The 71,547-nt window shown below is 45.4% G+C and overlaps 6 protein-coding genes across 6 annotated transcripts; 2 read left to right on the top strand and 4 right to left on the bottom strand.

Annotated features, from left to right (window-relative positions):
* Positions 1–12,092: 12,092 nt before the first annotated feature.
* Positions 12,093–12,634, bottom strand: LOC140202259 (histone H2A). Its single transcript, XM_072267135.1, has one exon. The coding sequence runs from the start codon at positions 12,605–12,607 to the stop codon at positions 12,218–12,220; it is 390 nt and encodes a 129-aa protein (XP_072123236.1). The 5' UTR covers positions 12,608–12,634; the 3' UTR covers positions 12,093–12,217.
* Positions 12,635–42,333: 29,699 nt separating this feature from the next.
* LOC140201526 (histone H2A) lies at positions 42,334–44,030 on the top strand. The gene has a single exon (XM_072265772.1). It carries the CDS (start codon positions 42,371–42,373, stop codon positions 42,758–42,760), a length of 390 nt encoding a protein of 129 aa, XP_072121873.1. The 5' UTR covers positions 42,334–42,370; the 3' UTR covers positions 42,761–44,030.
* LOC140201528 (histone H2B 7-like) lies at positions 42,955–45,138 on the bottom strand. The gene has a single exon (XM_072265775.1). The coding sequence runs from the start codon at positions 44,321–44,323 to the stop codon at positions 44,078–44,080; it is 246 nt and encodes an 81-aa protein (XP_072121876.1). The 5' UTR covers positions 44,324–45,138; the 3' UTR covers positions 42,955–44,077.
* A 14,498-nt stretch (positions 45,139–59,636) lies between these two features.
* Positions 59,637–59,948, top strand: LOC140202026 (histone H4). The gene has a single exon (XM_072266887.1). The coding sequence runs from the start codon at positions 59,637–59,639 to the stop codon at positions 59,946–59,948; it is 312 nt and encodes a 103-aa protein (XP_072122988.1).
* A 361-nt stretch (positions 59,949–60,309) lies between these two features.
* On the bottom strand, positions 60,310–61,655 carry LOC140201525 (histone H3). The gene has a single exon (XM_072265771.1). The coding sequence runs from the start codon at positions 61,433–61,435 to the stop codon at positions 61,025–61,027; it is 411 nt and encodes a 136-aa protein (XP_072121872.1). The 5' UTR covers positions 61,436–61,655; the 3' UTR covers positions 60,310–61,024.
* A 4,684-nt stretch (positions 61,656–66,339) lies between these two features.
* Positions 66,340–71,029, bottom strand: LOC140201527 (histone H2B 1/2-like). The gene is made up of 2 exons (XM_072265773.1): positions 70,492–71,029; positions 66,340–68,508 (listed from the first exon to the last, which is right to left on the bottom strand). Exon 1 carries the CDS (start codon positions 70,988–70,990, stop codon positions 70,622–70,624), a length of 369 nt encoding a protein of 122 aa, XP_072121874.1. The 5' UTR covers positions 70,991–71,029; the 3' UTR covers positions 66,340–68,508; positions 70,492–70,621.
* Between the last annotated feature and the right edge of the window lie 518 nt (positions 71,030–71,547).

Here is a 71,547-nt window from a genome sequence, read left to right as displayed (position 1 = left end):
CAACGAACTTAACCTGTTCTTTAACAGATTTGACATTGTGGCCCCTGCCCATCCCCCACATGAGTCATCTGTTGTCAGCCCCCAACCAACATATATTCCACTCTCCCCTCCTATCCCTCCTCACAGTCCCCCACCCTGCTCTCATGCCTACACCCCTTCCCCACATGAAACCACCACGGTGGGCTTCACAGCTGAACAGGTGAGAAGACAGCTGAAATGTCTCAACCCAAGCAAGGCTGCAGGACCGGATGGTGTCGGTACCAGGGTGCTCAAAACCTGTGCCCCTCAGCTACGTGGAGTACTTTGCCATGTCTTTAACCTGAGCCTGAGGCTCCGGAGGGTTCCTGTGCTGTGGAAGACATCCTGCCTCGACCCTGTGCCGAAGACGCCGTGTCCCAGCGGCCTCAATGACTACAGACTGGTGGCATTGACCTCTCACATCATGAAGACCCTGGAGAGACTTGTTCTGGAGCTGCTCCGGCCTATGGTCAGGCCACACTTAGATCCCCTCCAGTCTGACTATCAGCCCCGACAAGGAGTTGAGGATGCCATCGTCTACCTGCTGAACCGTGTCTACGCCCACTTGGACAAGCCAGCGAGCACTGTGAGGGTCACGTTTTTTGACTTCTCCAGTGCGTTCAACGCCATCTGCCCTGCTCTGCTGGGGGAGAAGCTGACAGCGATGAAGGGGGATGCTTTCCTGGTGTCATGGATTCTTGATTACCTGACTGGCAGACCACAGTACGTGTGCTTGCAACACTGTGTGTCCGACAGAGTGATCAGCAGCACTGGGGCTCCACAGGGGACTGTCTTGTCTCCCTTTCTCTTCACCATTTACACCTCGGACTTCAACTACTGCACAGAGTCTTGTCAACTTCAGAAGTTTTCTGATGACTCTGCCATAGTTGGATGCATCAGCAAGGGAGATGAGGCTGAGTACAGGGCTACAGTAGGAAACTTTGTCACATGGTGTGAGCAGAATTATCTGCAGCTTAATGTGAAAAAGACTAAGGAGCTGGTGGTAGACCTGAGGAGAGCTAAGGTACTGGCGACCCCTGTTTCCATCCAGGGATCAGTGTGGACATGGTGGAGGATTACAAATACCTGGGGATTTGAACTGACAATAAACTGGACTGGTCAAAGAACACTGAGGCTGTTTACAAGAAGGGTCTGAGCCGTCTCTATTTCCTGAGGAGACTGAGGTCCTTTAACAACTGTCAGACGATGCTGAGGATGTTCTATGAGTCTGTGGCGGCCAGTGCTATCATGTTTGCTGTTGTGTGCTGGGGCAGCAGGCTGAGAGTAGCAGACACCAACAGAATCAACAAACTCATTCGTAAGGCCAGTGATGTTGTGGGGATGGAACTTGACTCTCTGACGGTGGTGTCTGAAAAGAGGATGCTGTCCAAGTTGCATGTGATCTTGGACAATGTCTCCCATCCACCACATAATGTACTGGTTGGGCACAGGAGTACATTCAGCCAGAGACTCATTCCACCGAGATGCAACACAGAACGTCATAGGAAGTCATTCCTGCCTGTGGCCATCAAACTTTACAACTCCTCCCTTGGACAGTCAGACACTCCGAGCCAATAGGCTGGTCCTGGACTTATTTCCTGGCATAATTTACATATTACTATTTAACTATTTATGGTTTTATTATTACTATTTAATTATTTATGGTGCAACTGTAATGAAAACCAATTTCCCCCAGGATCAATAAAGCATGACTGTGACTATGACTAACACAAATCAAAGTTGCTGGTGAACGCAGCAGACCAGGCAGCATCTCTAGGAAGAGGTACAGTCGACCCGAGTCTTGGCCCAAAACGTCGACTGTACCTCTTCCTAGGGATGCTGCCTGGCCTGCTGCGTTCACCAGCAATTTTGACGTGTGTTCCTTGATAACAGAGGATTGGTTGCGAATTTTGAAGTTGGTTAACTCTTCTTCGATTTGCACCAGTCATTCTTAAATTCAATTTAAAATTGTACATTGTTATTATTTGACAAAGGAGAGACTGTCTAAAATATTTCCTAATGTTAATAGTCAGTGTGATAGATGAAAAATTGAGATAGCTACATTGACACATATGTTTTGGTCGTGTTCTGAATTGAAACAGTTTTGGAAATCTATTTTTTCTACAATTTCTAAAGCTTTAAAAATTAATTTACAACCTAATAAATTGATATTTTTGTTTGGTACAATTCCTCAATATATTCATGGTATTTCTATATCAGACCAACATGTAATTGCATTTGTTACATTATTGGCTAGAAGGGCTATTTTATTAAAGTGGAAAGATGCTTCTGCTCCCACTTTGATACAATGATTCTCTCGGGTGATGCTGTGTCTTAGTTTTGAGAAAATCAGAAGTCGAACTTTTGATCCTCGATTTGTCATCGAGAAAAGGTGGGGCTCTTTTGCCTGCTACTATCATTTGATTTGAGTTCATTAAGATGGTCCCCTTCTGATTCTTGGGTAAATGGATTTGGTTGGCGGATTGATGTCTTTTTTTAATAGAAGCTTGTATGGCGTATAGCTCCGGGTTTATGCTCCAAATGTTTTTTTTTTTTAGTTAGTAGGGGTTCTTTTTTCCTTCTTTCTTTTTTCCAAAAAAAAAGAGCTTTAACATTTTTTAAAAATTATTTTTATTGGTATATTGTTTAGCTTGGTTAATAGTTTGACTCTTATTATACATATTGATATATTGACTTGATTATTTTAATGTATTTTTGTTGTCGATTTTCAATAATAATTAATAAAAAGATTTAAAAATGAAAATGAAATGAACAAGAAGCTCAGAGACCTCGGCCTTCACCCTGCCTTGTAGCTGGATCCTGGACTTCCTGTCAGATCGCCAGCAGGTGGTAAGAATGGGCTCCCTCACCTCCAACCCTCTGACTCTCAACACAGGTGCCCCTCAGGGCTGTGTCGTAAGCTCCCTCCTTTACTCTCTGTATACCCATGACTGTATTGCCACTCTCAGCTGCAATCTGCAAATTAAATTTGCTGACAACACTACACTGATTGGCCTAATTTCAAATAATAGTGAGGCAGACTACAGGGAAGAAGTCATCACCCTGACATAGTGGTGTCAAGAAAACAACCTCTCCCTCAATGTCGCAAAAACAAAGAAGTTGGTTGTGGACGACAGGAGGCATGGAGACAGGCTAGCTCCTATTGACATCAATGGATCTCGGGTTGAGAGGGTGAACAGCTTTAAGTTCCTTGGCATCCACATCACTGAGGATCTCACATGGTCTGTACATACTGGCTGTGTGGTGAAAAAGGCACAACAAAGTCTCATTCACATCAGACGGTTGAGAACTTTGGTACGGGCCCCCAAATTCTAAGAACTTTCTACAGGGGTACAACTGAGAGCATCCTGACTGGCTGCATCACTGCCTGGTATGGGAACTGTAGTTCCCTGAATCACAGGACTCTGCAGAGAGTGGTGTGGTCAGCCCAGAGCATCTGTAGATGTGAACTTCCCACTCTTCAGGACATTTACAAGGACAGGTGTGTAAAAAGGGCCCAAAGGATTATTGGAGATCCAAGTCAGCCCAACCACAAACTGTTCTTGCTGCTACCATCCGGGAAACAGTACCGCAGCATAAAAACCAGGACCAACAGGCTCTGGGTCATCTTCTTCCACCAGGCCGTCAGACTGATTAATTCATGCTGATGCTACTGTATTTCCATGTTATATTGACTGTCCTGTTGTACATCATATTTATAATTTACTATAAATTGCACATTAGACAGAGACGTAATGTAAAGATCTTTACTCCTCATGTATATGAAGGATATAAGCAATAAAGTCATTTCAAATGCAGGCAAATGGGACTGCCTGGATCGACATCTTGGCCAGCAGAGATAGGATGGGCTGAATGGCCTGTTTCAATGCTGAAATACTCAGTGAGAGTTTTAAGGTGCTTGTAAGCAGGTACAGAGGAGATGTCAGGGCTAAGTTTTGTACGCAGAGAGTGGCGAGTGCGTGGAATGGGCTGCCAGCGGCGGTGGTGGAGGCAGATATGATAGGGTCTTTTAAGAGACTCCTGGACAGGTCCATAGAGATTAGAAAAATACAGGGCTATGGGTAACCCTAGGTAATGTCTAAGATAAGGACATGTTCGGCACAGCTTTGTGGGCCAAAGGACCTGTATTGTGTTGTAGGTTTTCTATGTTTCTATGACATTAGTCAGACTGTACTTGAAATAAAGTGAGCAGCTTTGGGCTCCTTGTCTAAGAAAGTTTACACTGGCACAGCCTCAGAACAGAGGAACATCCATTTAGAACAGAGATGACAAAGAATTTCTGCAGCTTGAGGGTGGTGAATCTGTGAAATTCATTTATACAGCTGCCTGTGGTGGCTAAGTCCAGAGGACAATGCCTTTCTCTTTAATGAGTACAATTCAGTCCACACCCTCTAGCCCACAGACAGGTTAACACTTTGATCCTTAATGCTGGGTGTGTTTAGGCCTGTGTGCTCACTGCACAGTGTGGAGAGTTTTATAGGTCTCTGTCCTTATGGTGAAGGACAATGTTGGAAAGTTCATTGTCCGAGTGGAACATTGCTGACTGTTTCCGGACAATGCAGTGTGGCGTGTTTTCATTGATTCCTGTCAGTTCTCTATTCGGATGTAGAGGTCACACAGTGCAGTATCAGTTACCTGTCACTGTAAAAACCAAGTGTGTCCCACTGGTACACTTCTGTGGGCTTCCAAGTATTTGTGGGACATCAATAAAATGAGAAAATGCTGGAAATAATCACCAAATGGAAAGAGGTAGTGAGTCCCAGATGGGAACCACAAATCAGCAGAACACAAGACAACAGGAGCAGGAGTCACCCTCCTAGCCCCTCATCCCTGCCCCAACATGCAGTGTGAACCTGGCTGATGTGTCCCTGGCCTCACCTCCTCTCCAGTTCCACATCACTCAAACTTCCTGATCTTTCCAAAGTGTGTCTCCATTCTCATTAAATCCCTCCAGTGATTCGGCCTCCACACCCTCTGGGATAACGAATTCCAAACATCCCCCACCCTCCGTGAGATGTTTTTGAACATCCGCTTTAAATAGCTCTCTGACCTTGTTACTGTGGAAACATCCCAACATCTCTCCTGTCAGCACTCCTAAGGACCTTGTGTGATTCAGGAAGGTCATCCCTCACTTTTCCAAATCCCAAAGAACTTGTATCTGTTTCCTCGCTGTGACTTCAACAACTCCCTGTACAACCATATCAGTACTTCCCTATTTCTGATCTCCACCCCCTGTGACTTAGATCAATGTACCATTTCCCTCTCACTTGTCAAGATTGAATTCCACCTCCCATTCCTCTGCCTGACGGACCAGCTGATGAATATCATGTTGTGTCTAAATCAGGCTTCCTCACTCTTTACACCTCCACAGATATTTGTGTCACTTGTAAACTTGCTGATCACACCACCTACTTTAACATCCAAGTTGTTGCTGTCTGCCACAAACATAAAGGATCCTAGCACCAATCCGTGTGATACACCACTGGTCACAGCCTTCTAGTGAGAAGAACAACTCTCCACCACCATCCTCGGCCTCCCATAAACCAAGCTGATTTTAGTTCCAGTTTGCCACCTCACCTCGTATCTTATGGGCTCGAACAGTTTGGACCAGACTCCTGTCAGTACCCCCAGTTGAACTTTGTCTTTTTGTGTGTCATCCCCCTAGCCGTCAGTCTGTGGTTTTGTATTGCCATGTGCTCTTGTCTGTTTTCATGCCCCATGTGCTCCTGTCCTCACTCCGGCCCCTGTATTACTGAGTACTCCACCCCTCACCTGTTTGTCATCACTACCTGTTTTGCTGCCACTTCTGTCTCATTGTGCTCCAACTATCATCTGCCTCTCTATTGCTCAGTGTATTTCAGTCCTGTGTTCTCACCTGTTTGTTGCCAGATTGTGCCAGTGAATTTTCCTGAGCTTTTCCAGTATTTCTGATATTTCTGATCGTGTCCGAGATATCCTGAAGTGGGATGGTGAGGAGCCAGAAGTAGTGGTACATATAGGTACCAATGACATAGGTAGGAAAAGGGATGAGGTCCTGAAAGGAGAATATAGGGAGCTAGGAAGGGAGTCGAGAAAAAGGACCGCAAAGGTAGTAATCTCGGGATTACTGCCTGTGCCACGCGACAGTGAGAGTAGGAATGCGATGAGGTGGAGGATAAATGCGTGGCTGAGGGATTGGAGCAGGGGGCAGGGATTCAAGTTTTTGGATCATTGGGACCTCTTTTGGCGCAGGCGTGACCTGTACCAAAAGGACGGGTTACACTTGAATCCTAGGGGGACCAATATCCTGGCAGGGAGATTAGCGGGGGCTACTGAGGTGACTTTAAACTAGAATGGTTGGGGGGTGGGAATCAAATTAAAGAGGCTAGGCGTGAGGAGGTTAGTTCACAACAGGGGGATGGGAACCAGTGCAGAGAGACAGAGGGGTGTAAAGTGAGGGTAGAAGCAAAAAGTACTAAGGAGAAAAGTAAAAGTGGCAGGCCGACAAATCCAGGGCAAGCATTAAAAAGGGCCACTTTTCAGCATAATTGTATAAGGGCTAAGACAGTTGTAAAAGAGCGCCTGAAGGCTTTGTGTGTCAATGCAAGGAGCATTCGTAATAAGGTGGATGAATTGAAAGTGCAGATTGTTATTAATGATTATGATATAGTTGGGATCACAGAGACATGGCTCCAGGGTGACCAGGGATGGGAGCTCAACGTTCAGGGATATTCAATATTCAGGAGGGATAGACATGAAGGAAGGGGAGGTGGGGTGGCGTTGCTAGTTAAAGAAGAGATTAACGCAATAGAAAGGAAGGACATAAGCCGGGAAGATGTGGAATCGATATGGGTAGAGCTGCGTAACACTAAGGGGCAGAAGACGCTGGTGGGAGTTGTGTACAGGCCACCTAACAGTAGTAGTGAGGTCGGAGATGGTATTAAACAGGAAATTAGAAATGTGTGCAATAAAGGAACAGCAGTTATAATGGGTGACTTCAATCTACATGTAGATTGGGTGAACCAAATTGGTAAAGGTGCTGAGGAAGAGGATTTCTTGGAATGTATGCGGAATGGTTTTTTGAACCAACATGTCAAGGAACCAACTAGACAGCAGGCTATTCTGGACTGGGTTTTGAGCAATGAGGAAGGGTTAATTAGCAATCTTGTCGTGAGAGGCCCCTTGGGTAAGAGTGACCATAATATGGTGGAATTCTTCATTAAGATGGAGAGTGACATAGTTAATTCAGAAACAAAGGTTCTGAACTTAAAGAGGGGTAACTTTGAAGGTATGAGACGTGAATTAGCTAAGATAGACTGGCAAATGACACTTAAAGGATTGACGGTGAATATTCAATGGCAAGCATCTAAAGGTTGCATGGATGAACTACAACAATTGTTCATCCCAGTTTGGCAAAAGAATAAATCAAGGAAGGTAGTGCACCCGTGGCTGACAAGAGAAATTAGGGATAGTATCAATTCCAAAGAAGAAGCATACAAATTAGCCAGAGAAAGTGGCTCACCTGAGGACTGGGAGAAATTCAGAATTCAGCAGAGGAGGACAAAGGGCTTAATTAGGAAGGGGAAAAAAGATTATGAGAGAAAACTGGCAGGGAACATAAAAACGGACTGTAAAAGCTTTTATAGATATGTGAAAAGGAAAAGACTGGTAAAGACAAATGTAGGTCCCCTGCAGACAGAAACAGGTGAATTGATTATGGGGAGCAAGGACATGGCAGACCAATTGAATAATTACTTTGGTTCTGTCTTCACTAAGGAGGACATAAATAATCTTCCAGAAATAGTAGGGGACAGAGGGTCCAGTGAGATGGAGGAACTGAGCGAAATACATGTTAGTAGGGAAGTGGTGTTAGGTAAATTGAAGGGATTGAAGGCAGATAAATCCCCAGGGCCAGATGGTCTGCATCCTAGAGTGCTTAAGGAAGTAGCCCAAGAAAGAGTGGATGCATTGGTGATAATTTTTCAAAACTCGTTAGATTCTGGACTAGTTCCTGAGGATTGGAGGGTGGCTAATATAACTCCACTTTTTAAAAAAGGAGGGAGAGAGAAACCGGGGAATTATAGACCGGTTAGCCTAACGTCGGTGATGGGGAAACTGCTGGAGTCAGTTATCAAGGATGTGATAACAGCACATTTGGAAAGCGGTGTAATGATCGGACAAAGTCAGCATGGATTTGTGAAAGGAAAATCATGTCTGACAAATCTCATAGAATTTTTTGAGGATGTAACTAGTAGAGTGGATAGGGGAGAACCAGTGGATGTGGTATATTTGGATTTTCAAAAGGCTTTTGACAAGGTCCCACACAGGAGATTAGTGTGCAAACTTAAAGCACACGGTATTGGGGGTAAGGTATTGGTGTGGGTGGAGAATTGGTTAGCAGACAGGAAGCAAAGAGTGGGAATAAACGGGACCTTTTCAGAATGGCAGGCGGTGACTAGTGGGGTATCGCAAGGCTCAGTGCTGGGACCTCAGCTGTTTACAATATATATTAATGACTTGGATGAGGGAATTAAATGCAGCATCTCCAAGTTTGCGGATGACACTAAGCTGGGTGGCAGTGTTAGCTGTGAGGAGGATGCTAAGAGGATGCAGGGTGACTTGGATAGGTTGGGTGAGTGGGCAAATTCATGGCAGATGCAATTTAATGTGGATAAATGTGAAGTTATCCACTTTGGTGGCAAAAATAGGAAAACAGATTATTATCTGAATGGTAGCCGATTAGGAAAAGGGGAGGTGCAACGAGACCTGGGTGTCATTATACACCAGTCATTGAAAGTGGGCATGCAGGTACAGCAGGCGGTGAAAAAGGCGAATGGTATGCTGGCATTTATAGCGAGAGGATTTGAGTACAGGAGCAGGGAGGTACTACTGCAGTTGTACAAGGCCTTGGTGAGACCACACCTGGAGTATTGTGTGCAGTTTTGGTCCCCTAATCTGAGGAAAGACATCCTTGCCATAGAGGGAGTACAAAGAAGGTTCACCAGATTGATTCCTGGGATGGCAGGACTTTCATATGAAGAAAGACTGGATGAACTGGGCTTGTACTCGTTGGAATTTAGAAGATTGAGGGGGGATCTGATTGAAACGTATAAGATCCTAAAGGGATTGGACAGGCTAGATGCAGGAAGATTGTTCCCGATGTTGGGGAAGTCCAGAACGAGAGGCCACAGTTTGAGGATAGAGGGGAAGCCTTTTAGGACCGAGATTAGGAAAAACTTCTTCTCACAGAGAGTGGTGAATCTGTGGAATTCTCTGCCACAGGAAGCAGTTGAGGCCAGTTCATTGGCTATATTTAAGAGGGAGTTAGATATGGCCCTTGTGGCTACGGGGGTCAGGGGGTTTGGAGGGAAGGCTGGGGCGGGGTTCTGAGTTGGATGATCAGCCATGATCATAATAAATGGCGGTGCAGGCTCGAAGGGCCGAATGGCCTACTCCTGCACCTATTTTCTATGTTTCTATTCATATCTGTACTCTGTCTGAGTATTGACTCTGTTTGTCGAATAGCAACTCTGCCTGTTTCCCGATTCTGGTTTTTGGATTTCTCTGAGTGTTTTGATCTCTGCCTGAACTTTGACGCCGACTTTGTTGCCCCCCTGGATTTGCTACTCAGTAAATATCACAGTGCGCACAGTACTTGGTCTGCGATTGGGTCTCTGCTTCAGCATCCTGACAACTCCGATGCCTCAAACGTTAAACTCCTCACTGGGGTCCACGTAAACAACATTGCCCTCATTAACATACTCATTTCCACTACACAGCATTTAGTGTGTGAGCTCCCAGAATCAGTGGGCACCACACCAGAGCACTCAGTCTGGAATAAACAGCTGGTCCAGTGTGGCGTGTACTGGCCTGTGGTGAAAGCCTTTCTGTCCAGGGGAGGAAATCTGCAGTCCTTCCCGCGGCCTCTGTGTGACTCCCGACACGCTACAGTGTCGCCGACCTTTCTCTGCCCTCTGAAATGGGCTAGAAAGTCACTCAAGAACGTCCAGGGATTTGGGGATATTGGTGTCCCTGCTGGCGAATCCCTCACGCCGGTAAAGAATAAAACCATTCCAGGAATGTCTGGCAGAGAGTGAGGCTGTTCAGCCGGCACAGGACAATACCGTCTGTTCAGACCCATCCCTTCCGTCGGCTCACAGTTTTGTACGCTCAGAATTCCCATGTGTCGATCAGCATTTGAGCAGTTTCACACTCCGGGTACAGATAACTCGATCAGATCTGAGATCTGCAGCCTCCTCTGCTGCAAGAAAAGCAATGATTCTCAATGTCAGCTTCTTCCACTTCCGCCTCCACCGCCCTGCCAGAGTTACCGGGCTCCGGGCGAGTTGTGATTGGTTCTCCCCGCCCATTTAAGCTTTCCTACATCAGCTTGGTTCGATCTTCAGACATGCACACACAACTTTTCTCAAAGAGTTTATTCTTCTGAGGCAGATTTTTGTTGTTGCTGATGCGGTTTAATTGCCGTTAAGATGGTTAAATAGGTGCTTTGTAATTGTCATGAATCTTATTGATTCTACTTGAGATCCAGAATAGGCTCATGGTCCTTTCACAAAACTGTCTGTCTGTATCTTGTTTTACGGCGGTTGGCATCCAGCTTAATGGTGCATTACCGCCACCCTCTGCTCCAGAATGTGCACTGGACATACATTCTAAATCCCTTCACCCAAACACACACACACACACACAAACCTACACTTCACCTTCCCATCTTTGACCATCCTAGTATCCTATTCCTGTTTATTCGTCATATTCTATAAAAAACCCCTGTACCCCTTAAAAACGCTAAAAATACCCGGACTTGTGCTCTCTCACCCATGCCCAGCAACCCTTTTAATGTGAATTCCTGCATCCCCAACTCCCTTAATTTATTTCTCATCATCTCTCTCTGTATCCCATACTTCCTGCAACACAAAACTACATGTTCTGACTCCTCTTCCTGACATTCCTCACACAATCCTGTCTGGTGTTTCCCTATCATTTTCAATGTTTTGTTTAATGCACAATGCCCCAGCCTTAACCTAGTCCACACAATTTCCTCTCTTCTGTTTCCATTACCGACTCTAGTAACTGCAACACTCTTTTGTATTTGATATAAATGCCTCCCTTTTCCCTCCCTGTCCCATCTTTCTTGCGCATTCGGTTGACTTTTTCCCAGATTACACACTTAACCTCTGCTTTACTGATACTAATGTGCATTTCCACATTTTCTTTCTTTAACGCCCTCTTTGCCAACTCATCCACCCTCTCATTCCCCTTCACCCCTACATGTGCTGGAACCCATAGAAATTTTACCTGACCTCCCTGATTTGCAATTCTTGTAACTAACTGAAGGACTTCATAAAGTACATCTTGCCGACTGTTAGTGTGAAAAGACCTTTTACAAAACAACTTCACATTACATTCTCGGCCCCGACCGCAGTTTGAGAACCGTCCATAACTTAATAAAAACCTGTCATGTTCTATGAATCAGCATTTGTACTGATCGGTCATTCAATATGCATATCTCTCGCATCGGAGAACTTATTTTCGGGGATTCTGCGGGTCATGTTTTATATTATTATTTTTGTTTGCACAATTTGTCCTCTTGTTTGTCGGTCTTTGTTGTGTGTAGCTTTTCCATAGATTCTATTGTTTACTTTGTGGGTGCCTACAGGATGAAATTCAAGGCTGTGTGTGGTGTAAGTATTTTGATAATAAATTTACATTGTTTATAGTATAAATGGACCAGGGTCATGCGACGGCTCCTATTCGCACACACCTATAGTTACTTACTTTTGGACTGTTCTATAAAATTATTTTACTCTTGGAGGACTTCTCAAATTTCACTGTTTTCGGTGAACAAGGCCGCTCTCTGATTGGGCGTTTACACTCGCAAATTAAGTTAGGCGATTTACCGCCAATCAAGCATCGCTCTGCATTAACCAGGAAGCGGGGCGACCTTCATTTTCGGCCAAATGCGCAGTAAAATTGGTAAAGCCCGGTAAAGTGCGCAGATAAATACTGTTTTCTTTTCGGGGGAGAAAATGCGCTTTAGATTGAGAGTTTAAGCCCTTGTCTACGACAGACACTTTGAACGAAAATGCCCCGGACTCACCGCAGTCGGTGCTCAGCCCTTCCACAGACAATCTGAGTGGCTCTGAAAAGAGCCTTTGGGTTTTTAAATTGTCGCTTTATCTCTTTACTTGGCCTTGGGGTTGGTGGACCCGCCGGTTTTCTTGGGCAACAACACGGCCTGGATATTGGGCAGCACCCCGCCCTGAGCGATGGTCACCCCTCCCAGCAGCTTGTTGAGCTCCTCGTCGTTGCGGACGGCCAGCTGCAGGTGTCTGGGGATGATGCGGGTCTTCTTGTTGTCCCGGGCTGCGTTACCGGCCAACTCGAGGATTTCAGCCGTCAGATACTCGAGCACAGCAGCCAGATAGACCGGGGCTCCGGCACCCACCCGCTCAGCATAGTTACCCTTTCTCAGGAGCCTGTGAACACGGCCCACCGGGAACTGCAGTCCGGCCCGGGACGAGCGAGACTTAGGCTTGCTCTTGGCCTTTCCGGTTTTCCCTCGTCCACTCATTTCAGCAAACTTCTTCGCAGAGAATGAGGAAATGTTTCCGCATTCACCAATTTTATAGCTTCTGGAGGATTGCGGAAGAACATTTACGATTGGTTGTGCAATGCTTTCTCCGATTGGTGATGTGGAATAACCCAATCAGAGAGCTGTCTGATTCTCCAATGATCAGACGGCAGCAAAAGAAGCGCGAAAAATAACTGTCACTCCCCAAAAGGACATGAAATTTGAAGAAACTTCAAAGTTTATTTATTATCAAACTATGTGTACTATATAGAGCTTCGATTTTCATCTCCTTAGAAGCAGTTACAAAACAAAGAAACCCAACAGAACTCATGAAAAAAGATTGTCAAACACCCAATGTGCAAAAAAGAACAAATCATGCAAAAAGTAATAAGTAAATAATACTCAGAACTAAAGTCACAAAGCTGGTCCAGGAGCCTGTTAGTTACAGGCCACAGCCTCAGTTCAGCACAGGGATGAACAAACCCCCACTGAGCAGCAAGCTGAATAACTCCCTCACTCCAACCCTGACAGACTGACACTTTCAATCTGGCCTAATACTCATTCCTGGCTCTTGGATCCGGGCCCTGCTGCTTTGATATTCTTGGGCACTGACTCAATAGACAATATGTGCAGGAGTGGGCCCTTCGAGCCTGCACTGCTATTCACTGTGATCATGGCTGATCATCCACAATCAGTACCCCGTTCCTGCTTTCTCCCCATATCCCTTGACTCTGCTATCTTTAAGAGCTCTATCTAACTCTTTCTTGAAAGCACCCAGAGAATTGGCCTCTACTGCCTTCTGAGGCAGAGCATTCCACAGGTCCACAACTCTCTGGGTGAAGAAGTTTTTCCTCAACTCCGTTCTAAATGGCCTACCCCTTATTATTAAACTGTGGCCTCTGGTTCTGGACTCCCCCAACATCGGGAACATGTTTCCTGCCTCTAGCGTGTCCAATCCCTTAATAATCTTATGTTTCAAACACTCAGCCGCCTCAGTCTGGCACCAAAGCCCGTCAAAGAAAAAAAATTAAACATTAGATTAAAAGAAAGCAATCAGAAACCTCTCTGTGAACGTGGACTCCCTGCATGGTCAATCACTTAATCCTGGTTATTGTCCACAGAGAATGTGAATTAATTCTACCATAACTGCCTCTGGGAATGTGTCCTTCTTTGTGAAAACACATCACATCATGGGAGGGTCACTTCACACTCTGTGGTGAAGGCACAGAAACAGCGATATGAGAGTTAATTTATTCTAATGTAGTGTCACATACCCCGTAACGGGTTAAAGAACCAGTAGAGATGGAAAACACTTTGGAGTCCAGTATTGCTATTAACTAATAATATTTATTAGTAACTATGCAATACAGTAATATAAATGTAGATAAATCAAACAGGTTACCAATGATCATATATAAGTAAGTATATCAGTAAGTGTGGAAATATATGAAAATCAAGCTTCTTCAAGTCTACGGGTAAAAAGATACAGTCTTACGAAGATGAGTAAAGTTCAGTGCAGTTCGTGGTGTTGAGTTGAGTAGTGATGGAGAGAGGGAGAGATTTGAGTCTTCAGTTGAGCTGACTCCGTCAATCTTCTCGTTGTCCTCTGAAATCCTTTAAAAGTCCACCAACTGTGACCACAACAAAGGGGACCGGTTTTCTATGGTGGAGCTATCAACCCAGGCAAGGGTGGACACATGGACAACTCCCCACCAGTCAATCCCTTTTCGCACTGCAGGAGTGACTGATTGTTCTGCCTGATCGATCCTCCAAAAACCCACTTTTTCTGAGGGCAAAACAAAGCCCACTCAGTGTCCAAAAACATGTGTCTGAGGTCTATATCATCTGACCTTCTATTTATCTCACCGTACTGAGTACCAACTATCATCCAAATAACCCCTCCTTCCTTTGTCTGTCTAAGAAATGTACAAGCAGGCAAATGTCCTTGGGAAGTATAAGCAACTTCCAGAGAAACTATAACATTGATTGTCCATCAAATAACGCCACTCTCAGTCACCACAGCAACTTACAAGCTGCTTGGTGCTCGCTTTCTCAAAACTCAGCAGAAATCCAAAAGTTATCAGTTCTTTCTCATTCCTTAAAGTGACAGTCCAACAGTTAGTGTCTCTCTCTCTCTCTCTCTCTCTCTCTCTCTCTCTCTCTCTCTCTCTCTCAGCACAGTTCATAGGGGTAATTTAGGACCCGGTCACAGTAGATTCAGGGCACCTTGGAAACAGTATAGTGAAGTAACCAAGAGGCATTCCCTTCATAACTAGAACATGAAAAACAGAAAGCATACAAAAATCCTGTTCAAAGTCTTCCTCTGTCAATGGAGAGTTCAGTGGGACAAGTATTTGAAGATGAAGACAAACTAACAGTGCAGGAGAAGGGTATGCTCCATGTTACTTCAGTGTGCAGGCTCACAGGAATGTCACCGGGCAGGGGGACAGCTAATTGTCATCAACATGATCCTGATGACTATTATCTCCCGAAAAAGAAATATTGAAGTGTTGTAGAAAAGTATTCTCAAAATATTAAGACAACTCTTCCATGGACAGTGTGTGTGTAATAGAGCCATTGGGTCTTCAGTTTGTTTTATCAGGATCCTGTGGAAATACACTTTGAGCTGGTGTACTCGGTCACTGCCTTTGTCCCTTCCAACATGGTGAGATTGGACAGCTTCTCAAGCAGCGGTAGCCACATGGCAGTTTGGATCTCCTAGGAGCTGCTGGTTGACCGTTTCTTGTAATGGGCCGGGCAGGAAGCCTCACCTGTGATGCACTCACAAATATCGTTCATGAATGAGTTCATGATGCTCATGGCCTTGGAGGAGATGCAGGTGTTTCTCCAGAGTATCGACATCCTTCCTATAATGGTGTGACCAAAACTGTATGCAATACTCTCAATGTTGTCTAACTAGAGTTTTATAAAGCTGCAATATAACTTCCTGACCTTTGAACTCAGTGCCTCGACTAATAAATTTGAGCATGTCATATGCCTTTTTAACCACCTTATTGACCTGTGTAGCCACTTTCATGGAGCTATGAACTTGGAGCCCAAGATCCCCCTGCTCATCGACACTTTTGAGGGTCTTACCTTTAACAGTGCAGTGTCTCTTTATATTTGACCTACGAAGGTGTAACACTTCACATTTATCCGGGTTAATCTCCATCTGCCATTATCTGCTACTGATCTATATCCCACTGTATTCTTTGCCAGTCTTCTACACTATCCACAACACCACCAATCTTTGCATCATCTACAAACTTACTAACCCGCCCATCTATATTTTCATCTAGGTAATTTATATATATCATAAAACATTAGAGGTCCCAGTCCAGATCCCTGTGAACACCAGTAATAACAGACCTCCAACTGGAATAAGTCCCTTCGATCACTACCCTCTATCTTCTACGGAAAAGCCAATTCTGAATCCAAATGGCCAATTCACCATGGATCCCATACATCTTTATCTTCTGGATGTTTTTTCATGAGCAACCTTTTCAAACACCTTACTAAACTCCATGTAGACAACAGATCTACTGTACCTTCATCAATCGTCCTCATCACCTCATCAAAAAACTCAATCAAGTAAGCAAGACAGTACTTGCCCACACAAAGCCGTGCTGGCTCTCCATAATTAGGCCATGATTTTTCAAATGCTCATAAATCCTATTCCAAAGAATCCTCTCCAGTATCTCCCCTACCACTGACATCGGACTCTAAATAATTTCTCTCCTGGCTTCTCCCACCTCCTTCAAACAGAAGGTGTAGCCATGGGCACTCACATGGGTCCCAGCTATGCCTGCCTTTTTGTTGGCTACACTGGTATCACTGCCCAGCTTTACTGATGCTACATCGATGACTGCATTGGTGCTGCTTCCTGCACCCATGCCGAGCCTATCAACTTCATCAACTTTTCAACTTTGCCTCCAACTGCTACCCTGGCCTCAAGTTTACCTGGTCCATTTCCAAAATCTCCTTCTCCTTTCTCGATCTCTCTGTCTCTATCTATGGAGATGGCTTATCTACCATTATCTTTTCTAAACCTACAGATTCTCAGAGCTACCTGGACTATACCTCTTCCAATCCTGTCACTTGTAAAAACAAATGCCATTCCCTACTCTCAATTCCTTCATCTCTGTCGCATCTGCACTCAAGATGAGGCTTTTCATTTCATTCCAGAATGAAGGAGATGTCCTTCTTGAAAGAAAGGAGCTTTCCTTCCTCCACATTCAACACTGCCCTCACCCCATCCACCTGCCACCCCACCAGGATCAGGTTCCTCTTGTCCTCACCTACCCTCGTGCCTTCAGAGGCTCTGCATCCAGTATATAATTCTCCCTAACCTCCACCATCTCCAATGGGATCCCTCCACCTGGCACATCTTTCCCACCCCACTTTCCACAAGGATCACTCCACATGCAATTCTCTTACCCATTTGTCCCTTCCCACTGATGTCCCTCCTGGTACTTGTCCTTGCAAGCAGAACAAGTGCCAAACCTACCCTACACTTCCTCCCACACTATCATTTAAGGCCCCAAACAGGCTTTCCAGGTGAAGTAACACTTCAGCTGTGAGTCTGTTGGGGTCATATACTGTGTCAATTGCAAAGGAGAAGTGAGGGGATAGTTTATTACACAAAGAGTGATGGGGCATGAAAAACACTGCCTGGGGTGGTGATAGAGGAAGAAAAATCAGAGACTTTTAAGAAATGTTTAGATATTTAGATGGATGTATTGAAAATGAAAGGATATGAAAATTGTGTAGACAGAAGAGATTAGTTTAGTTGTCCATTTGATTACTAATTTAATAGTCTGGCACAACATTGTGGGCTGAAGTGCCTGTTCCTGTGCTGTACTGTACTGTAAGAGCCAACACTGCACCGTAACTGCACTGATGGTTAAAACAGCTCATACCATACTGTAAGGACTGTTACAAACTGTAACATTTTAGAATCAAACCAGCAGCTAGAGATTTTACACTGAGTCTGGTTTTGATGTTAAAACAACTATCTTTATGAGTAACTACTTATAATATAGTAACTTAACCAAGATAAACAAAAGTTAACAGTGTTATGTGTATATATGTGTGGAAATATAGCTCCCAAACCACTGAGCTTGGGGGAACAAGGCTTAGAGTCTTGAGATGGTACAGTAGGAAAGTTCAGTAATCCATGAGATGAATGATAGGAGAGAGATATTTGTAATCCAAGGTGAAACATAGAGAAAAGGCAAGTATGAAGTATTCCACAGATTGCACGATGGCAAAATGAGATAACAGTCGCCGTAGATCTTGTCCGTCATGTCGTTCCAAATCCACATATGAATTATCACCGGAAGTGACCTGTCACGGGAATATCGTCTTCCAGTGGTTACCACACAACATACCCAGGCAAGGGCTACAAAAGTGGTCCCACAAGATACCCCAAAAAATCCACTCCTATAGATTGTACGAAGTGACAGTCACACATTTGTTATGCACCCCGTGCCAATCTTTAACCCATCCTTGTGGGAATAAGAGAGTGCCAAGCCCCAGCTGTGGCAAGCTGAAGCTACTGGCTTCCCCGGTCTCTCTCTCTCGACTGAAGGTCGCTCTCTGTGTATGAGTTTAAGTTCGCAGCAGCCTGTGACTAATATCATAGCCCCGCCTCATTTAGGTGCTCTTAAAGTGACAGTCCACAGTAAATGAAACCTGTGGGTTCATAACACTTCCCCCCAAAAAGGAAAATCTTGATCTGCATGAACAAAATTTTAACTGCGAACTACAATATATAAAACAATACATTTGCAATTACCATATAACATATTGCAGAAGCGTATACAAATACCAGATTCTATCCCACTATAAACAATACATTGCAGGCTTAACATCCGGAAAGGCAATCAGTAATTATATTATCTTTGCCTTTAATATGAGTTATCATAAGATCATATTCTTGCAAAATCAGACTCCAGTTTAACAACCTTCTGTTTTTGTCCTTTACCTTAGTCAAAAACACTAATGGATTATGATCTGTATAAACCACAAGTGGTTTCTGAGCTGGGCAGATATAAACATCAAAATGCTGCAAAGCCAAGATGAGGGACAACAACTCTTTCTCTATGGTGGAATAATTTCTTTGATGCTCATTAAATTTCCTTGAGAAGCAAGCCACAGGATGTTCAACATCATCATCACCCCTTTGTAATAATACTGCTCCTGCAGCTTCATCACTGGCATCCACAGCTATAGAGAACGGCTTTGTAAAGTCAGGTGCCCTGAGCACAGGTTGGTGACATAAAATGGCTTTTAATTGATCAAGTGCCTCCTGACAAGGTTCTATCCAAACAAACTGTTCACCCTTCTTCAGGAGATTAGTTAAAGGGGGAGCAATATCAGCAAAGTTCTTACAGAACTTACGATAATATCCGACCGTTCCCAGAAATCTACTGAGAGCCTTTTTACCAGTTGGAATGGAAACCTCAGATATTGCCTGAACAGGAGCCATCTTACCTTGACCCACAACATAGCCAAGATAGGTCACAGTGGCATGGCCAAATTCATTCTTAGCTAGATTAACTGTAAGGTTGGCCTTGGAAAGCTTGGCAAACAGCTTTTCTACTGCAGAGGTATGAGCTTCCCACATGTCATTTCCTGTGACTAAATCATCAATATAGGCATCTGTGTGTCCTAACCCTTGAATTACAGAATTGTTCATTCTCCGGGACGTTCCTGGAGCACTCGTCATTCCAAACGGCAAAACATTGTATTCATACAACCCAGAAAGTGTCACAAATGCAGAAATTTCTCTACCTCTATCCATCAATGGAACACACCAATACACCAACAGGGGGATTGTGGGTTCGGGTCTCATCTGGGTCGCCGAACAGATCGATCTTTGTCAGAAACTTAGCTTTTCCAACTATATCTATGCAATCATCCACCCGAGGGATGGGATAAGCATCTGTTTTCGTTACAACATTCATCTTTCTATAGTCAGTGCAAAACCACATACGACCATCTGGTTTAGGTACCATAACACAAGGTGAGTCCAATCTGAAGTTGAAGGCCTAATAATACCATTTTCTAACATATACTCAACTTCTTGTTCAGCCAGTTTACATTTTTCTATATTCATGCGATAGGGGTGTTGTTTTATGGGCTGGGCCTGACCAACATCTACGTTGTGACGCAGAAGCTGGTGCAACAGGGAACGGTTCAGGTTCTGGAAACATTAGGATGTCTCGTGGGGCAGAGGTGACCTGTACAAGAGGGATGGGTTGCACATGAATTGGAGGGAGATCAATATCCTGGTGGGGAGATGCGCTAAGACTATTTGGGAGGGTTTAAATCAGTCAAGCAGTGGGGTGGGATACAATGCGGTAGTGAGGCAGATGAGGAGGTTGAGGCCAATAGAAATTTTAAAGTGAGCAAGATGAGCAGATAAGACAGACGGGCAAGACAAGGAGTGAGGAAAGTCTGATAGAGTGAAGTGCAATAATTCTAACACAAGAAGCCTGACAAGTCAGGCAGATGAACTCAGGGCACGGATTTGTACATGAGACCGAGATATTCATTACAGAACACGTTTAAGGAAGGGGCAGGACTGGCATCTCAATGTTCCAGGGTACAGAGCCACAGGCAGGATGGAGAAGGAGGTAAGAGAGGAGCAGGAGTTGTGTTTTTGACTGGGGAGAACATCACAATAGTACTTAGAGAGGATATTCCTGTGGGATTGTCCTGTGAGACTATATATATGAAACTTAGACATCAGTGTCAAAGTAGTCGAAGTAACATTATGAGAATACAGAAAAATTATTGGCTCATGGATGTCTGGTTTTCCTCTCCTGAAGTCTACAATCAATTCCTTAGTCTTATTGACATTGAGTGAGGGGTTGTTGTTATTACACCACTCAGCCAAATTTTCAATTTCCGTCCTGTTGATTCACCACATACAACCCTGAGATTCTTTTTCTGTGGGCATACTTAGCAAATCTATAGAACAGTATCTGTAAACAGGATCAAGAGACAACAAACTGTACAAATGCAGATATAAATAAATAGCAATAAATTATGAAAATGAAATAACAAGATAAAAGAGTCCTTCAATGAGCGTAGTTATATCATTTTGTTCAAGAGCCTGATGGTTGAGGGGGAGTAACTGTTGGTGAACCTGGTGGTGCAAGTCCTGAGGTCCCTGTACCTTCTGCTTGATGGCACCAGCGAGAAATCAGAATGACCTGGGTGGTGTGGGTCTTTGATGATAGATACTGCTTTCCTACAGCAACGTTTCATGTAGGTGTGTTCTATCATTGAGAGGGTATTACCCATAATGTACTGGGCCAAATCCATTACCTTTTGTAGGATTTTCCACTTAAAAGCATTTAATGCAGCAGGCCACAATGCAGCCAGTCAGCACACTTTCCACCACACATCTCAGGAAGTTTGCCAAGGTTTTTGATGACATGTTGAATCTCCACAGACTCCTGAGGAAGTAGAGTGCTTGGTTCACAATTATATTTATATGATAGGTCCAAGACAGTCCTTCTGATATTATGACACCTAGGAATTTACAATTACTAAACCTCTCCACCTCTGATGCTTCAAAAATTATTGGTTCATGAACCTCTGGTTTTCCTCTCCTGAAGTCTACAATCAATTCCTTAGTCGTATTGACATTGAGTGAGGGATTATTGTTATCACACCACTCAGCCAAATCTTCAATTTCCCTCCTGTTGATTCATCACTACTTTTGGTACAGCCCACAACAGTGGTGCCATCAGCAAACTTGTATATGGTGTTGGAGCTGTACTTAACCACACAGTAATAGGTGTAAAGCGAGTAGAGCAGGGGGTAAGTACACATCCCTGTGCTCCTGTGCTGATGGAGATTGTGGAGAAGGTGTTTTTACCAATCTGGACTTACGAGGGTTTACAGATGAGGAAATCCAGGATCTAATTGCACAAGGGGTATTAAGCCCAGGTCTTGCAGTCTACTGATTAGCTTTGAGGAGCTGATGGTGTTAAATGTTGAGCTGTAATCAATAAAGAGCATCCTGATGTATGCATCTTTGCTGTCCAGATGCTCCAGGATTTTGTGAAGACCCAACGAGATAGCATCTGCTGTAGACCTGTTGTTTCGGTACATAGATTGGAGTGGATGCAAGTCACCACTCAGACAGGAGCTGATCTGCTTCAACATCAGCTCTCAAAACAGTGAAAAACTGAGGTCAAGAGTAAGACCCAATCCCAGGGATACTCCAAAAGTTACCTCCTTCCAGTCTGAAATTGACCCACTGATTTGAACCACACACAAAACACCAGGTTGGCATCATCAAATAAGAAAGCCTAATCACCTACTCCTGAAGTTGAATGGCATTGCTGGCTCTGAGCTTACCACTGCCAAATATCAGGATGGTCACAATAATCAGAAAATCTCCAGAAACAGCTGTGTAAATATAACGTGCTATTAGTACGTCTGTGGGACAGACCCAGAATGTGAAGCTATACTAATGGAGAGAGACAGACTGAGCCAAGTCACATGATGATGAAGGGCAGAAATGTCAGTACCTGCAGTTGAACTCTGTCTTTTTGTGTGTTTCCCCCTAGCTGTCAGTCTGTGGTTTTGTATTGCCATGTGCTCCTGTCCCTGCTCCTGCTCTACTCTGGCCCCTGTGTTACTGAGTACTCCCTCCCTCACCTGTTTCTTACTATTACCTGTATTGCTGCCACCTGTGTCTCATTGTGCTTCACCTATCATCTGCCACTGTTTAATGCTCAGTGTATTTCAGTCCTGTGTTTTCACCTGTTTGTTGCCAGATTGTGCCAATGAATTTTCCTGAGCCTTTCCAGCATTCATATCTATATTCTGTCTGTCTGAATATTGACTCTGCCTGTTTCCCAATTCTGGTTTTTAGATTCCTCTGTATGTTTTGATCTCTGCCTGAACTTTGACGCTGACTTTGTTTGCACCTTGGGATTTGTTACTCAATTAATATCACCTGTGTGCACAATACTGGGTCTGCAATTTCTCCAGCGTCCTGACAAGAAATGATCCAGTCTGATACAGACAGAAAGGCAAAGAATTTGATGTTGTGTCTGGATGCCTGAACTGTGTCCAGTTAGAAGATAAAGTGTTGTTCCTTCAAATTGTGTTGAGTCTCACTGCAATAGTGATACCAGAGGTCACCATAGAGACTAAAATTATCTCAGCTAAAATGTTGTCCTTTACCCACTGATGTCATTTACAAACATCTTACAGTGTATAAAAAGCAAGGGATTTGTGTATGGGAATCTCAAACACAATAGCTTGTCAGTTCTGCTGTGTCTCTGTTCACCAGCACCTGAATGCCACCAATTCCTGACCATGGAGGAGGAGATCCTTGAGAAGGCAGCACACCAATCGTAGCAAGGTGAACCTGAATATATGTACATGTCCATGGTCTGAGCTGGTAAATTCCCAGAGAGTTGATAGCAAGTAGGGTTTATTCATTGGCTCTCAGTTTGGAAGGGATTCACTAGGCCATCCTAGCTGTAGATAGGAGAGGCCATTCACATACTCTGGAAAGGGATTCATCCAAGCATCCAATGTGCAGAAAGACCAGAGAGTTCACACTGGGAAGAGTTTCTTCATTTATTTCAAGTGTAGGAAGGTATTCATTTGGTTATCCCACCTTGTGTGGATTGAATGAGTTCATACTAAGTAGAGACCACCATTACATTCTGAGTGAGCAAAGAGATTTTCTCAATCAACCAACCAGCAACTTCACATCAGGGAAGAAGTTCAAATAAGCTATATTTATTTGACACCGCTCTCCCCTTTCTTATTCTCTCTGTTTCCATCTTTGGGGACAAACTGGAACCTACATATTTTACAAATCTATCGCTTCACATGGTTATCTTGACTCGATCTCTTCCCACTCTATCTTCTGTAAAAATGCTCTTCCCTTTCCTCAGTTCCTTTGTCTCCACTGCACCTGTCCCCAGAATGTGGCTTTTATTTTGATGATTTCAGAGATATCCTCCTTCTTCAAAGAACTGGGTTTCTCTCTCGTCACTAATGATACTGCCAGCACTCCCTTCTCCTCCATGCAGACTTCAAAGCCAAATGTTGTGGTGCTACCAACATCGCAGCCTCTTTCCTAGATGAGGTTAATCACTCTTACGCTCGGTTCGTTGTCACTAACTCTGAGCTTCTGAGGAAAGCCACCGCTACAACCTGCAACCTGGTCATCTCTGAGGCTGCGGTACACAGGTGTTTCCAATGACTGGACAGTCACAAGGCTGCGGGACCGGACGGCATCCCAGGGCGAGTACTCAGGATGTGCGCAGCACAACTAGCAGGTGTGTTTACAGACATTTTTAGTCTTTCCCTCTCCCCAGTGTGAAGTGCCCTACTGCTTCAAATCATCCACCATTGTCCCTGTACTAAAAAAGACCAAGGTAAAATGCCTGAACGACTGGCCTCCTGTCACACTCACCTCAATAATAAGCAAATACTTTGAGAGGCTGGTCAAGGACTACATCTGCAGCTTGCTACCACCCACACTGGACCCCCTACAATTCACCTACTGACACAACTGATCGATAGATGATGCAATAGCCGCTGCTCTACATACTGTCCTTAGACATCTGGAGAAGAAGGATGCTAACGTGAGAATGCTGTTCTTGGACTACAGTTCAGCATTCAACACCACAGTTCCATCCAGGCTCGACAAGAAGCTCAGAGACCTTAGCCTTGACCCTGCCTTGTGCAGCTGGATCCTGGGCTTCCTGTCAGATCGCCAGCAGGTTGTAAGATTGAGCTCCCTCACCTCCACCCCTCTGACTCTTAGTACAGGAGCCCCTCAGGACAGCGGACTGAGTCCCCTCCTTTACTCCCTGTATACCCATGACTGTACCACAGCTCCAATCTGTTAATTAAATTTGCTGATGACACTACATTGATTGACCTTATTTCAAACAATAACAAGGTGGCCTACAAGGACGTCATCTCTCTGACACAGTGGTGTCAAGAAAACAACCTCTCCCTCAATGTTGCAACAAAGGAGCTGGTTGTGGATTGCAAGAGGAATGGAGACAGGCTAGCCCATATTGACATCAATGGATCTGGGGCTGAGAGGGTAAAAAGCTTCAAGTTCCTTAGCATCCACATCACTGAGGACCTCACGTGGTCTGTACACACCAGCTGTGTGGCAAAATAGGCACAATAGCACCTCTTTCACCTTAGACGGTTGAGGAAGTTTGGTATGGGCCCCCAAAACCAAAGAACTTTCTACAGGGGCACAATTGAGATCATCCTGACTGGCTGCATCACTGCCTGGTAATGGGAACTGTACCTCCCTTAATCGCAGGAGTCTGCAGAGAGTGGTGTGGATGGCCCAGCACATCTGTAGTTGTGAACTTCCCATGATTCAGGACATTTACAAGGACAGGTGTGTAAAATAGGGCCCGTAGGATCATTGGGAGCCCAAGCCATCCCAACCACAATCTATTCCAGCTGCTATCATCCGGGAAGTGGTACTACAGCATAAAAGCCAGGACCAACAGGCTCCGGGACAACTTCTTCCACCAGGCCACCAGACTGATGAACTCATGCTGACTTGAGTGTACTCTATATTACATTGACTGTTCTATTTATTATAAATTACAATGATTGCACTTTGTACATTTAGATGGAGATGTAACAGTAAAAGTTTTTATTCTTCATGTATGGGAAGGATGTAAGAAATAAAGTTGTTCAATTTCCCAAACATCCATGTTCACTGCCTTAACAGTTCCTCTTGTCCTTCCCTACCACCCCGCAGTGCTACCAATCCACCACATTATCCTCTGAAACTTCAGCCATCTCCAAAGAAATCCTAACACTAAGCATATCTTTACTTTCCCCACTCTGCCTTCCACAGGGTTCACTCACTCTGTGATTCCCTTGTCTATTCGTCCCTCCCCACTAATCTCCCTCCTGAAACTTATCACTGCAAGTGCCCAAAGTGCTACACCTGCCCAGTCACCTCCTCCCTCATTTCAATTGAGGCTCCAAAACAGACTTTCCAGATGAAGCAACAGTTTACCTGTGAATCTGCTGGGGTCATTTATTGTGTCCGATGCTCCTGATACGGCCTTTCTCGCACTTTCTCCATTACCCAAACTTCTGCATTCAACCCATCTTCCCACCGCCTTAACAGTGATAGAGTTCCTCCTGCCCTTACCTACCACCCCACGAACCTAACCATCCAGCACATCATCCTCAGCAATTTCAGCCCCATCTCCAAAGGGATCCTACCACTAAACATACCTTTACTTCACCCCCTCTTTCCACAGGAATCACTGACTCTGTGATTCTCTTGTCTATTCGTCCCTCCCGGCACTCATCACTGCAAATGTCCAAGGTGCTACACCTGTCCATTCACCTCCTCCCTCACCTCAATTCAGGTCCTCAAACAGTCCTTCCAGGTGAGGCAACACTTCACCTGTGAATCTGCTGGGGTTGTCTACTGTGTCCAATCCTCCTGACGCAGCCTCCTCTGCATTGGTGAGGCCTGTCATAAATCGAGTGACCGCTTTGTTGAGCACCTCCACTCCATCAGCCAAAAGCACAACTTCCCAGTGGCTGAACATTTTAATTCCCATTCCGACATGTCGGTCTGTAGCCTTCTCTTTTGCCAAGATAAGGCCACCCTCAGGGTGGAGGAGCAACAATTTATATTCCATCTGAATAGCCTCCAACCTGATGGCATGAATGCTGATTACTCGATCCAATAGAAACATTTTGTTCCCTCCCCCTCCCCTCTTTCTTCCCTTTTTCTCTATTTCCTACTCTGGCCTTTTACCTCTTTTCACCTGCCTAACACTTCCTGCTGGCTCCCCTCCTCTTTCCCTCTCCTATGGTCCACTCTTCTCTCCTATCAGATTCTTCACCAGCCCTTTACCTTTCCCACCCACCTGGCTTCACCTATCACCTTCCAGCTAGCGTCCTTCTCTTCTTCCTACCTTTTCATTCTGGCATCTTCCCCCTTTTTTCTCGGTCCTGAGGAGGGTCTCGGCCTGAAACATGAACTGTTTATTCATTTCCACAGATGCTGTCTGACCTGCTGAGTTCCAGCATGCTGTGTGTGTTGTTTTGGATTTCCAGTATCTGCAGACATGTTTGTATTTATTTGTGTTAATTTTTAACCATCATGGTGACTGAATCAACTGAATCCAGTTACAAGTTCACAAGGGACTGTTAATGTCAGATTCTGCAGATAATTGTGGCTGCTCATCACAGCCATGACAGACCACTAATCACTGAGCATCGGAAGGAATTGTTCTTCTGTTGTTGGCTTTAAATTAGACTGGCGTTTAATATTGTGGATCTGTGACAAATAAATCAGTTCCATTTCAAATCCTGTGTCCCTGGTGCTTCCTGTCTCTGTCACAAGCCCGATATACAGTAGAGAGGCCACTCAGCCCAACTGGTCCCTGCCTGTGTTTCTGCTCCACATCCGTCCTTTCACATCCATCCCTGCTGTTCACCTCTCGCTCTCCCCGTGATGACAGGTTAGAACTTGTCACCACTCTGTGGGTGAAGAAATTTCCCTTGAATTTACTGCATGACTTTCTGCAGACTGAGAAGGATGATGGGCTCACTGTGGAATTCTGAATTGCCATGAGTACAGACCCAGCACCATCAAATGCTCCTCATATGATAAGCCTTTCAATCCTGGAATGATTTTTGTGGACCTCCTTTGAACCTTTTCCAATGTCAGCACATCTGTTCTTAGATAAGGAGCCCCAGACTGCTCACAATACTACAAGTGAGGCCTCACCAGTGCCTTATAAAGCCTCAACATTACATCCTTTCTTTTATATTCTAGTTCTCTTCAAATGAATGCTAACATGCCATTTCCCTTCCTCACCACTGACTCAACCTACAAACTAACCTTCAGAGAACCCGGCACAAGAACTCTCAAGACCCTTTGCACCTCAGGTTTTTGAACTTTTTCATTATTTAGAACATAATCTATGCTTTTATTTCTTTTACCAAAGTGCGTGATCATACACTTCCCAACACTGTATTCTATCTGCCACTCCTTTGCCCATTCTCCTAATCTGTCATTCTGTAGTCTCTCTGCTTCCTCAACACTAACTGCCCCCTCCCACCATCTTTGTATCAACTGCAAACTTCGCTACAAAGCCATCGATCTATTATTTAACTATAGCATCTTCTGTCACTACTGCAGTCCTGTTCACCTCCCTTCTCTTGTATTCTGAGCCACATCACCAGTCTTAGTGTGAGAGATCCAGTCACGGTGGCTCCCCACTTGCATGTCATCCCCTCAACAGTATTCAAAGTGTTGATTTCACCAACCAACTTCCTAGCTCTTTGCTTCATTGCTCCCCCTCCAAGTTTCACCTATCACCTGGTGTTTCTCTCTTCCCTCCCCCCACCTTCAAATCTACTCCTCAGCTTTTTTTCTCCAGTCCTGCTGAAGAGTTTCAGCTCAAAACGTCAACTGTACTTTTTCCTACAGATGCTGCCTGGCCTACTGAGTTCCTCCAGCATTTTGTGTATCCTTCCTTCCTTCCTTGTGCCCTTAACTCCTGGTGGAGTCGTCAGGGCGCCATCATGACAAGCTTTGCACCAGTCTGTTCCATCTGTCGCGGTTGTGTGGCAGAGCCTGGGTCACTGCAATTGTTTTCCCTGTCCATTCTTTAATGTTGTCCATCCATCTTTTTCTCTACCTCTCCTTCTTTTCCCCTCCACAGTTCCTTGTAGAACGGTCTTTGCAAGGCCACTGGATCTTGTTACCTGGCCATACCATCTCAGCTTTCTTTTCTTCACCATTGTGAGAAGATCTTCATAGGGGCCAGTGTGGTGCTGGATGGTCTTGCGGACCTGCTCATTTGAGATGTGGTCCAAGTATGAGATGCCCAAGATGTTGCAATAGCATCTCATTTCCAATGCCTGTGTCTTCCTCTGTCGCTCTGCTGTGAGGGTCGATGTCTCACATGCGTACAGGAAGACAGAGAATACCAATGCACGTATTTTGTGTGTGTTGCTCAGATTTCCAGCATCTGCAGATTTTCTCTTGTTTTGTGAATTGCAGCTTAAAGATCCCTTCATGTCAATTATGCTTGAAGTAGCAATGTAATAAGGTTCATCCACCAAACAAATTTCAGAAATGTCCTGTTATTGACAGGCAAAATAGATAGAGAATAATCATAAGTTACAAACCCACAACCTGTTAACCCATTCTTAATTAAATCCTCTAGACAAACCCAGTATTCTCCTTTTAGATCACAAAAACCAAATTTATTCCCTTCGTAGATCTGAACCTCATCACACAACAAAGCACTATCAGCAGTTGGCATTTTAATGGTTGAGGTATCCATTGTCATCATTCACGACATGGAGCAAGGTATATATGGAAAATCTTAGAGCTCCAAAGCCACTGGGATTGAGTTAACTGGGGCACTTGATAATCCATAATCTTGTTTCTGACTCATGTCCCTACCAACAATACCATTACATTCACAATAAAATTGTACTCAAACTGTAAGTCTTTTTTTCCCCTGAAGCAGGACTGAAAAAGAAACATGACTTCCCACTGTTGTTCTAGCACTCCCATTTTTTCTCCACACTATCATTAGTCACCCACAAATATCAACATACATCAGCCTCATTTCCTTTACACCATCTCGCCCCAGTTCTTCATAAATCTGTTCGTAGTACATGCAACCTTCAATAGAGCCTTCGACCATTATCAGGCCACTCACTAGTAGTATTCCAACACTAATCATTTCCAAACAGCAGTGTGTGTTAGTTATTTCTGTGTGTTTAATCCATTGACAAATGATCTCCCTTGTCTTGTCCATACTGCACCTGTCATAAGGTGGAGGCTGGGAACGGACCCAAGTGTAAGACACAGACACTGAGGTACTAGGGATAGGACTAGGATACAGGGCAATGGCAAGGACATGGACAGGAAAACCAGGAACCTGGAACAGGACTGAACAAGAGAGCTAGGAGCCCGGGCTTGGACTCCGAGCCAGAGACTGGACAAGGACCCAGTACCTGGGTCTTGCCTCTGGCTTGGACCCCAGAACTAGGCAAGGACGAGGCTTGGCAGGCAGACAGGATGAGGCTGGAGTCTTCAGGCTTGAGGCTAGAGATTAGAGGTAAGGCTTGGCAGGAGGCAGGAGGCTGGAGTCTTCAGGCTTGAGGCTAGGCAGGAGGCCAGAGTCTTCAGGCTCGAGGCCAGGCAAGAGACAAGGTGAGGCTTGGCAGGAGGCTGGAGGCTTGAGACTTGAGGCGAGGCAAGGCTAGAGGCTGGAGGCTGGAGGCTGGAGGCAGCAGACTTGAGGTGAGGTGAGGCTGGAGGCAGGAGATGAGGCAAGGCGAGGCTGGAGGCTGGAGGCAGGAGACTTGAGGCAAGGCGAGGCTGGAGGCAGGAGTCTTGAGGCAAGGCTTGGCAGGAGGCAGGAAACTTGAGGTGAGGCTTGGCAGGAGGCAGGAGGCTGGAGATCTGAGGTGAGGCTTGGCTCCTCCTAGGCAGGGCGTGGATCACCTGGACAGGGCACGGATCACCTGGGCAGGGTGTGGATCACCACCCGACGGAGGCAAATGGACAGGAAGGGACAGAACCAACTGCAGGTAATGGCAAGGCAGCCTGGCTCACCCGACGGAGGCAAGGGACAGGAAGGGACAGAACCAACCCCAGGTAACGGCAAGATGGCCTGGCTTACCTGGGCGGAAGCAAGGGACAGGAAGGGAGCTAGGTACAGGGTGGCTCCAGGACAAGACAGCAAGGCAAGGCAAGGCTTCAGGCAAAGCAAGGCAAGACAGAACTTCAGGCAAGACGAGAGTTACCGGCAAGACAAGGCAGGGTTTCTGGCAAAGCAAGGCGAGACAGAACTTCAGGTGAGGCGAGAGTTACCGGCAAGACAAGGCAGGGCTTCAGGCGAGGAAACAGAAGGCAGGGGAAGGGATACAAAGAGTAAGGACGAGAACAATCCAGCAGCCATGCCCTGGTCTCTGAAGGTATTTATGCAGCCAGCCCCAACCAGCATCAGCTGCCTCAATTAGAACTCAACAAGAACAGAAACAGGGTAGACAGGAAAACCTGGAGCAAGGGCCGATAGACCAGGCCATGAACTGGAATACAGACTTCACGGACCAGACCATGACAGCATCAACCGCTGCCGCTGGGCCATAAGCATGCAGTCCCTTGACAACACTTTGTAGTCAAGTGAGGAATCAGAGACAACTTGATAACAACGCAGTCCCCAAAAAAATATCGATTTGTAAGGTTCTCCTTTATTACCTCTAGCTGAGAAAATACTTGTCCTCCAACAGCCAAATCTAAAAAAAATTCATAATTGCGACATTGTAATTTTTTAAAGGCTTTGTTTCCATCCCTTGGTGTCAATAGTGGAGGGAGAGAAGCCCCGTTCTTTGAAGAAGGAGGCACCTCTGATACCTCCAAAAATGAAAGCCGCATTCCAGGAACAGATGTGGAGGAGGCAAAGGAACTGAGAAAAGGGGAATAGCATTTTTACAGGAGGTAGAAAAACATGTGACTTGGCTCAGTCTGTCTCTCTTCGTTCGTATAGCCTCACATTCTGGGCCTGTCCCACAGACTTACTAAGAACACATTGTACTTACATGGCTGTTTCTGCAGACTTTCTGATTATTCTGACCCCCCCCCCCCCCCCCGGCATTTGATGGTGGAAAACTCAGAGCCAGCAATGCCATTCAACTTCAGCAGGAGGTGATTAGGCTTTCTCATTTGAGAATGACAAACCGGTGTTTTCTTTGTGGCTGGAATAAATGGATCAATTTCAGACTGGAAGGAGGTTACTTTTGGAATACTCCTGGGACTTGTATTTGGCCACAGTTGTTCAGTGTTTAATGATGATGCCCAAGTCTCCTGATGACATAGAGACAGTGGAAGGAAATCTGATGATGACATTGTGATTCTGCATCAAATGGTTCAGAAAGCAGATGGTACTCAATGCGATCATTCCCATCTCATGTCTAAGTTCCTCCCATAGAGTCTCACTGGACAATCCCACAGGAATATCCTCTCTAAGTACCATCGTGATGTTCTCCCCTTTTAAAAACACAACTCCCCCTCCTCTCTTACCTCCTTCTCCAACCTGCCTGTAGCTTCTGTACCCTGGAACATTGAGCTGCCAGTCCTGTCCCTTCCTTAAACGTGTTCTGTAATGAATATCTCGGTCTCATGTACAAATCCGTGCCCTGAGTTCATCTGCCTGACTTGTCAGGCTTCTTGTATTAGAATTATTGCACTTCACTCTATCAGACCTTCCTCACTCCCTGCCTTGCCCATCTGTCTTATCTGCTCATCTTGCTCACTTTAAAATTTCTATTGGCCTCAATCTCCTCATCTGCCACACTACTGCATTGTATCCTACCCCACTGCTAGACTGACTTAAACCCTCCCAAATAGCGTTAGCATATCTCCCCACTCAGATATTGGTCTCTCTCCAGTTCATATGCAACCCATCCCTCTTGTACAGGAAACCTCTGCCCCAGAAGAGATCTTAATGGTCCCAGAACCTGAACTGTTCCCTCCTGCACCAATCTCTTGGTCACAACGTCATCTACACAGTCCTCCTGTTCCTACCCCACCAGCTCATAATCCATCGATCACCTTGAGCTCCCACTTTTAATCCTTTAACTTTCTGCCTCATTCCCTACATTCACTCTGCAGGCCCTCATCCATTTTGTCCCAGTGTGAATGTGTACAACAACCTCTATCAGTTCACCCTCCCCCTACAGATTCCTCTGTAACCCACTGGAATCATCCTTCACCCCGACACCCCGGAGATAACACTCCATACTAGAGTCTCGTTCACAGCCACAGGATCTCCTGTCCATCCCCCTCACTATGGAATCTCCAATCACTACAGCTCTCCTTGTCTCCACCCTCTCCTGTTGTATATTGAAGCCAATCACTGTGCCACAGACCTGTCTACTGTGGCTGCTGCCCTCCTCTGAAAGGTTGTGTCTCTGTGACTGCATCACTCTCACACACTCTCCTGCTGATCAGCTCTAATTCCATCTGCTTCACCAGTGCATGAAACTAGGTTCAAGGTCCCCTGCCAACCTCCCATGTCAGGCCCACATCTGCTTTGCCCACTGGACTGACCTCATTGAACATGGAAAAATGCTTCCAGACGTCTCTTTTCCACAGCCTGACTCTAACTTTCAGCCCATTTCCCCTGTTCTCGACTCTCCCACCAGGAAATGTTGTTTCTTTGCTCTTATCTGATCAGCTCCATGAATCCCAGTCCAGTATCAGTGTTGTATTTTTCTCTGTCATTGAAGTGCTGGGTTTAATGGTGTTTAATGGTGGAGTACAAAGCTGGGTGTGTACAGGTCTGTGTGCTTACTGACCAGTGTGGAGAGTTTTATATTTCTGTGTCCTGGTAGTGAAGGACTTGGTGTTGTAAAGCCCTGCTGACTGTTTCTGGACAGTGCAGTGTGGTGCATTTTCATTGATTCCTTTCAGTTCACTATAGGGATGTTCAGGTCATATACTGCAGTGTCAGTTATCTGTCTCCGTGTAAAAACCAAGTATGTTCCACTGGTCCAGTACTGATGGTGTCCACGTATCTGTGCGACAAAAATAAAACCAGAAAATGTTGGAAATGGGTAGAGCAGACTGAGCTGTGAGTTTTTCCAGCATTTTACTTTTTTATTTCAGGTTATCTGTTGTAAAGGTCTTTCTCCTTATTGTACGGCGATAGCTGTTGTAACTTCCTATACCATTACTTTATGGTACTGGATGTTGTAACAGTCTGTGCCCTTTCAAAATGGTACTGGTAGTTGTAACAGTCTGTGCCTTCGCTGTACTGTACCGGCTGGTGAAATAGTTACCAGCTGTTGTAACAGTCTTTGCCTTTACTGTATAGCAGGAGTCCCCAACCTTTTTCGCACTGCTGACCGGTTTCATATTGACAATATTCTTGCGGACCGGCCGACCGGGGGGCCGGAGAGGGGTGGGGGGGGGGTAGGGTTGCCAACGGACAAGAGTAGCAGTCAAATACGCTGGGTTTACCACAAAGACTACAATGACCATGAAGCCTTGCGCGGGCACCAGTGCGCACGCGTGTACAAATTTTCCCCCCACAAATCGTTTCTGGCGATTCTTTTCGGGGCGGGGGAGTTAATCACGACCGGAATACAGATGATAATTAGCTAATACACTCAATTTCGTTTCTAAAAGGGTTTATCTAACGAATTTAATATTAAACACACAGTGCATATTTTCCTCGCATGAATATAGTGATAAGTCAATTATCAGGGGAAGACAGGGGAGCTTGAAGTAAATGCTGAACGAACTTCCAGTAGAAGTGGTAGAGGCGGGTTCGATATTATCATTTAAAGAAAAATTGGATAGGTATATGGACAGGAAAGGAATGGAGGGTTATGGGCTGAGTGCAGGTCGGCAGGACTAGGTGAGAGTAGCGTTCGGCACGGACTAGAAGGGCAGCGATAGCCTGTTTCCATGCTGTAATCGTTATATAGTTATATAAGTCAATAGCATCATAACATTTTAAGTAACGTTTGGATATTAAACACACAGCACATATTTTCCCCGTATGAACATATAAAATCATTGCAACACACCAATATCGCTGAAACAGTGGAAGCCCTGGGCTTGTTTCCCTGCAACAAGATGGTCCTATCGAGGGGTGATGGGAGACAGCGATACTCGAAGGGGGTTCCTTATGTCCAGTCTATTCCGCAATTTAGTTTTCGTTGCATTCATTGCAGAGATACGTTGGAAATGGAAGCAACGTTTTCAGTGCTTCCGTGGCTATCTCAGGATATTCAGCCTTGACTTCGATCCAGAATACCGGCAGAGATGTTATGTCAAACATACTGTTCAGCCCGCCGTCATTTGCAAGCTCGAGGAGTTGATCTCCTTCCCGCGCTGAAATGGATGACGTGCGGGTAATGACCTCGTATGCGTAATTGCTCAACAGCGGACGTGACAGGGAATGAGGAAAGGTGCAGCTGACTCCTATCGCCAAATCATATCGTTTCCTCGCGGCCCGGTAGCGCATGCTCTGCGGCCCGGTACCTGGGGACCATTGCTGTATAGCACTGTCTATTGTAAAGGAATGTCCCTTTTCTGTATAGTGCTACCTATGGTAAAGGTCTATGTTCTTACAGATTGGTACTGGCTGTTGTAATGGTCAGTGCCCTTACTCTATGGTTCCAGCTGTTGTAACAGTCAGTGTCCTTACCGTACTGTTCAGTCTGTGGTAATGTTCTGTGCCCTTACTGTACAGTACCAGCTGTTGTAACGGTCTGAGCCCTTATTGTACATTGGCGGCTGTTGTCACAGTGTGTGCCCTTACTGTATGGTACCAGCTGTTGTAACAATATGTGTCTTTGCTATATAAAACAAGCGTTGTAACAGTCTTTGCTGTTACAGATCAGTGCTGACTGTTGTAACATTTCTGCCCTTACTATAAGGAGTTGGTTGTTGTAATGCTCCATGCCCTTACAGTATGGCACTGTCTGTTTTAAAAGTACACAAATCTCCAAAAATAAATCTCCATTTAACTAATCATGTGAATTCTAACACTAATTGGCTGTACCAGTAATGATTTAGTGTGTCATATTACCGATGTTCCTCCGATGTTTGCGCCACCCAGGGCAGAGTGAAGTGGCATGGAGATGGCGTCCTCTGTTGACCTGCTGGTGCAATGGGCAAATTGATGGGGGTCCAGGGTACTGGACAGATAGGATTTCAGATGTGATAGAACCAGTCCCTCAAAGCACTTTGCAATGATGGGGGTGAGTGCAACTGGGCGGAAGTCATTCAGGCCCGTGGCAGTGGAATGCTTCGGCACTGGCACAATGGTGGTGATCTTGATGCTTGTGGGGACAACTGCCTGGGCCAGGGACAGATTAAAGATGTCCGTGAAGACCCCGGCCAACTGCCCTGCACAGGCTCTGAGCACACAGCCAGGTATTCCATCTGGATCAGCTGTCTTCCATACATTTACCCTGCTCAGGGACCCAACCTGGACAGCCCCAACTCTTACGTCAGAATGCTGTTCATTGACTTGGTTCGGCATTCAATACTGTGATCCCCGCCAAGCTGATCGCCAAACCGCCAGCTTGGTATCAGCTCATCCCTCTGCAATTGGACCTTGGATTTTCTGACTAACAGACCCCAATCAGTAAAGTTAGACAACCTCTCCTCATTCACTCTCACCCTGAACACCGGTGTGCCTCATGGCTGTGTGCTGAGCCCTCTTCTGCACTCCCTTTTCACCTATGACTGCGTTCCTGTACATGGTTCTAACTCCATAATCAAGTTCACAGACGACACCACGGTGGTTGGACTGATCAGAGGGGATGACGACATAGCCTACAGGGATGAGGTCCAGCACCTGGCCGCGTGGTGTGCCGACAACAACCCAGCCTTTAACACCCAGAAGATCAAGAAGATCATTGTGGACTTCAGGCATGTTAGGAGCCACACCCACATCCCCATCTACATCAATGGAGCTGTAGTGGAGCATGTATCAAGCTTCAAATTCCTTGGTGTCCACATTTTCGAGGCTCTCACCTGGTCTCTGAACTCCTCCATCCTGATCAAAGAGGCACAATGGCACCTTTATTTCCTGCTGAGCATCAAGAAAGCCCATCTCTGTCCCAGGATACTGACGGACTTTTACCACCATACCATTGAGAGCATACTCACCAACTGCATCTCAGTGTGGTATGGCAATTGTCTCGTATCGGACTGCGAAGTTCTCCAGTGTGTGGTGAAAACTGTCCAGTGGATTATCGGCACCCAATTGCCCACCATTGAGAACATCTACCATAAATGCTGCCTGGACAGGGCGAAAAGCATTATCAAGGATGCATCACACCCTAACCATGGACTTTTTACTCTCCTCCCTTCTGGTAGGTGCTACAGGAGCCTCCACTCCCGTACCAGCAGGCACAGGAACAGCTTTTTCCCTGAGGCTGTGACCCTGCTGAACCTCACATCACAGCACTAAGCAGCATTGCACCCATATTGTACTGTCTCAGTACTTCTATATTTGTGTGCTGTAGCACTTACTTTTTATTCACAGTTATTTTGTAAATAACACTATTCTCTGCAATTCTGGTTAGATGCTAACTGCATTTCATTGGCTTTGTGTCTGTACTCGGCACAATGACAATAAAGTTGAATCTAATCTAATCTAAAAGGAGTGAATACTTATGCAGTCAATTTTATTGTGTTTAATAATTGTAATAAATTTAGACCAATTTGTAGAAATTTGTTTTCGCTTTGACACAAGAGCCTTTTTCTATTGCCCAGTGTCAAAAAAGCCAAATTAAATCCATTGTGATTCAATGTTGTAAAACAATAAAACATGAAAACTTCCAAGGGGCTGCATACTTTTTGTAGGCACTGCATGTCCCTTTTCTGTATGATGCCATCTGTGGTTAAGGTGTGTGTACTTACAGCCAGTACTAAACTGTTGTAATGGTCAGTGCTCTGCCTGAATGATACCATCTGTTCGAATGGTCTGTGCTCTTACTGTGTGGAACCGACTGTCGTAATAGCCTGTGCCCTCATTGTACAGTAGCTGCTGTTGTAATGATCAGTGCTCTTACTTTATGGTACCAGCTGTTGAAACAAGTTGTGCCCTTACATTACAGCAAAGACAGTTGTCACAGTCTGTGCCCTTACTGGATGGTACAGGCTGTTGTAAAGGTCTGTGCCCTTTCTGTAGAGTTCCGGTTGTGGTAACAGTCTGTGCTCTCACTGTGTGGTGTCATCCATTTTAAAGGTCTGTGCCCTGACTGCATGGCGTCAGCTGTTGTTAAGGACTATGCCCTTATTGTATGGTGCCAACTGTTGTGAAGTTCTGTGTACTTACAGCACAGTGTTGGCTGTTACATAGAACATAGTGCAGCACCAAGAGAAGGACGTGGGCATAGGGAGATCAATGGCAAGTGTATTGATATGCTAGCACATTTCAAAGTAAAGTAAAAGTAAAGAGCATTAAGCTGGATAAGTCCCCATGGCCTGATCGGGTATACCCCAGATTATTGAGGGAGGCAAGAGAAGAGATTACTAAAGCCTTGACCAATATCTTTATGTCCTCTCTAGCCGCTGGTGATATCCTGAAGGACTGGCAAGTGCCTAAAGTTGTCCCATTATTCAAGAAGGGAACCATGAATAAACCTGGAAATTATAGACCGGTGAGTCTCATGTCAGTGGTAGGAAAGATATTGGAGAGAATTCTTTGGAATAGGATTTATGAGCATTTGGAAAATCATGGCCTAATTATGGAGAGCCAGCATGGCTTTATGTGGGCAAGTAGTGTCTTACTAACTTGATTGAGTTTTTGATGAGGTGATGAGGGTGATTGATGAAGGCACAGGAGATCTGTTGTCTACATGGGTTTAGTAAGGTGTTTGACAAGGTTAGTCATCCAGAAGATTAACATGAATGGGATTCATGGTGAATTTGGATTTACAACTGGATGATTCGTAGAGACAGATGGTAGTGATTGAAGGGACTTATTCTACTGGAGGTCTGTCATTACTGGTATTCCACAAGGATCTGTTTTGGGACCTCTGATGTTTGTGATGTATATAAATGACCTAGATGAAAATATAGATGGCTGGGTTAGGAATTTTGTAGATGATGTAAAGATTTGTGTTGTTGTGGATGGTGTAGAAGATGGGCAAGAACACAGTGGGATATAGATCAGTTACAGATATGGCAGAAAAATAGCAGATGGAGTTTAACCCGGCCACATGTGAAGTGTTACACCTTGGTAGGTCAAAAATATACTGTGAAAGGCAAGACCTTGAACAGTGTTGATGAGCAGAGAGATCTTGGGCTCCAAGTTCATAGCTCCATGAAAGTAGCTGCACAGGATCATAGGATGGTTAAGAAAGCATACCTTTATTATTCGAGGCACTGAGTTCAATAGTCAGCAAGTTATGTTGCGGTTTATAAAACTCTAGATAGACTGCATTTGAAGTTTTGCATACAGTTTTGGTCCCACCATTATAGGAAGGATGTTGAGACTCTGGAGACACCAGCATCCCCTCCAAGGCCGTGTGCATCATGAACACATTCGTGTATGAGATTTTCACGCACATCACAGGTGAGGCTTCCTGCCTGGCCCATTACAAGAAACAGTTCACCATCAGCTCCTGGGAGATCCAAACTGCCATGTGGCTAATGCTGCTTGGGAAGTTGTCCAGTCACGCCATGTCGGAAGGGACAAAGGCAGTGGTCATGTACACCAGCTCCAAGTGCATTTCCACAGGGTGCTGACAAAACAAACTGAAAACCCACTGACTCTATTAGATGCCACACACCATTTGCTTGAAAGATTTGTCTGAATATTTCGAAAATACTTTTCTACATCTGCTTCAATATTTCTGTTTCAGGATTATGTTGATGACAATTAGCTGTCCTTGTGAAATTCTAGTGTTTTTTTTACAAAACTATAAAAGTTTATTTACATTGTTACTTAACCGGCAACAATGAATAACAATGGAGACAGGTTATATAAAAACAACCAAACATTTATTAAACACGGATAAACAAAAAAAAACAAACGAAAACCTTAACCGGAAGTTAACCGCTGTGCGGCCGTTTAACCAATTGTCACTCGGTACTGGTTCTTAAAGCGTAAAAGGGCAAAGTATTTTTAAAGTGGTAAAGTCAAACACAGTTCTTAAGATGGTAAATTCAAAAGTCCATCAGAATTATACATTCAATTGGGAGAGACTTCTCTGGAGAAGGATTTCTTCATAGATGAGACTTTCCTGTTGGTTTTGTCCAAAGGAGTCACGATGCAGGAAATAAACGGCTTAAAACAACTGACTTTAGTTTCTAGAGAGCAAATTCCACATGAACTTCCTTACTCTTTTGGCAAGAGTTATCTTCAATGCAGGTCGCTACTTCTTCAACGAATACTCAGTAAGGTTGATCCTTTATTAAACTGCCGAACGATACCAACTTCTCTTATTCCTTCAGGTCCTGTACTTCGATAAAGTCTTCACTCTCCCATACTACTGGCAAAAGGTACATCAACACATCTAGCAAAAATTGCCAGTCCAGCACTATTGTACCTTACAACAGAACGTAACACTCCATTTTAAAAATGAAGCCGCGTCATAAAAACAAATATGCAACAGAAACGGAGACAGACTAATGTTCTAGCTGGAAAACTAAAAACTAAAAACTAACTGCATTCTTCTTCTTCTTCTTTGAGTTTTTACAGCAGTTGGCATCCACATTGTTGCATTACTGCCACCTTCAGGATTTATTGTCCTTCATTTTCCATTCACTTTAAAGCCGTCTTTCCAGTCCCGTCGCCCTTAAATAACTAAACAACCATTTCCTCCCCTGATCACCCTCCCCACGTTCCAATAAACTTTTAACACTGTTCTCTACCAGTCCTATTTTGCGTAATTGTTGTAACATTTGTTGCCTTTCCTGTGCAAATTTCTGGCATGAAATAAGGATATGCTCTACTGTTTCAGTTTCCTGACAGAGATTGCAAAAACCTGTTGGATGCTTATTTATGACAGCAAGAGTGCCATTAAGGTTGCTGTGCCCAATTCTCAGTCTACTTATAATTACTTGCTCCTTCCGCTTTACTCCCCTACTTCTTCCCATATCTACTCTGTTCTGAATTGAATGTAAATGTCTTCCTTTTATTGCTCTATCCCAATGCTGCTGCCACTGTTGATTTATCCTTCTCCACACTATGCTCTTCCCCTCTGATTTTGATAGTTTAATATTGACATCTACAGATCCTTTTTTAGTTGCTGCTTTTGCCAGCTTATCTGCAGTCTCATTTCCCATAATACCTGAATGTGCTGGAACCCACATGAATGCGATATTTTTGCCTTGTCTAGCCAGTCTTGAATTTGCAAACAGGATTTCATAAAGCAGATCCTGGTGACCTCTAGCTATACCCGCCTTAATGCTTGCAAGGGCCGATACAGAATCACTACATATCACTGCATTATCTGAGGTCTTCCCCTATATACCCATGGTGAACATGTCCTCACGTGACCTCACAATGGCAGGAAAATTACATCAGGTGATCTCCAAAAGACCATTACATCATTCTCACAAAAAAAAATCACAGATCTCCTTGAGGTATGTAACAACATCATATCTACACAAGATACAGACATTCAATATTTACAAGGCAGTAAGTATACTCAGACATGGTTACTACTGTTATGGTTAAAACAGTCAATACCCGGGGGGGGGGCACCACTCCCGGAAGTCCCCCACTTTACCCTTTGCGACCGTGCGCTCCCTCTCCATGGACAGCGGGCATGAATGTATCCTTGAAAAGGGGGCAGGCAAAATTCCCGTGTTCCTGCACTAACACGGAACTTCCACTTCTTCCCCATTAGTTTGTCTCCATCTTCAAACACTTATACCATTGAACTTTTCCATTGACAGTGGATGAGGTTGCATGGGATTTTTGTAAGCTTTCTGTTGTTCGTGTTCTAGACATGAAGGGAATGCCTCTTGGTTACTCCACTATATTGTTTCCTAGGTGCCCTGAACCTACATCAGAATAAATTAACTCTCATATTGCTGTTTCTGTGCTTCCACCACAGACTGTGAAGTGAATCTTCCATGATGTGTTGCGTTTTCACAAAGAGGGACACATTCCCCGAGGCAGTTATGGTAGAATTATTCACATCACAGTCTCTGTGGACATCCCATCCCGGCCGCTGAGCAACAAGCAAAGCCGAGGATTCGGGGCCTTCCCCGCCGCAGATTCTGCATCACATAGTAACAGCGGCAGCGAAAAAGGCATTTCAGAAGTTTCTCCAGATGTTCCTCCGTTCTGTCACGTCTGTCTCCATTAAATCAGGATTGTGCACAGCACCCTACTTGACAGATTACAGATATCATTCACCGGAGAGGCCGCGCAAGCTGCGTCGCGCCGCCATCTTCTCCTATCTTCACAGAGAATTCATATTCTCCTCGACGGTAACCAGGATTCAGTGACTGACCATGCAGGGAGTCCACGTTCACAGAGAGGTTTCTAATTGCTTTCTTTTGGTCTGTTGTTTAATTTTATTTTTTATTTGATGTGGTTTGGTGTTGAACTGAGACGGCAGGGCTCCGGTCTGAGAGCCAGGAATAAGCTGGTGTTTGGTTGATTGAAGCACCAGGCCAAATTGAAAATGTCAGGGTGTTGGGGCTGGGGGTCAGGAAGGTGTTCAGCTTGCTGCTCAGTGAGGTTTATTCATTCCCGTGCAGAACCAAGGCTGTGGCCTGTAACTAACAGGATCCTGTATCGGCTGTGACTGGCTTCGTGACTGTGAACTCACTTTCATGAACTTTAGTTCTGAATATTATTTGTTTACTTTCTATAATTTGCACGATTTGTTCATTTTTGCACATTGGGTGTTTGACAATCTTTTTTAATGAGTTCCATCATGTTTCTTTGTTTGGTGGCTCATCCTAAGGAGATGAATCTTCAGGCTGTATGTAGTATACATTGATAATAAATATAGTTTGAAGTCTTTTTTTTCAAATTTCATGTCCTTTTGGGGAGTGACAGTTATTTTTCGCGCTTCTTTTGCTGCGGTCTGATCATTGGAGAATCAGACAGCCGCTTATCCACATTACCAATCGAAAAAAGCATTTCACCACCAATCGTAAATGTCATTCCGCAATCCTCCAGAAGCTATAAAATTGGTGAATGCGGAAACATTTCCTCATTCTCTGCGAAGAAGTTTGCTGAAATGAGTGGACGAGGGAAAACCGGAAAGGCCAAGAGCAAGCCTAAGTCTCGCTCGTCCCGGGCCGGACTGCAGTTCCCGGTGGGCCGTGTTCACAGGCTCCTGAGAAAGGGTAACTATGCTGAGCGGGTGGGTGCCGGAGCCCCGGTCTATCTGGCTGCTGTGCTCGAGTATCTGACGGCTGAAATCCTCGAGTTGGCCGGTAACGCGGCCCGGGACAACAAGAAGACCCGCATCATCCCCAGACACCTGCAGCTGGCCGTCCGCAACGACGAGGAGCTCAACAAGCTGCTGGGAGGGGTGACCATCGCTCAGGGCGGGGTGCTGCCCAATATCCAGGCCGTGTTGTTGCCCAAGAAAACCGGCGGGTCCACCAACCCCAAGGCCAAGTAAAGAGATAAAAGCGACAATTTAAAAACCCAAAGGCTCTTTTCAGAGCCACTCAGATTGTCTGTGGAAGGGCTGAGCACCGACTGGGTGAGTCCGGGGCATTTCCGTTCAAAGTGTCTGTCGTAGACAAGCGTTTTGAATTCAGTCTAAAGCGCATCTCTTCCTCTGAAATAAATAAAACCTATTTATTTGCCCACTTTAACAGATTGCCTCATTTTACCTAAAGTTTAGGATTTTTTTGAACCGTTAGCGCCGCTTCCGGCGTGAATACAGGGCGGCGGTTGGTTGGCGGTAATAATCTGATTGGCGAGTGAAAAAGGCCAATCAGAGAGCTCAATCACCAGCGAACGGGCGGCAACAGGACAAGCGCCAAAACTAACCGAAAATCCTGAAATTTGAAAAGTCCGCCAAGAGGAAAATAAATCTATAGAACAGTCCGAAAGCAAATAATTACAGCTGTGTGAATAGGAGCCGTCACATGACCCTGATCCATTTATAATATTGACAGTGTTTATTAAGTTTAATGTTCAAAGTAAATTTATTATCAAATTCTATACAGCATATACAACCTTGAAGTTCGCTTCTTGCAGACACCCACAAAATAAAGAAACACAATAGAATCCATGGAAAACCACAAAGACCAACAAACAACCAATGTGCAAAAGTGGGCGAACCGTGCAAATATTTTTTTAAAAACTGAAATAATACATAGACCACATCCGCAGAGCCCCGAAAGTTAGTTCTCTGCTTCGAGATACTCATTGAATTACGGATCGGAATAAATGCTGATTCATAGAACATGACAGCCTTTTTTTAAATTATTTAAAACGCATCAGCTTATGGACGGCTCGGAAACAGCGGTCAGGGTCGAGACTGCGATGTGAAGTTGTTTTGTGAAAGGACCGTAAATCTATTGCGAATCTCAGCTGATTCAGAACAGGGTTCAGGACAGTTACCAAACACCGAACTGCGGGTAATAAACCACTCTAACGTCAATTAACCCGCAACAGCAAAATTCTCCCTCTCAAGAATAAGCTCTTTGTGTAAATTTGTGCGTGAATGTCTGAAATCGAACCAAGCTGATCGAGAAAAGGTTCAAGTGTCGGTGTTCGGCCAATGGGTAGGGAGAGCGATCCCGGGATTGAACCGGACAGATGGACCGGAAGCTGTCAACAACATAAATTACAATGATTTCCAAACTGAAGATTCCAATAAATGATTTGTTATATTTCACTGTTGAAATATTGGAGCAATTCTTTCAGCAAGACATTGAGTGGCCGTTAAAAGAGCCGTTGTGTTTCGTCAGCACTCTGTGGAGCTTCACTTGGAGCTGGTGTACTTGGTCACCGCCTTCGTCCCTTCCGACACGGCGTGCTTGGCCAGCTCCCCGGGCAGCAACAGGCGCACGGCAGTCTGGATCTCCCGAGAAATGATGGTCGACGGCTTGTTGTAACGGGCTAGGCGGGAAGCTTCGCCTGCGATGCGGTCAGAAATATCGTAAACGGTAGAGCTCATGATGCACACGGCCTTGGAGGAAATGCCTGTGCTGGGGTGAACCTGCTTCATCGCTTTGTAGATATAGATACCATTAGTCTCCCTCTTCGCTCTCTTGCGCTTCTTGCTGCCCTTGAACGCGGCTTTCTTGGCCCCTTCTTGGGAGCTTTCGCCAGAACAAGCATTTTTTTTTGTCGGTTTCAGTCCCAAAAATAAGTGGAACCGGGTCGCAGTTTGGATTAAATTGGCAGTGCTCCCATCCTATGCTAAGGAAGGATTTGGGAAAGCAAGTGTTGTCAATGGTTAGCATGAAAATTATTACCTTCATCTAATATTTTGTTTGGACATATTAAGGGGCCAGTCATCGTGCCTAGCCGCAGCCAATCACAACTCGCCTAGGGCCCGGTAACTCTGGTGGAGGTGGAAGTGGAAGAAGCTGACGTTGAGAATCATTGCTTTTCTTGCAACAGAGGCTGCAGATCTCAGATCTGATTGAGTTATTTATAAGTTTGAACGTACAAGGCTGTGAGCCGACGGAAGGGATGGGTCTGAACAGACGGTATTGTCCTGTGCGGGCTGAACGGCTGAACGGCCTCACTCTGTGCCAGACATTCCTGGAATGGTTTTATTCTTTACCGGCGTGAGGGATTCGCCAGCAGGGACACCAATATCCCCAAATCCCTAGACGTTCTAGAGTGACTTTCTAACCCATTTCAGAGGGCAGAGAAGGGTCAGTGATACTGCTGTGCGTCGGGAGTCACACTGAGGCCAGGAAGGACGGTAGATCTCCTCCCCCGGAGGATGTCAGGTTTCACTGATAGGCTTTCACTACAGGCCAATACTCGCCACACTGGACCAGCTGTTTATTCTAGACTTGATGGTTCTGCTGTGGTGTTCACTGACTCTGGGAGCCCACACACTAAATGTTGAGAAGTGGAAAATAAGTTTGATAATGAGGGAGGTATTGTTTACATAGATTTTGGTGATGACTTCAACTTTTCAGGTATGGGAGTCTGGTCCAAACTGCTCATGCCCATGAGGTACAAGGTGAGGTGGCAAACTGGATCTAAAATCAGCTTGGTTTATGGGAGGCAGAGGGTTGTGGTGGAGATTACTACTAAAAGTAGGTGATGTGATCAGCAAGTTTACAGGTGACATGAAAATCTGCAGAGGGGTAGAGAGTGAGGAGGATTGTGTTAGACACAACATGATATTCTTCAGCTGGTCCATCAGGCAGAGGAATGGTAGGTGAAATTTAATCTTGGGAAGTGAGAGGAAAATGGTACATTGGTCTTTAAAATGGGGGGGGGAAGTGGTTGGAGATTAGAAATAGGGAAGTATTGATATAGATGTACAGGGAGTTGCTGAGGTCACATCAAGAAATCAGATACAAGCTCTTTGGGGTTTAGAAAATTGAGGGGAAACCTTCCTTAAATTACACAAGGTCCTTGGGAGTGCTGACAGGAGAGATGGTGGGATGTTTCCAGAGTTACAAGGTCAGGGAGTAGTTATTTAAAGCTGATGTGCAGGAACATCTCATGGAAGATGGGGAATATTTGGAATTCTTTATCCTGGAGGGTGTGGAGGCTGAATCACTGGACAGATTTAATGAGGAAGGAGATACATTATATAAAGATCACAGATGAGAGGGTAATGTGGCACTGGCACAGAAGAGGAGGTGAGGCCTGGGACAGATCAGCCAGGTTCACACTGCATGGTGGGGCAGGGGTGAGGGGCCAGGTGGGTGACTCCTGCTCCTGTTGTCTTGTGTTCTGCTGAGTGTGGTTCCCATCTGGGACTCACTACCTCTCTCCATTTGGTGATTTTCTCATTTTATTTATGTCCCACAAATACTTGGAAGCCCACAGAAGTGTACCAGTGGGACACACTTGGTTTTTACAGTGACAGGTAACTGATACTGCACCGTGTGACCTCTACATCCCAATAGAGAACTGACAGGAATCAATGAAAACACACCACACTGCATTGTCCAGAAACAGTCAGCAATGTTCCACTCGGACAATGAACTTTCCAACATTGTCCTTCACCGTAAGGACAGAGACCTATAAAACTCTCCACACTGTGCAGTGAGCACACAGGCTTGTACACACCCAGCATTAGGGATCAAAGGGCTAACCTGTCTGTGGGCCAGAGGATATGGACTGCAATATATAGTTCTCAGCTGTACTCACTGAAGAGAAAGACATTGCGGTCTGGACTTGGCCTCCACAGGCACCTGTGGCATTGAATTCCACAGATTCACCACCCTCTAGCTGAAGAAATTCTTTCTCACCTCTGTTCTAAATGGATGTTCCTCTGTTCTGAGGCTATGCCAGCGTACCCTTTTTTAGATACGTAGCCCAAAACTGCTCACACATTTCTTCAAGTACCGTCTGACCAATGCCTAAAAAAGTCTTGGCATTGCATCTTTGCTTTTATATTCTACTCCTCTTGAAATGAATTCTAACATTTCATTTGCCTTCCTTACCAACCACTCAAGCTGCATGTTAACCTTTAGTGAATCCTAGATGAGAACTGCCAAGATCCTTTGTACTTGTGTCTGTAGAACTACATATCAATTAAATAAAAGAATGCATGCGGAGGTCAGTTTAATTGATGTACTCAATTTGGAGAGAGAGGGACAACAGATCAATGTGCATGTGTAGTTATAGTAGTGCTGGGGGGGGTGGTGGCCATTGCACCCATCCTATTTATGCTGATCAAGATATCCATCTAGGCAGTCCCATTGGCCTACATTTGGCCCCCAAACCCATCTCTGTACTTCTATGTACTATTCCAAATATTGTTTGAATATTATTGTGTCATTCCACGTATCCAACACCATCTGAGTCAGTAGGCTTCACTGAGATCTGACTGACAGTTCACAAAACTACTTCCTTTACTACCATTTTCAAATATGATTCTACTACGAAGCCGTATGTGATTGGAACCTGTGATTTACATTTTGGTGGTGTGTTTTTGGGCCAATTGAGTGATCGGGCACTTTGGTGTCTGTGAGGAAGTTCGATGAGGTTTGGAACAGAGAGTGTGGCCTAGAGGCCTGACAGCCTGGAGCCCATGATTGACTCCATTGTTTCTCTCTTATTGAGTCATCGAGCAAGCTTGAAGCTGACAAAGACTCTCCCTTTTTTCCTGTTTTTAAGCGGTTTGGCCCAACTCATCCATGCTGACCAAGCTGCCAAACTCAACTATACCCAATTGCATTCATTTGGATCACTGCACTCCAGATCTTTCCTATCCATGTACCTGTCCAGATGTATTTTACATATTGTAAATATGTCTACCTCTACAGCTTTCTCCACATATCCTTCTGTGTGACATGTTAGACCATGAGACACAAGGGCAGAATTAGGCCATTTGCCCCTTCTTGTCTACTCCGCCATTTAATCATGGCTGATCCTTTGTTTCCTCCCTCCTCAGCCCCACTTCTTGGCCTTCAATCCATAACCTTTGATTCAATGGCCAATCAAGAACCTATCGATCTCAGCTTTAAATACATCCTACGAGCTGGCCTCCACAGCTGCTTGTGGTATCAAATTCCACAAATTCACTACTCTTTGGCTAAACAAATTTCTCTGTATCACTCAAACAACAGGAATTCTGCAGATGCTGGAAATTCAAGTAACACACATCAAAGTTGCTGGTGAACGCAGCAGGCCAGGCAGCATCTGTAGGAAGAGGTGCAGTCGACGTTTCAGGCCGAGACCCTTCGACAGGACTAACTGAAGGAAGAGTGAGTAAGGGATTTGAAAGTTGGAGGGGGAGGGGGAGATCCAAAATGATAGGAGAAGACAGGAGGGTGAGGGATAGAGCCAAGAGCTGGACAGGTGATAGGCAAAAGGGGATACGAGAGGATCATGGGACAGGAGGTCCGGGAAGAAAGACAAGGAGGTGGGGGGGGGGACCCAGAGGATGGGCAAGAGGTATATTCAGAGGGACAGAGGGAGAAAAAGGAGAGTGAGAGAAAGAATGTGTGCATAAAAATAAGTAACAGATGGGGTACGAGGGGGAGGTGGGGCCTTAGCGGAAGTTAGAGAAGTTGATGTTCATGCCATCAGGTTGGAGGCTACCCAGATGGAATACAAGGTGTTGTTCCTCCAACCTGAGTGTGGCTGCTCTCAGGATGAGGCTTTTCATTCTAGGACGAGAGAGATGTCTTCCTTTTTTAATGAAAGGGGCTTCCCTTCCTCCACTATCAACTCTGCTCTTAAACGCATCTCCCCCATTTCACGTACCTCTGCTCTCACTCCATCCTCCCACCACCCCACTAGGAATGGGGTTCCCCTGGTCCTCACCTACCACCCCACCAGCCTCCGGGTCCAACATATTATTCTCCGTAACTTCCGCCACCTCCAACGGGATCCCACCACTAAACACATCTTTCCCTCCCCCCCTCTCTCTGCATTCTGCAGGGATCGCTCCCTATGCAACTCCCTTGTCCATTCGTCCCCCCCCATCTCCCTCCTGGCACTTATCCGTGTAAGCGGAACAAGTGCTACACATGCCCTTACACTTCCTCCCTTACCACCATTCAGGGCCCCAAACAGTCCTTCCAGGTGAGGCAACACTTCACCTGTGAGTCGACTGGGGTGATATACTGCGTCCGGTGCTCCCGATGTGGCCTTTTATATATTGGCGAGACTCGACGCAGACTGGGAGACTGCTTTGCTGAACATCTACACTCTGTCCGCCAGAGAAAGCAGGATCTCCCAGTGGCCACACATTTTAATTCCACATCCCATTCCCATTCTGACATGTCTATCCACGGCCTCCTCTACTGTAAAGATGAAGCCACACTCAGGTTGGAGGAACAACACCTTATATTCCGTCTGGGTAGCCTCCAACCTGATGGCATGAATATCGACTTCTCTAACTTCCGCTAAGGCCCCACCTCCCCCTTGTACCCCATCTGTTACTTATTTTTATGCACACATTCTTTCTCTCACTCTCCTTTTTCTCCCTCTGTCCCTCTGAATATACCTCTTGCCCATCCTCTGGGTCCCTCCTCCGTCTTTCTTCCCGGACCTCCTGTCCCATGATCCTCTCATATCCCCTTTTGCCTATCACCTGTCCAGCTCTTGGCTCTATCCCTCACCCTCCTGTCTTCTCCTATCATTTTGGATCTCCCCCTCCCCCTCCAACTTTCAAATCCCTTACTCACTCTTCCTTCAGTTTGTCCTGACGAAGGGTCTCGGCCTGAAACGTCGACTGCACCTCTTCCTACAGATGCTGCCTGGCCTGCTGCGTTCACCAGCAACTTTGATGTGTGTTCCTACTCTGTATCAGTGTTTTAAATGGATGCCCATCTATCCTGAGGCTGTGTCCTCTTGTCCTAGACTCCCCTGTCATGGGAAACATCATTTCCACATCTACTTTGTCTAGGTCTTTCAACATTCAAAGTTCCAATGAGATCCCTCTTCATCCTTCTGAATTTCAGTGAGTACAGGCCCAGAGCCATCAAACATTCTTCATATGATAACTCTTCCATTCCTGGAATCATCCTTGTGAACCTCTCCAATGCCAGCACATCTTTTCCCAGATGAGGAGCCCAAACTGCTCACAATACTCAAGGTGAGGGCTCAGTGGTGCCTTATAAAGCCTCAGCATCACATCACTGCTCTTGTATTCTAGACCTCTTGAAATGAATGCTAACATTACATTTGCCTTCCTCGCCACTGCCTCGACCTGTAACTTAACCTTTAGGGTGTTCCGCACAAGAACTCCCAAGTCCCTTTGCACCTCAGATTGTTGGATTTTCTTCCTGTTTAGATGATAGTCTGCACATTTATTTCTACTACCAATGTGCCTGACCATGCATTTTCCAACATTGAATTTCATTTGGCACTTTCTTGCCCATTCTCCTAATCTGTCTAAGTCCTTCTGAAGCCTTCCTGTTTCCTCAACACTACCTGCCCCTCCACCAATCTTTGTGTCATCTGCAAACTTGGCAACAAAGCTACCTAAATCATTGATATACAGCATAAAAAGTGTTCCAAACACCGACCCCTGCGGAACATCACTGGTCACTGGCAGCCAACCGGAAAAGAATCCTTTTATTCCTACTCATTGCCTCCTACCAATGTTAGTAACTTCCCTGTAATATTATGGGCTCTTAACTTGGTAAGCATTCTTATGTGTGGTACCTCGTCAAAGGCCTTCTGAAAATCCAAATATATAATATCCACTGCATCTCCTTTCTCTATCCTACTTGTAATCTCCTCAAAGAATTCCTACAGGTGCATTAGGCATGGTTTTCCCTTTAGGGAACCATGCTGACTTTGTCCTATCTTGTCCTGTGTCACCAAGTACTGCATAACATCATCTCCAATGTCTTCCCGACCACTGAGCTAAGGCTAATTGCTTTATAATTTCCTTTCTGTTGCCTCCTTCATTTCTTAAAGAGTGGAGTGAAATTTGCAATTTTCCAGTCCCCTGGAGCCATGCCAGAGTCGAATGATTCTTGAAAGATCATTACTAATGCCTGCATAATCTCTACTGTTACCTCTTTCAGAACCCTAGAGAACAATCCATCTGATCTGGGTAACTTGTGTACCTTTAAGTCTTCCAGCTTTTTGAGCACCTTCTCCCTTGTAATAGTATCCACTCTCATCTATCTTATTTTTTTATATACCTGAAAAGCTTTTTTTTTATCCACCTTGATATTGTTTGCTGACTTGCTTTGATATTTTATCTTTACCCCCCAATGATTCTTTTAGTTGCTTTCTGAAGGTTTTTAAAAGCGTCCCAATCCTCTATCTTCCTGCTAATTTTTGCTTTGTTGTATGCTCTCTCCTTTGCATTTACATTAGCTTCAACTTCCCTTGTCAGCCATAGTTGTACTATCCTACCATGTCAGCATTTCTTTGTTTTGGGATACATCTATCCTGCCATTTCCTCATTTTTTCCAGAAACTTAAGGCATTGCTGCTCTTCTGTCACCCCTGCCAGCATCTCCTTCCTATTTCCTCTCCCGTACCACTATAATTTCCTTTACTCCACTGAAATACTGCTACGTCAGACTTTACTTTTTCCCTTTCAAATTTCAAACTGAATGCAATCATACTGTGATCACTGTCTCCTAATGGTTCATTTACCTTAAATTCCCTAACTGCCTCTGGCTTATTACATAACACCCAAATCAGTTTAGCTGATCCCCTAGTAGGCTCAATGATAAACTGCTCTAAAAAGCCATCTCATAGGCATTCAACAAATTCACTCTCTTGAGATTCATTACCAACCTGATTTTCCCAACCCATCTGCATGTTCAAATCTGACATGACTATCATAACATTGCCCTTTTGACATGCCTATTTTATTTGCCATAGTAATCTGCAGTCCACATCCCAGCAGCAGTATGGACCCTGCCATCAGGGTTCTTTTACCCTTATTTTCTTAATTCAAATCCTATGTCACATATTTCTAATGATTTGATGCCATTCTTTTCTAGCAGAACCACACCACCCCCTCTGCTTACCTTCCTATCCCTCTGATACTGTCATGGTCCGGATCGGGGTCCCTTTAAATTTAGCTTGTTTATGTTACGATCCAGACCGTTGATTCCCTGTTTTCCCGTGTCCCTCGACTTTGGTGATTGGAGGCAATTAACACTCGGCTGAACTGGTAGTTTATAGTCTCCAGCTTTCAGCTGTTCGGTGCGGGAGCATCCGCAAAGTCTGCAAAGTCATGGCGTGCCAATGTTACCTGGCTGGAGCAAGCCTTGTCTCCGCCCATAGTGAGTGTCGGTAATTCGCCTTTCCTTACCCGAGCGAGCCTACAAAGTTTCCTCATCGAGGTGGGTCAGCCAGTTAACCCGCCGGAGAGAATCAAGAGCCGCTGTCTACTGTTCCCGGGCTGAGTCTAGGGCTCACCGCTACCTGGAGGTTCCAAGCACCACGTCTTGGCTCCGGTAGCATCCAAGTACCATGTCCACGTCCACGTCCTGGCTCCGGCGGCATCCAAGTACCACGTCCACGTCCTGGCTCCGGCGGCGTCCAAGTACCACGTCCACGTCCTGGCTCCGGCGGCGTCCAAGTACCATGTCCACATCCTGGCTCCGGTGGTATCCAACTACCACTTCCACGTCCTCACTCCGGCGGCATCCAAGTACCACGTCCACGTCCTGGCTCCGGCGGCGTCCAAGTACCACGTCCACGTCCTGGCCCTGGCGGTGTTCAAGTACCACGTCCACGTCCTGGCCCTGGCGGCGTTCAAGTCCCATGTCAAGTCCTGGCCCTGGAGGTCTGTGATTCCTGTCCTACACCCTTCTCTGTAATCCTTTCTCTGCCCCTCTTGCCTCTAGCCCTCATCTGCAGCCCCCGCCTGCACTTCGGTCTAGTTCCATCACCGGAGCTAGATAGGTACTGTCTGGTGTTCATTCGTGTTGGTCTTGTCTTGTCTTGTCCTCGCCTCCGCGGGATAAGTCTGGCCATCTTACCGTTGCCCCGCGGGGAGTCATGTCTTGTCTTGTCCTGTCTTCACCTCCGTGGAGTAAGTAAGGCCATCTTGCCATTGCCCCGCGGGGGGTCATGTCTTGTCCTCGCCTCCGTGGGGTAAGTCAGGCCATCTTGCCATTGCCCCACGGAGGATCATGAGTCCCGGCCCTATGTCCTGTACCCAAGGAGGGGTCCCAGCTCTTTGTTCTGTGTGCAAGTCCCGGCCCTACGTCCTGTACCCAAGGAGGGGTCCCGACTCTGTGTTCTGTGTATGTGTCCATGGTTCCATGTACCTGCTCTCCCGAGACTGAGGCTCTGTGTTCCCATGTTCCTCCTCTCCCTAGCCCATGTCATGTCCATGCCTGGTTCTGGGGTCCGAGCCCGAGGCAAGACCCAGGTACTGGGTCCTTGCCCAGTCTCGGGCTCGAAGTCCATACCCTAGCCTCTTCATGTCTCCTCTAGTTCTGGGAGCCGATTCCGAGTCCTAGCCCAGACCCTTAGTCCCAGCCTAGTCGTAGTCCTGAGTCCTTGTCCAGTTCGCCACTCCTGCTCCTGCCTAGTTCTCCTGGTATTGAACAATAAACTAAATCTAAGTAACCTCACAAGATGTGTCTTGCATTTGGGTCCACCCTTGCTCCCAATGCCCCGCCATTGTGACAGAACGCTCCCACCCCCGACAGATACAATGTTGCCCCACAGGTCCCTTAAAACCTTTATCCTCTCACAACATATTTATGCCCTTTACATATAGTTTTCCCTCCACTGAGGGGAAAAGACTCTGACCATACCCCAAGTGTAGTCTAACCATCTGGCCCAATTTCGTAAACAACAGGAATTCTGCAGATGCTGGAAATTCAAGCAACACACATCAAAGTTGCTGCCTGGCCTGCTGCGTTCACGAGCAACTTTGATGTGTGGCCCAATTTCGTAGTTGTTCTATGTCCCCATTGTAACATGAACAACCTTCTTCACTTCAGAATACCATCAGTTTTGGTATCAACTGCAAACTTAGTAAAGATGCCAAATATATTCTCATACAAATTGTCAATATATTCGACAAACAAAATACACAGCACCTTCTCCAGCAGTACCACTGGTCACAGGCCTCCAACCTACTTCATCAAAAAAGTAAATTTATTTATCAGCATACACACCCATGACAAACAACATGGGACCAGGCACGGATCCCTGTAGCACACCACTGTCACAGGTCTCCGATCTGAAAAGGGTACGGATATATAGAGGCAGAAGAGGCCACAGAGGGAGGACAGCAGAACTGTGAGAGTTTGTCAGGATGTGAAGATGTTACAGGGAGAGTGAGAGGCTGAGGACCAAGGAGGGATGTGAGCCCGAGGATGAGAATGGAAAACCTGCACTTTGGAACTGGTGCAGTAAGGCACTGACAGACATTCACCGTTCCCATGGTGGCAGGCGGGAAGAGATTATGCCCACTGTGGAGAAACACTCATCCCACCAGACCCTACTGTCCGCTCGTACATCTGCTTGATAATGGCAGAGAGCAAGGAGCAGCTCACCTGATCCATTTGCTGTCTTATCCGTCTTTCAACATTAATCAGCAAACTCCAGAAGTCAATTATATCACATCTCATTCTTCAAAATCGCAGCATGTACAGACCAACCCCACTTCAGTTCAGCTGCCTCCGCCCCACCCAGAGTAAAGCCTCACCTCCACCCCCATCCCAAACTAAACTACTTGGGCAATACAATCCCGTTGCCACAGGAACGTCGGTCAGTGAGATCACACACAATTCGTCTCAGGAAGTGACCTCACATCACATGACACCCTGTCCACAGACCGGGGGTCAGGGCAGAATGAACTGTCAATCAGAGAGCTAATGTAGACAGTCACTTTACACAGGGGCTTCTTGGGAATATTTTGGAATTATTTAGGACTAAGAGAGTTGTAAAAGAGCGCCTGAAGGCTTTGTGTGTCAATGCAAGGAGCATTTGTAATAAGGTGGATGAATTGAAAGTGCAGATTGTTATTAATGATTATGATATAGTTGGGATCACAGAGACATGGCTCCAGGGTGACCAGGGATGGGAGCTCAACGTTCAGGGATATTCAATATTCAGGAGGGATAGACATGAAGGAAGGGGAGGTGGGGTGGTGTTGCTGGTTAAAGAAGAGATTAACGCAATAGAAAGGAAGGACATAAGCCAGGAAGATGTGGAATCGATATGGGTAGAGCTGCGTAACACTAAGGGGCAGAAGACGCTGGTGGGAGTTGTGTACAGGCCACCTAACAGTAGTAGTGAGGTCGGAGATGGTATTAAACAGGAAATTAGAAATGTGTGCAATAAAGGAACAGCAGTTATAATGGGTGACTTCAATCTACATGTAGATTGGGTGAACCAAATTGGTAAAGGTGCTGAGGAAGAGGATTTCTTGGAATGTATGCGGGATGGTTTTTTGAACCAACATGTGGAGGAACCAACTGGAGTGCAGGCTATTCTGGACTGGGTTTTGAGCAATGAGGAAGGGTTAATTAGCGATCTTGTCGTGAGAGGCCCCTTGGGTAAGAGTGACCATAATATGGTGGAATTCTTCATTAAGATGGAGAGTGACATAGTTAATTCAGAAACAAAGGTTCTGAACTTAAAGAGGGGTAACTTTGAAGGTATGAGACGTGAATTAGCTAAGATAGACTGGCAAATGACACTTAAAGGATTGATGGTGGATATGCAATGGCAAGCATTTGAAGGTTGCATGGATGAACTACAACAATTGTTCATCCCAGTTTGGCAAAAGAATAAATCAAGGAAGGTAGTGCACCCGTGGCTGACAAGAGAAATTAGGGATAGTATCAATTCCAAAGAAGAAGCATACAAATTAGCCAGAGAATGTGGATCACCTGAGGACTGGGAGAAATTCAGAGTTCAGCAGAGGAGGACAAAGGGCTTAATTAGGAAGGGGAAAAAAGATTATGAGAGAAAACTGGCAGGAAACATAAAAGCAGACTGTAAAAGCTTTTATTGATATGTGAAAAGGAAAAGACTGGTAAAGACATATGTAGGTCCCCTGCAGACAGAAACAGGTGAATTGATTATGGGGAGCAAGGACATGGCAGACCAATTGAATAATTACTTTGGGTCTGTCTTCACTAAGGAGGACATAAATAATCTTCCAGAAATAGTAGGGGACAGAGGGTCCAGTGAGATGGAGGAACTGAGCGAAATACATGTTAGTAGGGAAGTGGTGTTAGGTAAATTGAAGGGATTGAAGGCAGATAAATCCCCAGGGCCAGATGGTCTGCATCTCAGGGTGCTTAAGGAAGTAGCCCAAGAAATAGTGGATGCATTAGTGATAATTTTTCAAAACTCGTTAGATTCTGGACTAGTTCCTGAGGATTGGAGGGTGGCTAATGTAACTCCACTTTTTAAAAAAGGAGGGAGAGAGAAACCGGGGAATTATAGACCGGTTAGCCTAACGTCGGTGGTGGGGAAACTGCTGGAGTCAGTTATCAAGGATGTGATAACAGCACATTTGGAAAGCGGTGAAATGATCGGACAAAGTCAGCATGGATTTGTGAAAGGAAAATCATGTCTGACGAATCTCATAGAATTTTTTGAGGATGTAACTAGTAGAGTGGATAGGGGAGAACCAGTGGATGTGGTATATTTGGATTTTCAGAAGGCTTTTGACAAGGTCCCACACAGGAGATTAGTGTGCAAACTTAAAGCACATGGTATTGCGGGTAAGGTATTGGTGTGGGTGGAGAGTTGGTTAGCAGACAGGAAGCAAAGAGTGGGAATAAACGGGACCTTTTCAGAATGGCAGGCGGTGACTAGTGGGGTACCGCAAGGCTCAGTGCTGGGACCTCAGCTGTTTACAATATATATTAATGACTTGGATGAGGGAATTAAATGCAGCATCTCCAAGTTTGCGGATGACACGAAGCTGGGTGGCAGTGTTAGCTGTGAGGAGGATGCTAAGAGGATGCAGGGTGACTTGGATAGGTTGGGTGAGTGGGCAAATTCATGGCAGATGCAATTTAATGTGGATAAATGTGAAGTTATCCACTTTGGTGGCAAAAATAGGAAAACAGATTATTATCTGAATGGTGGCCGATTAGGAAAAGGGGAGGTGCAACGAGACCTGGGTGTCATTATACACCAGTCATTGAAAGTGGGCATGCAGGTACAGCAGGCGGTGAAAAAGGCGAATGGTATGCTGGCATTTATAGCGAGAGGATTTGAGTACAGGAGCAGGGAGGTACTACTGCAGTTGTACAAGGCCTTGGTGAAACCACACCTGGAGTATTGTGTGCAGTTTTGGTCCCCTAATCTGAGGAAAGACATCCTTGCCATAGAGGGATTACAAAGAAGGTTCACCAGATTGATTCCTGGGATGGCAGGACTTTCATATGAAGAAAGACTGGATGAACTGAGCTTGTACTCGTTGGAATTTAGGAGATTGAGGGGGGATCTGATTGAAACGTATAAGATCCTAAAGGGATTGGACAGGCTAGATGCAGGAAGATTGTTCCCGATGTTGGGGAAGTCCAGAACGAGGGGCCACAGTTTGAGGATAGAGGGGAAGCCTTTTAGGACCGAGATTAGGAAAAACTTCTTCACACAGAGAGTGGTGAATCTGTGGAATTCTCTGCCACAGGAAACAGTTGAGGCCAGTTCATTGGCTATATTTAAGAGGGAGTTAGATACGGCCCTTGTGGCTAAAGGGATCAGGGGGTATGGAGGGAAGGCTGGGGCGGGGTTCTGAGTTGGATGATCAGCCATGATCATAATAAATGGTGGTGCAGGCTCGAAGGGCCGAATGGCTTACTCCTGCACCTATTTTCTATGTATGTTTCTATGTAAATCTCTAGATGGGAAAGGGAAAAAAGAATTTGGCACTGGGACAGAAAGGACAATAATTCCAATCATCTGTGTTTTGAAAGAGAGAAGAAGTCGAAAATGTCGAAAAATAAAGCAAGTTTAATTCAGCAAGGTTGATTTCTTTTTCAGAGCATGTTTGATTTAATTAGTTTTAAATGACAAAACGGGTGATATTTGAAACTAAAGCAGATAATGCTGGATATCTTCAGCAGCTCAGGAAGCACCTATGGAAAGAGGAAGAGAAGGAAGATTTCAGGTCAAAATTTGGAAAGTGAGGGAAAAGAAAGTTCAATGGGGACAGATGGTGAATACAATTATCGTATTGACCTGGTTTAATGATTCTAGTAGTAGGGGTTTGTTGATTCTCACTTTAACAGAATGTTACAGCACTATCACAGGTCATTTGGCCCATCATCTCTCTACCAGCCATTGGGAACTCATCCATATTCCGATACTTGGCCTGTAGCCTTGGTAATTCAACGGTTTGAACATAGAAAACATGTGAGCATAGAAAACCTACAGCACAGTTCAGGCCCTTCGGCCCATGATGCTGTGCCTAACATGTACTTATTTTAGAATAGAGGGTTACCCATAGCCCTCTATTTTTCTAAGCTTCGTGTTTGATGAGACATTTCTGAAATACCACCCGTGACTCCACTTTCACCATCCTCTCTGGCAGTGTACTCCAGGTACTCAACACTGTCTGGGTGAACAGGACCTCCTCACCCCACCCTGTGCAGCATATCTATCCACTTCTGATATGGGGGAAGCTCTCTGCAACCTACCCAAACTCTACCCCACATGATTTTCTATATCCAAAATCATATCCCCTCTAAAGCAGGGATCAATGTTTGTCTGTCATCTATATCAAGGATCTGGATGATAATGTGGTAAAACGGATCAGCACGTTTGCAGATGACAGCAAGATTGTGTGTGTAGTGAATAGCGAGGAAGGGTATTGTAGCTTGCAGTGTGATCCGGGAAGGCAGACAGATTATTCCTTGAAAGTGGAGTCACGTGTAAAGAGAACTCTGGGCACACTGGCCTTCATAAATCAAAACATTGGGTACGGGAGTCGGGATGTTAACTTGAACTTGATGAGGCCAAATTCAGAGTATTGTGCGAATTCTGGTCACCTTTCTACAGTTTATCACCTGTCCCAGAAAACGCTTGAAGCTGTAACAACAGGGAGAATAAATGCACATTTCCAAAACAATCAGGCGAAGTGGACAGGGTTTTGTGAAGGTGATTCCATGTTTCACGATTACATTCGAATCTTTGGAGTGGGAACACAAGCTGCGGATAAAGGAAACAGTGGTTGTCCTGAACTAAGATGTCCATTTGATAAGCTGCTCCTTCACAGGGTATCAGGAAAATGAAAGCTCACCGTGAATACTGAACTTACTGGGGACATGGAGAGAGATGGGAACGTTCAGTTGTGAAGATGGGGTAAGGAGGCTGTAGAGAGACATTGTGAGAGGAAGTGAGATTGTACACTTTTGCAGGAAAATAGGCAATAACGCACATTATCTAAATGTTGAAAGATAGCAGAATGTTATCTGATGAAGAGGTTCCTGCCTGAAACGTTATCTCTGTTTTTCTGACCAGGGAAGCTGCCTGAGCTGTATTTTACTTCAATTTCAGAACTCTGGTCTTTATTCTTTTTCCAGAATATCATCGGTTAATTTTCGGAACGTTGAGCAGAAATTTGAATGGATTGCATCATTTATCCAGGGCTTTAGGCGGTAATGTTACATACCGACCTTCGATATCGGATCTGTGCATCTGTTGTTTTTTTTCCGGGGCGCTGAGTTTTTGTTCCGATGCGGCCAAACCGTTGGAAACTAGCGATTGCGGATCATGAAGATGAGAAGCCGCCCTCTACTCTGTCTATCAATGACTGTCTCCACCCCTCCCCCGTCTCTCTCTCTCTCTCTCTCTCTCTCTCTCTCTCTCCCCCCCCCTCCTCACCCCCCCCCCCACGCGTTTCTCGGACAGGTCGGGGCGCTGGGTATAAAAGGTGACACCAGCACACAGTTTGTTACTGAACAACGACTGGAGTGAAGTGGCGTTATGTCTGGCAGAGGGAAAGGAGGCAAAGGACTCGGCAAAGGCGGAGCTAAGCGGCACCGTAAAGTTCTCCGTGACAACATCCAGGGCATCACTAAACCGGCCATCCGCCGTCTGGCTCGGCGTGGCGGCGTCAAGCGGATCTCGGGTCTGATCTATGAGGAGACCCGTGGGGTGCTGAAGGTTTTCCTGGAGAACGTGATCCGGGATGCGGTCACCTACACCGAGCACGCTAAGCGCAAGACTGTCACTGCTATGGATGTGGTGTACGCTCTGAAACGCCAGGGCCGCACTCTCTATGGCTTCGGCGGTTGAGGAACTCTTCGTTCTTCCAAACACAAAACAAAGGCTCTTCTAAGAGCCGCCCACCGCCTCACGGAGAGAGCAGTGACCGGGGAGAGCAGGTCCCATACCATTAACTCTTTATTATGCGACTAAATTTAAAACAAAGAAACGAAATTGTCAGGTGATTACTGACAATTACACTACGGGATTGAAATCACTCCGAACACAGAATGAACGGTATCGGGTTATGAAGAGCGCCGATATTAAATTAAGGGTCTGGCGATTAATATCCAATCTCTTATGTTGAACGCAATAACCCAATCAGAGAGCGGCAAGAGAAGCGCCGAAGGTACCTCTTCCCAGTATGACCTGAAATTTGAAAAGCCCACGAAAGGGTTGTTTATTGAACCCTAGTCTACAAAAATATGCATTGATCCATTAACTAGCTCAAGATTTATTTTACAGTAACAGCCTAAGTATTATTTAGCTCAGCAGTTTGAATGTTTCTGGTCATTTAGTTTCCAAACTCCGATCCAGTTTATATTCGCGGTCGGCTGGTGTATAAACATCACTGGTCTCTCAAACTGCGGTCGAAGACGAGTTTGCAACGTGAAAAAGAAGTTGTTCTCTGAAAGAACAGGAATTCCAGTGTCTGCAGACTAACGTGTCCCCGTGAACCAATTATGGGCTCGACTAGAAATGGGACTCGAAGGCTACATTTATTAAAGCTCATTCCCCGTAACAGTAACAACCACAAAACCCTGGAAACCTTCCCCAAAAACAACCTGCTGTTCACGGCAGGGGTCTGGGGACAGAGACATCCTGACAGCGAGGGAAAAGTTTATCTCTGGTGTTCGCGCTGCCTTTAACCCAACGGCACAGAACTGCTGATTCTCAGTGTTGGTGGGTCCGGCCGTGTTGGAGTCTGTAACAAACCGGGATGAATTATTGAACAATATTACACAAAACACCCACAAGGGAGGGTCAGAGGAAATCAGCGTGTCGTAACCACAAAAGGTGAGTGAATAGGAAATGACAGCCCTTTCCACTGCTGAGTTAGTGGCTCTTAAAAGAGCCTTTTGTTGTGCTTGGTGCCGAGGCCGGATTCAGGCGCGCTCCCCACGGATGCGGCGGGCCAGCTGGATGTCTTTGGGCATGATGGTGACTCGCTTGGCGTGGATGGCACACAGGTTGGTGTCCTCAAAGAGCCCCACCAGGTAAGCTTCACTGGCCTCCTGCAGGGCCATGACGGCCGAGCTCTGGAAGCGCAGGTCGGTCTTGAAGTCCTGAGCGATTTCCCGCACGAGGCGTTGGAAGGGCAGTTTGCGGATGAGCAGCTCGGTGGATTTCTGGTAGCGCCGGATCTCCCTCAGAGCCACGGTGCCGGGCCGGTAGCGATGGGGCTTCTTCACTCCGCCCGTGGCTGGAGCGCTTTTCCGCGCCGCTTTGGTGGCTAGCTGTTTGCGGGGAGCTTTCCCTCCGGTCGATTTGCGCGCTGTTTGCTTGGTCCGGGCCATTCTCTTTCAGCACTCGGAGTGATCTGAATTACGGAAATTGAAAGGACGGAGGAGAGTGTGTGACTGGCTTTTAAAGAGTTGGTGAAGGGCCGCCCAATTCTCTCTGATTGGTTCTAAGGGAGATGTCCATTACCGGGTTTCAGTGCTGCAATTGGCTGCTTTTCCTTCATCAGTTGGCAGCTGACTGGGGGTGGGGAGGTAGTTTGAGTTTTGGGTATTCCCCCCGTTGAAAATTACTGGAAGCTTTTATTTCTTCTACCAGAGTGCATGGCCTCCACTACTTTCCGGCTGCCATTCTTTGACCATTCTCCCAATCTGTCTCAGTCCTTCTGCAGACACCCTGCCTCAACAACACTCCCTGTAACACCACCAAGCTTCATATCCACAAACCTGACCACAAAGCCGCCAATTCCATCGTCCAAATTATTAACATGTAATGTAAAAAGAAGCGGTCCGAACACTGACACGTGTCAGGCAGTCAACGAGAAAAGGCCACCCGCCCCCCATATTCCTCCTCTTTGCCTCCTGCCAGTCAGCCAATCGTCCTACGATCGTTCTTGTATTACCATGGACTTACAACTTGTTAAGCAGCCTCATGAGTGGCACCTTGTCCAAGGCCTTCCGAAAATCCTGTCTGTTATTTCCTCAAAGAATTCCAACAGACTTCCCTTGCAAGAAATCATGCTAACTTGACCTCGAAGCCTCATCCTTAGTAATGGAATCCAACACCTTCACTACCACTGAAGTGTGGTTAATTGGCCTGTAATTTCCTTTCCTCTGCCTTTTACCTTTCCAAAGAGTGGAGGGATGTTTGCAATTTTCCAGTCCTTCTAAACCATTCCAGAATCTAATGAATGCACACTTCTGTCCCATGACACTCGAAATTCTGGCATGTTACTAGTATCATCCACAGTGAAGTCTGACGCATTATTAAGTTAATTTGGTATTTTTGTCCCCCATTACTATCTCTCCAGCATAATTTTCCAGTTGTCTGATATCCACTCTCCTCCCTCTTTTACTCTATATATCTGAGAAATGTCTTGGTATCCTATTCATAGTATTTACCTTCATACTTAATCTTTTCTTTTCTATGTTTTTTTTTAGTTTCCTTCTGTTTGTTTTTGAAAGCTTCCCAATCTTTAATTTCCTACAATTTTTTCTATATTATCTGCTCTCTCTTTTGCTTTATGCTGTCCTTGATTTCCTTTGTCAGCCATAGTTACTTCATCATCCCTTTAGAATACCACTTCATCTTTGGTATGTATCAATCTTCTGCCTTCCAACATGCCCCCAGAAACTCCAGTCTTTGCTGTTCTGTTGTCATTCTTCTTTCAATCAACTTTAAGCTGGTTCCTCTCTCATGCCTCTGTAATTTCCCTAGCACTACAGTAATAATGATACATCTGACTTTATCTTATCCCTTTGAAATTGCAGAATGAATTCTATCATATAAAGATTACTATCTCCAAAGGGTTCGCTTACCTTGAACTCCATAATCCTATCTGGTTCATCACAGATCATCCAATCCAGAATTGCCTTTCCCCAAGTAGGCTCAACCATGAGCTGCTCTAAATAGCAATCTTGTAGGCATTCTGCAAATTCCCTCTCAAGATCCAGCATCAAATTGATTTTCCCAATCTACTTGCATACTGAAATCCCCCAGACTATCATAACATTGCCCTTTTTTACATGCCTTTTCCATATCCCATTATAATTTGTATCCCACATCCTGGTTACCATTTGGAGTCCTGTATATAAATCCCATTAGGGTCTTTTTACCCTTGCAATTTCTTAACTCTACACACAAGCATTCTACGTCTTCTGAACCCATATCACCTCTTTCTAACATTTGATTTCATTTTTCACCAACAGAGACAGCCCACTCCCTCTCCGAACTTTCAATACAATGTGTATCCTTGGATGCTAAGCTGCCAATTATGATCTTCTTTCAGCCATGACTCAAAGACGCCGACCTCTAACTTTGCAACAAGATCATCTAACATTCCATATACTGTGAGCATTCAAATCTACCACATCCAGTCCTGTATTCATAACACTTTTCAATTTTGCCCCATCATCCTGTCCTTTCTCACAGTCTCACTGCACACTGCATTGTTTACACTAGCGGGGGTGCTGAATACAACAGTAAGGAAGTCAAACTGCACCTCTGTAAAACTTGAATCAGACAACACTAGAGTGTCGTGTGCAGTTCTGGTTGTGCCAGTATAGGATGCTCCGGAAAGGGTGCAGAAGAAGTTCACCAGGACTCTACCTGGGTTAGAGTAAAGGAGCCCAATGTAAATGTTGGACAGACTTATGTTTTTCATAGAATATCAGAGGCAGCGGAAGGAACCAACAGAGGTTTTTAAAATTATGAGAGGAATAGATGGGGTTAGATCATTGGAATCTTTTCCCCATGGTAGAAATGTCAAACACCAGAGGACATGCTTTAAGGTTAGCTACTAATGGAAACAGACAGTTTGCTGGAGTTTAAAAGGCTTTTAGATGGACACGTGAATATGAAGGGACTGGGGGGGATATGGATGATATACAGAAGGGAGACACGTAGTATAAATTGACATCCTGGTTAGCACAATATCATGGGTCAAATAGCCTGTATTGTTCTTTGCTCCGAGAGCTCGAGGGAATTAAGATGGCCAAAAAGGAAATTGAAAAGTCATGAGGAAGATTCAAGAAAATTTTATATGCAACCCTCGGGCTCAGCCTGCATGTCTTTGTCTAGGGGAAGACAGCTTCTAGCTCCGCCAAACTAAGAAACCTCATTTGTGTGGATGCTGCGTGATGTGTTGCCCGGTTACAAAGAACCAGGGAATCCCTGAAGTTGAATGAATCAGAGGTCAACTTTCCTCCTTTTTCCAACAGTTTCTCGCTGGCTTGTCTCATAGGGACACTAGACATATCTGTCACCAGGAACAGATGCGCCAGGGGCATCCCCCGCCTGAAAGTGACCTCCCTCTTTGTAGTGTTCCTGACAACCACTGCCATCCTGCTTGCCTGTACAACCGAGGGTTTCTGCAATTTGGGCCTCACCAGTATCCCAGCAGGAAATCCCAACTCCCCTTCGAGGTCTTCTGGAGCGTCCACTAAGGGGGCCTTGCCCTCAGGCACACCAGGAGATCTGGGGGTTCCCATCACTCTTCCTACTTCCCCAGGCCGGACCACCAGTGGCTTCGACTGGGTGAGCCACGCAGTCCCTTGTTTAAATTTGGTATCCGGCCCAATGCAGCCGCGCACTTCCTCAAAAGCAGCTCGAAACACCGGGTGCATGGACAATGTTCCCAGAAAGCTCTCCCCAGCCTTCTCCTTGCAGGCCTCCATGAGCCTCCTCACAAGAGGGGTGTTGGTCCCCACCTTTCATTACCAGAATCATTCCACTGGACCCCCTCCAATGCCAGCACATCTTTTCTGAAATATGAGGACCATGAGTGTTCATAATACCACTGACTCAAAGCCTTTGCATTACATCCTTGCTGTTATATTCTCGTCCTCTCAAATAAAATGCTAACATTGATTGTATTTGCCTTCCTTAACATTGACTCAACCTACAAGTTAACCTTTAGGATATCCTGCACAAGGACTCCCAGTCCCCTTGCACCTCAGTTTTTTTTAAATTGTATTTTTGGGAGCGTGATGAGCAATTTTGGCAGATTCAGGGGTTCCTGGATGTGAAGTGGTGTTGAGGTGCCACTGAAATAATAAGAAGCATGTGGTAGATAATGGGCGATGGGAAGGAATGCAAGATGTTCCTTCTCTCCACTCGCCTCAGATCCCCCTTGAGCAAGGTTACACCTGCTTATCACCCCAATCAGGGTCACATGAAGCCATGGGCACAGGTGGTAGATGGTCATATGAGCAGCTGGTGCATATCACTGATGCCAGGTAGACAGCCTCTGAAAAGTATTAATAATTGCTAGGGTTACTGTCTTGTAAAGTTACAACTCAAAAGAAGTCAATCGCAAACCACTTCTGTGAAAAAATTTGCCAAGAACAATCATGATCATGGATAGAGAAAAGAATAAGAATATATTCAGATTAAAGAGATGGAAGACCATGATCACCAACATCATACGAAACAGCACATAATGATAATGATGATGTGTGACAAAATACCAAGTTATCAGAAGATTGAGGCCGATAAGAAAGACAATGGGGGAACATTCAGAAATGTTAATGGGAGACGAGAGAGATTAACGAAAGGAGACACAGTTCCGAGTATTGTCAGAGACCGGTTGCTTTGAACTTGAACTGTTTGAAGTTTGATGGACAGGCGATACCCCAGCAGGGGGATAAAAGGCACAGGTTTGCTAAGGCAACAGACACACCATGACACGACGAGGTAACGAGACCCTGGAAGTGCGGTGCCCCCCCCACAAGTTGGTGGGAGTTTTGGAGGTTGCATCGCAGGACCGACCATAGACGCACAGGGTGAAAAGGTACGATCAGCGGGAACCTGCTGTGTGTGTCCGCCCTTGCCTGGGTGCCGGGTTCACCGCAGAAGAACGATTGTATCCGGAATGGAGGGGTCACAGTCGGTGACCTCAGAAGACATTACAACGGGCTCGCCTGAAAGCTAACTGCGAGGAATATCAAAGGTGTTGAATCCGATTTGAATATCATCATTCCCTCTCTCTCTCTCTCCCCCCATGGCACAACAGCGATTACTGTGAACTGAACTAAACTGAACTGAACTCTGTGTCACTTGAGACTGATCATTTTACCCCTAGACTGCGATAGAGCTTGATTGATCTTATTATCATAGTTCTGTGTACGTGTTTTATCATTGCTAACCCGTTGCATTTATATCCTTACATTTAGAGTACTGTGTTACTTATTTCTTTAATAAAACTTTCTTAGTTCCAGTAATCCAGACTCCAGCTAAGTGGTCCATTTCTGCTAGTTTGGCAACCCAGTTACGGGGTATGTAACAGATGCGACAGGGAAAGAGCATTGAAGAATAGGGAGACCCTTCAGCAGTGTAGAGATTTGCAGAGTTTACATGCCACGTGTTTGCTTGTGCCATGACTTTGGCAGATGCCCAGTCAAATTTGTGCTCCTCTTCTTCATGGGTAGAGAAATTCAAAGGGCAAAGACAAGTCACAAATTAACAGTGGCAACCAAGATTAAGGGAGTGCTCAATAAATGTTAATAATATAAACATTAATGAATTGGGTTGGGTTGTTCTCCGATATTGGCAATTTACTTACAAACTTTTCACCATACAAGGGGACATCGTTAGTGAGCTGTAAAATGTGGTGTGTCATCCGAATGCCTGGTCTTTATATACTTATCAGTCAGCTGGTCAGTTATCATTTCAGAAACTTACTTGAGTTATGGAGAGGAAACCTGGTTGCTGATTGGTTGTTTTACAAATTCCGTGCATTGTGGTCTGGCATTTTGCCTGCATTGGCTCATAAATAGGATTGAGGTCTACAGGTTTGTTTACCATGCTTCTAGGAATTCTCTTGCATGCCATGTGTTTACTTGCACCATGATGTTCACTGATGCCCTGTCGAATTTGTGCCCTTTTTGTTCTTCATGGGTAGAGACAGGCAGCCAGTTCATGTTCATGGATCTGTGTGGTTAGTTTTCTCCCAGTTTGACGTATTTGCTGTAGTCCCCGCTGTCATGGTCCAGTCCATGAAGTCCGTGTTCCAGTCCACGGTCTGGTCCTTGGACTCCAGACTCCAGGTCTTCCAGCTGTCCCTTGTTTTATTTGGGCTTAATCATAGGCACCTGATGCTCATCTTGGGGCTGGGGATATAAGTGGCCCTGGGTTCGAGTGTGGGTGCTGGTTTATCTCGTCAGTATCCCATCCTTGCCTCCACTGGGTAAGCCAGGCCATCTTTGCTGTTACCCTGAGGCTGGACTGTTCCCTTCCCTTCCCCTTCCTTCTGAAGCCTTGCCTGCAACCTGTGTCTGGAGCCTTGCCTGCAACCTTGTCAAGTTCTACCACCAGAGCAAGACCAGAGCCTTGCTGTGCCAAGATAAGGAACTGTCTATCGTTGAGTTGGAACTGTCTCTGTGTCCACGCCCTCGCTAGGCTGGTCTGGCTGTTTGCCGCTACCTAATGTTGGGAACCGTCTGTGTGTCCTCACCTTCTCTAGGTAGGTCCGGCCGTTTGCCGCTACCTAGTGTTGGGAACCAACTTGTCGTATTCAGCATCCTGTGTATGAGTCCTGGCCCTACATCCTATTCCTAAGGAGGGGTCCCGGCTCTGTGTTCCATGTTCCTGTCTCTCAAGTCCAGTGCTCTGTGTTCCCATGCTCTAGACCAAGGCTCCAAGCATCCAGTCCTCGTCCAAGGCTCCGAGTGCCCAGTCCTCGTCCAAGGCTCTGAGGTTCCTGTCTCCCAAGACCCCATCATGTCTTTGCCTAGTTCCGGAGTCCGAGCCTGAGTGAAGACCCAGGTTCTGGGTCTTTGTCCAATCTCTAGATTGGAGACAAACCCATGCCTCATCACATCCTCGCCTCGAAGAACCCAAGCCTCGTCCAGTACTGTAGCCAAGTCATGTCCTCACCTAGTTCCGGGGTCCGAGCCCAAGTCAAGACCCAGGTTCTGAGTCCTTGTCCAGACTGTATCTTTTTACCCCTAGACTTAAAGAAGCTTCTTTTCCACAAATATTTCCACACTTACTGATTTACTTACTTAAATATAATAATTGCTAACCTGTTTGATTTATCCATATTTATATTACTGTATTGCATAGTTACTAATAAATATTATTAGTTAATAGAAATACTGGACTCCAAAGTGTTTTCTATTTCTGCTGGTTATTCCCGTCACGGAGTACGTGACACTAGAAGAGGCGGGCAGGGATGAAGTGAATAGTTCTCAGCTGTATTCACCAAGGAGAAAGGCAATGTGTTTCAGTTGGTGCAGTGATTAGATCCCTCACTGCTGTGACCAGTTCAGTCAAATCCATCGCAAGCTGTTCCATCTTTACCAGACACGGACATGGTTCTCCAGCTGCGGCCATACCAGTGGTGTGGCAAGGTTTACTCTCTCTATGCATCCTCTGCAAGGAGAGGTTTTGTAGACTTGTACTTTATTCCCTGGAACATAGGAGATGAAGGAATGAACTGATTGAAGTATACAAGATTATTGGGGGGGGGCATACACAGGGTACAAATGCATTCCCAGGGAAGAGGTATTAATAACAAGAGAGCATTAGTTTTAGATCAGAGATTTCTAAGGGACATCAGAGACAGCTTCACACAAAAGGTGGATTGTATTTGGAATGAGCTGTCAGAAATAGTAGTTGAGGCAGGCACATGAGCAATATTTAAAAACCATCTAGATAAGTAGATGGCAAGGAGACATTTTGAGGTTATGGGCTAAACAGGAACAGGTGGGACAAGCTCACTGGAAACACAGAATGAACATGTTGGTGAAGGCCCTGTTTCCATGCTCTTTGACTCAATGCATGTCATAGAAAGCCATCTGAAAGCATTAATACCCCACGTCCACATTGAGTTTACTAGTACCCACTTGAGAAAGGAAACTTGAGACTGCAGAAACTGCCGATGCTGGAATCTGGTGCACTGAACAATCTGCTGGAGGAGCGGTGGGTTGAGCAGCATCTGTGGGGGTTGAGGAATTGTCACTGCTTCAGCTGCAGTGGGACACCACCACCAGCCACATCTTCTGATCCCCATCCCTTTCTGTCTTCCGCAGAGACCACCCATCCTCCTGTTTCTGTGACTCCAGCCACAGTTTGAAAAGAGTAACGCGTTCATGTAAAGCAGCAGGCCAGGCAGCATCTATAGGAAGAGGTACCTCTTCTCATAGATGCTGCTTGGCTGCTGTAGCATTTTGTGTGTGTTGCTTGAATTTCCAGCATCTGAAGATTTCCTTGTGACCTGTTCATAATGTTCTGTACTCCATCCTCAGTTTGAGAAGAGAGATCTTTCCATTATCTGATGTGTTTTCACAAAGAACCACAAATTCCTAGAGTCAGTCATGGTACAGTTAATTCACATTCTATATGGACAGAAGTGGACTGAGATCAAATAACTAGTTATGCAGGAAATCCGAGATCATACAGATTTGTAACTGATCTAGGCTTTAGACTATTGATTAATTAATTATTATTATTTTTTTCTTTGGCGGGCTTTTCAAATTTCGGGTGGGGAGAGACAGTTTTCCGCGCTTCTCTGACGCCGTCTGATCATTGGAGAACCGGACAGCTCGCTGATTGGGTAATTTTATATTACCGTTCAGAGAAGGCGCGGAACCACCAATCGTAAGTGTCCTTTCGCAATCCTCCAGAAGCTATGGGGGGGGGGGGGATCGCGAGAGGAATTCCTCATTCTCTGCCTAGTGGTTTGCGAAATCTTTGATTTTCTTGTACCAGATATTTTACCAATAATGAGTAGATAATCTCGCGCTCGTCCATGAACTTCCTGGGGCAACGCGGAGCGGTGAAATCAGCGAGCGAACAGCAGACATAGATACCCCAAACTGATCTAAATCCCCAGTTTGTGAAAAGCACGCCAAGATTATACTTTTATCGTTTAATCCAAAAACATGCAGATGCGAGAACAGGATTCACCATCACAGCGTCCCCACTCATTTACAATAAGAACAAGGTGCAAAATCCTCATTTACGAGAGATTATTTGATTTTAATCTGCACTTTCATTCCTTTGGTAACCTACTAGTACAAACTGATTCACAGGATACAAGGTACAACGCATCAGATTGTAGACGGGTCACTACCTACAATCGTAGCAATGACTGTTGGACTGTAGTGTGAAAGGAACCCGAGTGAACCTGTTGTGATCTCGAGGATTCAGGGTTTTTCCATCACAGGGGTACTCCAGATAATGCATCGCATTCACAGCAATTAAATCACATCAGCCACAGCAAACATTTTCACTTCAATGCTTTGTGCAAAATTTTGAGTGGGAGAAAATCGCGACAAACTGACGGAAGCAAGAGGGCAAAATGTCGGTGTTAGTGTATTGAAGCAGGGATGCGATAAGGATTGTACGGAGTGATGTAAGGTTTACTCAATATTAACAGAATTAGAATTACCTTTGGGAGTAAAATCTTTCAAAGACAAAGTGATTGCGATCCAATGTCGAACATTAGTAAAACTCTTCCCTGGAAATTGTGAGTGGCTCTTAAAAGAGCCGTTGGGTTTGTGTCAACACTTTCTGCGGCTTCACTTGGAGCTGGTGTACTTGGTCACCGCCTTTGTCCCTTCTGACACGGCGTGCTTGGCCAGCTCCCCGGGCAGCAACAGGCGCACGGCGGTCTGGATCTCCCGAGAAGTGATGGTCGAGCGTTTGTTATAATGAGCCAGGCGGGAAGCCTCGCCCGCAATGCGCTCGAAAATATCGTTCACGAACGAATTCATAATGCTCATGGCCTTCGAGGAGATGCCGGTGTCGGGATGAACTTGTTTCATTACCTTGTAGACGTAGATAGAGTAAGTCTCTCGCCTGGTTCTCCTGCGTTTCTTGCCGCCCTTGGCTTGCGCTTTGGACACGGCTTTCTTCGCGCCCTTCTTGGAAGCTTTCGGTTCAGGCATTTCTTCAGTCAATTTCGGAGTCGAAAATAAGCGGAACCAACTCGCAGTGCCGATTAAATAGACAGTATGCCCCGCCCTATGCTAATAAGGAATCGGGTAGAATAAGTTTTCATTGGTAGGTTTCCATCTAACCTTTTAATTGGACAATGTGAACAGAACAAATGCACCCCACGCCCATTGAAAATGGCAAAGCGGGATCTCCCGGTGGCTACCCATTTCAATTCTGAGGGAGAAATAGCGGATTCAGTTTTCTATTATGCTCCGGTAGATGGTTTGACATGTGTGGATAAAACCTTATGCAAAACCTTACAGTTCTTATGCAATAAAATTCTAGAGGTGACATTATCAAGCCAGATGGAGTAATCATTTTTCAGTTTTCAGCTCCATTTAATTGAACAACCTTCAGATGATGAGGGCCACAGTAAGATTACAGTTCTCAGGGATGATACCCATGTGAATATTGAGTGGGGCAGTGACCAATACAAGAGGTAAATCGATTGGAATGGCCATACCAAGCATTTCTGGAAGGTTGCTTCCATCATTGTAAACTGTCCACA

Source organism: Mobula birostris, chromosome 8, assembly GCF_030028105.1.
Source record: "Mobula birostris isolate sMobBir1 chromosome 8, sMobBir1.hap1, whole genome shotgun sequence".
In the NCBI taxonomy this organism is placed as follows: Eukaryota; Metazoa; Chordata; class Chondrichthyes; order Myliobatiformes; family Myliobatidae; genus Mobula; species Mobula birostris.
The sequence above is the reverse complement of the archived record's forward strand: the minus strand, read 5'-3'. Positions and strand labels throughout refer to the sequence as shown.

Bases quoted from the DNA above. Each gene is read 5' to 3' on its own strand.
- LOC140201526 (XM_072265772.1), top strand. From the start codon at position 42,371: ATGAGTGGACGAGGGAAAACCGGAAAGGCCAAGAGCAAGCCTAAGTCT.
- LOC140201528 (XM_072265775.1), bottom strand. From the start codon at position 44,323: ATGAAGCAGGTTCACCCCAGCACAGGCATTTCCTCCAAGGCCGTGTGC.
- LOC140202259 (XM_072267135.1), bottom strand. From the start codon at position 12,607: ATGAGTGGACGAGGGAAAACCGGAAAGGCCAAGAGCAAGCCTAAGTCT.
- LOC140201527 (XM_072265773.1), bottom strand. From the start codon at position 70,990: ATGCCTGAACCGAAAGCTTCCAAGAAGGGCGCGAAGAAAGCCGTGTCC.
- LOC140202026 (XM_072266887.1), top strand. From the start codon at position 59,637: ATGTCTGGCAGAGGGAAAGGAGGCAAAGGACTCGGCAAAGGCGGAGCT.
- LOC140201525 (XM_072265771.1), bottom strand. From the start codon at position 61,435: ATGGCCCGGACCAAGCAAACAGCGCGCAAATCGACCGGAGGGAAAGCT.